Here is a 72089-nt window from a genome sequence, read left to right as displayed (position 1 = left end):
AGTTAGATTACTCATTTTCGCTCCCACATCCATACTTTTCAATTCTCTCATACATTTATCAATGTATATGTTGAATAACCACGGTGACATTACACATCCCTGTTTGACTCCTTTAGGGATGTCAAACCAGGAAGTTAATGACCCATTTACCCTTACACACGCTACACTATCTTTGTACAAAGAAGCAATAGCGCGGACAAGGTTGTCACTCACTCCATACTCCGATAGAACCATCCATAATTTTTTCCTATCAACTCGATCAAATGCTTTTTGCAAATCAACAAAAGCGCAAAAAAGCTTCTGGTTTTTCGCCAAAAACTTTTCTGTCATATTGCGTAATGCAAATATTTGATCCATACATCCTCTACCATTCATAAATCCACTCTGTACATCCCATACTTTCTCCTTGGTCACGTTTCTTACTCTTTCTATCAGTATTCTTCCATACATTTTGCCGACAGCGCTCAGAAGACTGATAGCTCTGTAATTCCCACACTCCACCTTAGAACCCTTTCCCTTGTATAACGGCATAACAACTGCCCTCCTCCAATCAGGTGGAGTCCTTTCCTCCTTGAGACACAAGTTAAAAAGTTTATGTAGCCATGTGAGAATTAATTTGCCACCCGACTTAATAAACTCTGCTGCAATACAGTCATACCCTTGCGCTTTACCATTCCGCATACATTTGACAACGCTGATAATTTCTTTCATACTAATCTGACTTACCTCATCATTTGCGTTCAGACACACCTCGGATAATGTCGATACATCGGCACCGCCCGAGTTACCAGTGTGCGATTCATAAACTTCCTCAAAGTATTCCTTCCATCTCTCTTTTATTCCACTCTCACTAGTCACCATTTTTCCATCCTTATCTTTAACAACTGTCATGCCTCCGCTTTCACTGCTACTCCTGGAGTTTTTCACAGCTTTCCAGAAAACTTTAATGTTTTCATGGAAATTGTGTGTCATTTTCATTCCTTCTTCATCCTTCAATTTTTTCTTCCGTTCACATACACCCTGCTTAACCTTTTTCTTACTTTCACCATACACGCGTTTAGCCGATTCATATTCAATTGTATTCTTTTTTACAGCAAGCAAATTTATCCACGCATCCTTCTTTTCTTTAACGAGTTTTTTGACTTCGTCGTCCCACCACGCATCACCTTTCTTTCTCCCTAGCGTTGTCACACCGCACACTTCTTTCGCCGCCTCGCACATACTTATTTTCAAACACTCCCACATATCGTTTATACCCATACATTCTACATCTTTTTCGTTCAGTCTGTGACTCACAGATCTTTCAAAATTATCTTTTATGTCAGCATTTTGCAGTTTTTCAACTTTGACTCTAGAAGGAGCCTGGACTTTTTTTGTTTGGGACCGCCATCCCTTAAACAGAATCACCCTTGAGACCACTAAAAAATGGTCTGATTCCATCTCGGCCCCTCTGTACACACGTGTGTCGACAGTTACAGGCTTCAATCTAGAGTCAATGATGACATAATCGATAATCGACCTTTCATTTCCTCTCTCCCATGTGTATTGGTGGATTCCTTTATGTTCGAAAAATGTATTTGATACAAAAAGGTTCCATTCCAGGCATACCTCTAGCAGTCTTTTCCCATTGTCATTCACTCTTGCATCCCCAAACATACCTAGAGCTGACTCCAGCCCATCTCTCCTTGTTCCCACCCAACCATTAAGATCTCCAGCCAAAACTATCCTTTCGCTATCTTTTTTCCCATTCATCACATTCATTAGACTCGTCCAAAACTCGTCCTTCTCAGATTCACAGTCGGAGTTGACAGGAGCGTATCCTATGATAACAAGCAATCTTGTCAGTCCGACCTTAAATCTGACAAACATGAGTCTCTCACTTACAAATTCATATTCATTCATGCCCTCTATCATTCTTGGCGATAGAAACGCAGCAACACCCCGGCAAGCTCTGTCCGTCTCAGGGAGACCGGACCAGAGAACCAGAGTATCACCGTGCTCCATCGAACCACTCCCTTTCTTCCAAGTCTCAGAGACACACAATAAATCTATACATTTATTCTTCATTATATCACACAGTTCATTCATCTTATCAGTCATACGTCCTCTTACATTCCAAGTGGCAATTCTACATTCCTGAGAATTCCTCCTCTTTGCGCCCCCCCGAGAGAAGCGACCTGATGGGTTGCGAGCCTCATCGCGGTCAGCTAGCGGCATTCTCCCATTCTACCATGACATTAAAACTAACTTATAACCTAACATTCTTCCCACATAATACTAAAAATATACACTTAATTAATTATCGACATTATATTGTACTATTTAATATTAATTATTATACCCCCTCATACTATGCTACCTTAATTGTATATGCTATCATAATATGCTATCATAATTGTAATATATCATAATTGGAGACGAGGAACTAGAATCCCAACCGTCCATGCGCTCTGTAGCAGCAAGACGTGTTGGGATATTTATTTATTGTACAGCGCCCTTGAGGTGATTTTCACAAAAATGGCGCTATATAAATTATCCAAACATTATTATTATTATTATTAGTTAGTTAGGTCCATCGTAAAATAAATACTAACGCAAAATTAAAATAAAAAGACAATGTTATCTATCAGTGCACCTGCCTCAGCAGTAAGGTAAGGCATACAAGTAGGATACGTGTAGGACCGCAGGCGATAGTCGCTTATTGCACTCACCTTCCACCTTCATTAGTATTTTTTGAAAGAAAAATAACACGAATTGTGATAAAAAAACGGCAATCGAACAAATGTAACAAGGTCGAACCGCGGAGCATAAAAAACACTAACTGAGGAAAATCATATTTTTACTAAATTAATTTTGGATTTTCTAAAATGGGATTTACTAAGGAGACAAATAAAAACATAATTTCACTCTCAAATTTGGCTCGATTACCGTAATTCATGAGAAACAACATCGGATAGTTTGGCAAATTCCGCAAAATGCACCTTTTTGAAGTGCAACGAATTTAAAATAATACACAGCTTGTCAATTTAGAGTTGAAAATATTAAAAATGGAACTACGAAATTTGTAGACTGGCAACACCGATATTTAATTATCAAAACTATCAAACACATTTTGTTTAGCGTCGGCGTACGAGTTTTCATGTAATATTGATATTTAAATTGGCTTTATGTATTTTTAAAATTTCACTAATTATAAAAACTATTATCAACATGAATAAAACAATAAAAAGTGGCACTAGGGAGGTAATTTTTAACGTTTTTCAACGTTGTTTGGAAGAATGTAAAGGCGAAAAAATCTATATAACGAAAAAATCTATATAAAGGATATAACGGACGATTATAGGCGAACTTCCAAGATGACTGGTATGTATTGAAGTTTTTGCTATTTATTTTTAATTCTGTAACACTTTGAAATGATATATTGAGCATTGTTGCTTAAAAACATTTGAAAATGACTTTTTATTTAATATTATGTTTACATGCTGTTTTGACAGTTCTCTTTAAGCATAATGACACTGTAAATGCAAAATACTGTAAACGATATATAAAAAAAATATTTTTAGTAAAAATATTTTCAGTTTTATTTGAATAATAACAATTTGAATGCATTTTATTTCAATTTTTCAAACATGTTTTTTTTTAAATTTTTTTTTTTTATAAATCTTTTTGCAGGTAAATCAGAAAGTACCATCAGGCGAATTGTCAAGGAGAGTGAAACAAATGGGGGTAAATTCCAAACTCCAGGCAAAATAAGAAAGGGTCGCCCTCCGAAAGCTTTAGATAATTTTGATATCAGTGCTATTCGTCAGAAGGTACATTTTTTTTATACAGTTCGAAAGGAAGTTCCCACGTTGAGAAGTTTGTTAGCTGTATTAAAAGAAGACATGGAATTTGATGGTAGTCACGAATATTTAAGAAAAACTTTAATGTCGATTAGTTTTGTATATAAAAAATACAAGACAAACCGTAAAATTCTTATAGAAAAAATAAATGTTGCAGTGAAGAGAGAAGCGTATTTAAAAGTTATTATGAATAATAGAATGTTGCCGTAAGAGCTGAGAAAAGATATTGTTTATTTAGATGAAAGTTATATACATTCTTCATATAAACTGAAAAAATGTTGGCAATCGGTGAATGTGAGTGGAGTGCGGAATGAAATTTCAAAAGGTAAAAGATGGCTTATTGTGCACGCTGGAACCGAAAAAGGTTTCGTGCCTAATGCGCTCTTGATTTTCAGTGGAAATAACACAAAGGAAGACTATCACTCTGAAATGAATGGGCATAATTTCAGAAAATGGGTGGTGGAAAGACTTATTCCAAATTTATCAGAACCATCTATTATTGTTATGGATAACGCACTTTATCATTCCATAATTGTTAACAAAGCGCCAACATCGGCAGCAAAAATTAATGATATCAAATATTGGCTGTTAGAAAATAACATCCCCTTTGATCTATCATTAAGGAAACCTTCATTGTTAATATTGGTTAGACAACACAAGCCAGAGCCCATATATGAAATTGATGAATTACTAGGAGAACATGGTCACACCGTGGTAAGGCTTCCACCTTATCACTGTGACTCGAATCCCATAGAATTAATATGGGCTTTGGCAAAACGAAAAGTTGCTCAAAGAAACACAGGAAATGGAAACAATATAAAGGAACTGACTGAAAATGCATTTCATGACATAAGCTCCGAAAACTGGAGAAATTGTTGCCAACATGTAGAAAAAAAATAAAAAAAGTATTATGAGGATGGAAACACCTTGTATGGAAATATTGATGACTTGATAATTCAAGTAAATAACGGTGACACGGAAGATGAAGCTGAACTCAGTTTTATAGAAGAAGATCCATTTTTGGGTGTTGAGTTTTTAGATTCTGAATCTGATTCTCAATGAGATTTAAATATGTTTTTTTATCTATATATATATTATAAAGAAGAGTGTCCGTTTGTATTCTATACAAACCTTTGAAACACGAGGAATGTCACCGTCTACGTGAAACCACCTTATATTATATTTAAAGTTACATGTTATTATTTTTTTTCTACCAACTTGTGTTAAAAAACATTAACAATTCTATCTTTACTGTATGTTTCGATAGTAAAAATATTTTACTATTAAGTCATGTTTGTATGTTATTTATTGTATTTCATTTAATTTTGAGATCAGTGGGTACCTATCTATATTGCAATGAAAAAATATTTTTGTGTAATTAATATTTTACAAAATTGTAGGATACACAGGATTACATTTCCAGCATGTGTTCTATTTTTAGTATTGCCATTTAAACAACAATGGCGCCCTCCCTTGTTTTCTACTCTTTATTGACAGACTGTATACACCTGAATTTTAATATTGAGTACCTACTTTCGATTCCTGACATAGTTGATAAGAAATATTTTTTTAAATTGGGTTTTTACATTAGAATACTTTTATTTATTGTTTTTCTTTTTTCTCTTTCTTTCTTTTTTATATATAAATACTGTTTACCATTGTATACTTTTCTCGATGTTTTTGTTTTTTTTTCAATGTTATTCTATTTTTTTTACTGGTTTTATTGTAATTATGTAAAAGGTTAATGGAACCGTGAATAAATAAATAAATAGTCCCTCGACAAGCGCCTGATGCGTAAGACTGATCATCTTACCTTAATGTTACAAATGTTATCAAGATTCGATGCGGTTGTTTATTTATTTATTGTGGATAACTTATATAGCGCCATTTTCGTAATAAAATACCTCAAGGGCGCTTTACATGGTGATTCTATTGTTAAGTTAATTTAATTGAAGCTTTTAAATTTGTAATTTAATTAAAATAATTTATTTTGTTGTCACGTGCTACGGATTTATTCAAATGATTTAGAGAACAAGTAGGTTTTAAGTTTTTTCCGAAACATCACTTCACTTTCACAGCCTCGCACCTCTGCTGGGAGAGCATTCCATGCCATAGGGCCTGCGACCGCAAATGCGCGCTCACCAAATTTAGTGCGCTGTTTGCGTAGAGGTATAATAACTTTTCCTCTCGCCGTAGACGTAGCTGATCTAAGCGTGAGACGCCTGTCAGCTAGTTCATCTGGTGTATAATATAGTGCCCTATGAACCATTAGATGCGGAAAAGGAATTATATCATAACATAATATTATAATGATCAGTCCCTTTCCGCTCATAATAGTGCATAGGGCACTGCATTGGTACACCAATCGCAGATTATCTTGATCATTTTTTGTTACACGAAGGAAAGCTGATCAGTCTTACGCTTCAGGTACCAGTCCAGGGACTTTGTAATATTCTAGTGTAAAAATATCATTTTCAAAAAGAATTATTTCATATCAAGCATCGCACCCGAGACCTCTCGCATGGTAGGTAAACGCGCTGACCATAACACCGCAAGGCCGACAAAAATATTATTATACCAACGTGTTATTTGGGATACTCGGCAATCGCTCTGTGAAATATATTAGTAATATATTATCCTTAATTCTGTAATAATAATCACGAACGGATGTCTAATGAACGTTACAGATTATTCTACCCCTACGGCAGGACTCAAGGCGAAGGCTCTTTAAGGGGAATATTGGGGTAGGAGAAATAAATATCTTTACCTACTATTTAAGTAATAGTTGATTATTGTGGCCATTGTGGGTAAGATAATGGAACACCTAATAGTTTTAATAATTCATACTTGAGTCGTATACTGCCAATACCCGCCATCTCCATATTGGTAGATAATTGAAGAACTTTGAAGAAATGTCATACTAAACCCCGACCCTTTGAAATAATTATTTAGTAGGTATGTATGCCAAATCCCTTGTAAATTCGTTTCAAATATTAAAGTTTATTATAACTCCCCTCCCCGAACCGCTCCAAATCATGCCGTCTTCTTGGGACCGATCGGAGTTTAGCATCTGCTCGTGGAAGTTCATTTTAGTGTCCGCCGCGACGTCAACGAACTACGGTAGTTATTTGTTTCTAAAATTAAATAATTTTATTTTATTGAAATAAACGGCACTTAGTGCCTTTTACATATTAGTTACAAATACAATTAAATATACATACATGTAAACATAGTTATAAGTAATACAGAGCATTTAAAACAATATTATTAATTTAGAAAGTCTAAGAAATATAAACTATATAAAAGAATAAAATATTACCAGTTATAGAATTATCGATAAAAAAAGATAATTTGGTATTAGAGATACTTTGAACCAGTTAAAAAAATAACTAAGAAGTAAATTTTGAATAACATTAAAAATATATATATATTTATATATATATGTATTATTATTGAAAACTAATATTTAGGTAAATAGTATATGTTTATGTATAAAAGTATATAATGATATAAAAAAAAATGAAAAAGAGAAATATTTTTTACTTATAAATTAATTAAGAAAAGAAACGAAAAAAGAAAAAAAAACACTAATAAAGAAGTTTAAAACAAATTTTTAACAAAAGTAACAAATAGTTACCTAGAACTATTACCGATAAAATAAAGAAGAAGAGCCGTTCTATATGTAATAAATTTCATGTGAAATGAGTCATCAATGTCCTGGTACTTATTGCCTAGAGAGTGAAGTCTATTGATGACTGCATTTTTACCATATGATGTCGAAGTATTGTTGCCACAGTATTGGTAGGTTTGCCGAGTTGTCTTTTTCGGTACATTAAAACTAATTAGTGATAAAAGTGCAGGGGTGTCAAACATGGAATGGATTATTTTATATAAATTTAATAAATCAGTTATAATTCTCCTGTCACTTAGTCTTAATAATTTCAAAATAAACAGTAACAAATCATAATTTAAAAATTCAATACTAACACCTAATTTAAAATTTATAAATCGTAAAAACTTATTTTGGACCTTTTCAATACAATATTGGTGCCTAGAATAATGAGGAGCCCAGATTGTAGAGTTGTACTCCAAAATGCTTCTTACAAGTGACGTGTACATTATTTTAAGTGCACCAATATCTTTGAAATATTTAGTGGTTCTGATAATGAAACCCAACATTCTTAGAGATCTATTACTAATGCTATTAATGTGACCAATAAATGATAATTTGGTATCGAAAATAACACCTAAATCACGTATTTCGGAAACGGATACAAGTTCAGAATTGCCAATAGAATAATTAAACATTATTGGAAACTTAGTCCTGTGAAATCTCATGATTTGGCATTTCTTTACATTTAGTTGGAGTTTATTTGTTGAGCACCACGAAAATAGTTTATTTAAGTTATGTTGGATAGTAATACAATCATCAATAGTGTTAATTACTCTAAAAATTTTCATGTCGTCAGCAAACAACAAAACTTCGACACCATTAAATATGTCAACAATATCGTTGATAAAAATGTTAAAAAGTATCGGACCCAAATGGGATCCTTGCGGGACTCCACTAGTCGCCTCAATGGTACTGGATGTGGTGTCACAAATTTTTACTGCCAATTATCTACCACTTAGGTAACTCTGAAACCATTTTAAAATCGATCCACAGAAACCCAACTTGGATAACTTATCGATCATGATTCTATGGTTCACCTTATCAAACGCTTTAGAGAAATCTGTATACACTGAATCCACTTGTTTACGTAAATTAAAAGAGTTCATAATAACATTTTCATATATAATAAGATTAGTCAGTGTTGATTTTGAAGGCATAAAACCGTGTTGATTTGGAATTATTATTTGATTGACAATTGAAGACATTTTTTGCAAAATTATTTTTTCGAAGAGCTTTGGTATTGCAGATTGTATACAAATCGGTCTATAATTTGTGACATCACATTTATCCCCACTTTTATGTATAGGTGTTAAGAAAGCAGACTTCCAATACTGGGGGAAATGTCCTTCACATAGCGACTTATTGTAGATTATATACAAGGGATATGCAAGGAAGTCAACACACTTTTTTAACAGTATTGTAGGTATTTTGTCAGGACCATAACTACACTTAGAAACTAGTTTTTGAATACTGTTTCTTATGTCAATCATCTCAATTTGAATATGAGATAATTGTATATTTATATTACTGCTTAAGTTGGTTACATAGTTAGTATTGTTGGTATTATTATTAGTTGTATCATCATAGACACTCTTGAAGAAGTCACTAAATAGATTAACTATATCTGTTAAGTTACTACCAGTTTTTACGGAATAATACATAAAATTAGGTAAATTTGTACTGTCATTTTTGAGGGATTTTGAATAATCAAAAATTTTTTTAACATTATTTTTTAAAGAATCCTCGATAGTTTTTATGTAATTGTTGTAACAAATTGTATTTTTTTTATTGCAGTCTTTTCTTAAAATATTAAATCTATCAAAATCTGACCAAGATCTGGATTCTTTGTAAGTTTTGTGTGCAGATTTCTTCATGTATATTAAATTAATTAAATCTTTATCATACCATATTGGGAATGATAATGTTCTTACTTTTGAGATTGGCACATGAGATTCTATAGCAGTATTTAAAATATTATAAAAGCTAACAATGGTATCTTCTAAATTATTTTCATTTAAAAATGTCCAGTTCACTTCCGAAAAAAAAGTACACATATTGTCATAATTGGCCTTGTTAAAATTACGAAAAAATTTCGATGTTGGATCGTTCTGATTCTTCAGCATATGCAAATCAATATTTATGTCAAGAATAGGGTGATGTTTATCCTGAGGAACAATTTCTTCGATAGACTTGTGCACAGAAACAGACACATCACTACAAAAAACTAAGTCTAAAATACGATTATGATAATTTGTTATATTATTCAATTGTTTTAAGTTAAGGAAAAAAGCCATTTCCACAATAGTTTTTTCTCGATCCGACAAGTCATTGCAGTTTGGGATTTGTCCAAATTCAGAATCTAATATCTCCCACAGAATGTTAGAAAGATTGTAATCCCCCATGAGTATGAATTTAGCATCAGGATATAAAAATTTCAAGCGCTCAACTTCATCGGTATGGTTTTGATACACTGATAAATCAGATAATGGTGGAATATAAACGCAACCCAATACAATTTTTGACCAGTTTAAACTAATTAACACGAAAATATGCTCGACATTTTTGCAGATTGTTTTAAGTTTTCTAGAAACATATTTCTTATTAACTGACACTAAAACACCACCTCCTCTTGTTTTGGGGCTTGTCGACTTGTTCCTGTCCAAACGGTAAGTATTGTATGAAGATAATCCGAGTTCTGCCGTGTTGATGTCCGGATATAGCCAGGTTTCTGTGAAGATTAGGATATCTTGTAATAGAGTGGGGGCAATTCTTGAGAAATCTGTTAACTTTGTGCACATTCCTCTTAAATTTTGGTATATACATTGAAGTTCTAATTGTTGGTTTAGTTTTTTGGTACAGTTGAGACGATTTTGGGTAAGGAATTTATATATTTAATTGTTAGATTTGCCTCTCCCTTATTGATTCTTGATTCCAATTCCTTTCTAAGTTCTGTCAAATATATTCTCTGTTTTGTTGTAAGATCCGATTTCAAGTTCAATCCGTTAGGTACTTTTGATTTAAGCCTGAATTATTGGCGAACCTTAATTAATATGCACGTAATAAGGGAGGAGAGTATGGCACAGACAAATACTTACAAAAAGGAAATAAATAGTCAAAAAGTTCCTTGTTTTTTGTACTGAACTTCCTTTCCGACAGGATGTTGCTTATTAACTCTTACGGATTATTACATTCATTTTACAAAAATAATATATCTATTTTTTCATAATCTATTGTTGATAATTATATTTTTAACACCTTTTGAAATGATTGTTCGAGTCTTTTGTTAAGTTTTGTCTGGTAGTTTATTGTATAATTTCAGTCCCAGATTTATTAGTCTCAATTGTCGTTTTCTCGTTTTGGAATTTTGAATGCGATATTGTTCTGATATTCTTGTATTATGTCCTTGTTTATTATAATTTTTGGTCATTTGTCTACAATGATATCAGTGGCTAACTAATGAATAAATTTTAAAGATTCTAGTTGAAAAAGTTCAGTAACATTTCATTGTTTAGTTTTTTAAAAGAGTTCTTTAGTTAGTTAGTTAGTTCTTTAGTTGGTGTTAGAGTCATATACTAGCTCCAATATTTTATTTTGCTGTTGTTGTAGTATGTTCGTGTCATTTTGGTTTTATGTTCTCCATGGTTGTAGCACATAACATATTTTAGATTTGACATAGGCTTCTCATACCTAACTTTTTTTTTCTTTTTTGGAAAAAGACTCATATTGTTTCTATTTTCTAAATTAAATATTTGATGTGAGTTGTCCATGTCAATTGTATGTCTATTGTTAGTCCTAAATATTTTACATGTTCAATTTCAATTAGTCATTCTTCGTTTATGTAAGCATCAATTATATGTATTTTTTTTTCTAGATTAAAAACTTATAATACCTACTACTTTTTTTTTCATTAAGTGGAAAGCTAGGGTTTCCTAGGACAGCGGTGCCCGTATTTTAACGGCCGTAGTGAACGGTGATGCAGTGGATAGCCATCGTAAAGGTGATTAGAGAGTGTTTTCCTAGGAAAACGGTGTTAAATGGTGTTGATAACACCGTTTTCCTAGAAAACCACACTCTAGTCACCTTTACGACGGCTGTCCACTGCATCACCGTTCACTACGGCCGTTAAAATACGGGCACCGCTGTCCTAGGAAACCCTAGCTTTAGTAAATTTGTGTTTGTCCATGTAGTCATCATAGTGAGGTCATTGTTTATGTCTTTGTTAGTAAATGTGACAGTTCGATTTTTGTAAAATGGACATATAGGTCGTCGGCATATATAATTATGTTTCCTTTAAAATTATACAAATAAAGGTAATTTATATTTAGTAAATATAAAACAGTGGACCCAAGATCGATCCCTGTGGTACACCAAAATCAACTTTTTGTGCTTGAAATTTTTCTTCATTTACATAGGTATATTGTTTCCTATCTGTTGTATGATTTCATAAATTTATATTCTTGACATTTTATTTGACAATTTATATTCTTGACAGTTATTTATTAACTAATGTTATAATTATAAAAAAATACACACATTTTCTACATTCGTATGATTTCAAATATTCGATCTTTTGAAAACATTTTTATAAAGGTAAAAACAGCTAATCTCATGTAAAAATCAAAATCTAATTTAAAAAAAAAATACATGAAGAGTATCTTTATTTTTTTAAAGAAAGACACGAATACCCAGAATAGGAACAGTGAAAATCAAGGTGGAATATGTTTTGGATAAAGAAATTAGATCGAGAGCTAGATTTTAGTGTGAAACCTTGAACAAGCAGTTTGTTTACTATTAGCAATAGTGGCAAGAGATTTCGCAATCTCTTATTTCTGTGACATCAATATTCCAAACATGTAAAAATGTCAGTTACCCTGCCATTTAATTTTAAGCGATGGATGCCATTGATATATTAATACACATAGACATGCCCGGAGCCTTCAAAAATTACGACACTTAACTCATGCCCAGACGCTCAGTCATGCCCAACGCGTATTTAGTCGTTCTTCGACCGATAGCCAAGCGTGAAGATCATAATCGAAACCAAAACGCCTACTTGTATCATGAAAGCGTGTAAAAACATTCAAAATAGGATTGTGTAACTTTTCATCAGAAAATATTTGATCATGAGTGATTAACAAATCTTAAACCAATTAATATTTCAATGTAAATACATTTTTTGTAAACGTCAAACTACGCCTAGCGGCGCAATTGCGAAGCTCTTCTTAGTTACAAAATCGCACTGATAGGAATACGTTTTTAAAATAAGATAAACGTGAGTTCATATTATTTTTTCATTACCCAAAATCCAATGAAAATAAATAAATACGTCGAAATTATGGGGAATTTCAGATTTGGGATCCACCAAAAACGAATGTTGATTGTTAACGTTAAAATACAAACTTTTTTATGTAGCAAAAATGAGTATCCTCCGATTGTTGGTAGCATATGCATGATAGTTGAATGCAGCCCTGGTATAAATAAACAAACTTAAGTACTTTTTCGTGTCACTGCTTTTTACAATATTTTACTCTGCAGGGCGTTTCTATGTATTATATGTCAATGGATGAATGCTAAATGTCGTAGCCGCTACACTCGTTTTATTCAGTTGACTATAAAACCTAATGATGCGGAGACTGGGTGCATTTAGACTCCCGACGTACTGACTTAACGTAAGTATTTTCTTAATGCACCGATTTGTGTGAAACTACGATGCAACAACAAAGGGAACTAATTTCATTTGAATCGGAGGATAAAAATAATTAGACGATCTGAATACCCAAAAGTGCTCCGGTGATCACGAAGCTTAGCCAAACTACCAGGATCCAGGATCTGGATTAGCCTGAACGGCCGGGCAACTCGACACGAAACACGGTCTGGCAAACTGACTAAGAAGCCCCGACCCGCCCCCGCCTAGCTACATATAAACGAGTACGCATAGTAATGATGTAATAACTTATATTTACATAAAAGTTATTAATTAAAAATACTCGGAACACTTCCACTTATTTGTTTGACCAATTAGCGCTTTCGATAGGCTTCTGTTGTGACTTATAGTAATCAGTTTGTTAGTTCATAATATTATTGCATACATGTGCTAATATTGGCAAAATGAAATCACTTCAAAGAAGTTATTTTATGCATCGACACCGTCCCGGACATTTCTATTTAGAAAACCGTTCGAGGTAAAATATTATTCACTCTAAAATGATAACCGCGACAAGAAAACATAACACTTGTCCATTGTTCGAGGTGATTATTATTCTTGCGACAATAAAACATCGTCAAACAAATTCGAAATAGTCAATAATGGAAACCGTCTGTAAATTTTTTAAACGTAATACTTTTTTTATTATAATATTTACTCAGTTCTATGGTAAAAATTAATCATAGTCTAATGTACTCGTAGTATTTATAACAGAGTATTAAATAAATTGAGTTTTTCTACTGATATTTTTTTATAGAACTGCAGTTCAATTATACATAATAACAAAAATACGTATTTAGTCGAATTGGACTTTTATTTATAATATTTACCAGACCCGGTTTCATCTTGACAGACACCGTCAGACTGGTAATTACAATATTTACATTTATTTATTGTATTTATATTATGTATATGTGGCTATAGAACAGGTATTTTTGTACCTTATGAAGCTGCTGCGACTATTTTCTTGTAATTCAACAAGTAAAACTGTTTTTGTCAAATACTTACATCATGCTATTATATTTTTGTATTGTAAGTACATTACATGTAGCATTTTTTGACAAAAAACGCCGTATGTCGACCCTGAAACTAATTTATACGTATTCAAACACTAGTTTTATACTATTGTGTACCTACGCTTTCTGTCCTTATTTATATTTACGTTCTATACCTATATATGTCGGATTTTTTATTTTATACATGACCTTACATTTTTACGTATAAACTCTTGAATTTTTTTATTTTTTTTCGGCACATCTTCAAACAACTTTATACCTTTATTCATAAAGCAGTTCTGGGACAATGCAGCATTTGCGCAAATCAGTCAGATATCGGAGTAGCTATCGAAGATTTCATTATGTGGAATGGAATTTCTTCGTCCGAGGATCAGAAGTTATTTGAAACCCCTTGGCGCGAGATGAAAGAATTCTCCGGCTGATTTGTACGGCGGACCAGTTCGCGATCGAATCTATCAGCACGCCATGGAGCTAGATAAAAGGAGGAAAATATCTCAGACGGGATGGTAGATTTGCAATTATTTTACTCCGGGGAAAGTAGGTATCTAATTCAACACGATTTCTGCGGAAAGATAGTAACATATATTATATCAAACCGAGTTTTCAATACCGAAAACATTTGGTGTATTAAAACAGAGTTAGGTCCCATTGCATTCATTTTCTTTTGACCACGGCGTGGGTATGATGTCCCGCGAGTCTCATAGAACACGAGACTTGATAAATGTCTCTTCATTTTTTTAATAATGAAGTCGTATTTTGCTATAACGGGTCAAAATTATATTATTATTTCTATAAATTATGGAAAATAGACACTACACAAATGTGTTAAATTTTTTTTATTATTTGTTTTTAAAAGGGTGACTGTTTTAAACACACCATGTCATCTTTCGCTTAATGTAACACGAATTTGAAGCACTGTCTCCGGAGGGATTTTTTATACCAATCATTTAAGCGTTAAACATAGTATTAAAGAGAACATCTCCCATATTTAGGGATTTATTATGTTCAAGGTTTATTAAAAGGAAACACGGTCTGACTCTTCTTCATACAGAAGTATTGCCGTATTTTCACCCTGGATTATAGCACCAGAGAAGCGATTTTTACACACGATAGATATTTACCATTGGCGTGTCTCTGTTGTTTTGTTTTTTTTATAATCAATTATTTCTTATGGCTGTTAGAACCGTTTAAAAATCCGTTAAAGCGCCCAGTTTTACCTGGCGTCTTCAAACGCAGGGTATACTAATATGATAAATAATTTTGGAAAAAGAAAAGGTACCGACACAGACAATTTCATTCTGATACTCTTTCTTAAAAAAAACTAAATCGGTCTAGTTTTGCGGCAAACGGGACAACGAAACCTCGATTTTGGCGATTTAAATTAGGCATAATCGGTGCGCCGTGCAGTTGTCTTTTTCGCACAATATCGAGGTCAACTGCGAGAGAGAGACGGCATAACTCTTTCCAAACACCTATTCATCAAATTTCAATACCACCACACATCCTAAACGTGTTGTCCACATTGTGAGCGCGTGTTGTAGTGAGCGCATGACGTAATATGTAGGCACGTACACGGTACACGGGTGTATTACATTGGAAATAGCTTACCTGAGCCAGATATAAAAACGATGACAGCGAACGGTATGAAGAAGATCAGAGCGAGGATCAGAAGACAGTTGCGCCGGCGCAGGGGTGGCAAAGGTGGTAGGGCCATTCTCCTCCGGAGTGCACTGGAAAATAGAAACAGAATCTAAACATCATTCGTTTATTATAGGTTCGCAAGCAATACGCAATAATCATCGAGAGATTATTGTTTAGATATTGCTCGCCGATTGAAGACGAAGAAGAGTGGAAGAAGGAAACAGGTCGCAAATTTTAAAAATTTTTGACCGACGGATTTTTCGGATTCGGTTTCGGCCAGTTTTGGCCATAAAGGCTGATGCATGCCGTGGATTGGAGCTTCTCACTGAATGTTAAAAATAAAATATGAAAAAAGGAATAATTAAAAAAGTATATACATATATACAAATGGCAAAATGAAGTTTCGCATTATATGTTAAATAAATTGACTATGTTTTATGAATGTATGTATGTGTATGCGCATGGTTATATGTATATATATATGTCTATATAAATTCCCTTTTTTATGTACCAACTTGTAAAAACAATTATACCTCGAATTCATTCATTAGACGGACCTGCAGAAATTATAACGGACTCAGTATTGATGTAGACATTTTTAACTGCACGTTGCATCTGTACAGAAAATTTCTTCATGGGGTCGATTATTTGGGATAGTTGCTGAATGTGCATCTTGAGTGGTTTATGCTATGTATATGTGCCGCATGTAATGTATATGTTTGTGTATGTTTTATATGTGCGTTCATGTGTGTGCGTGGATGGCTCGGAGTGTACATTCGGTATTTTTATTTATTTTAATTTATTACCTCCATGGAAAACGCAAATGTCAACAATTATCCTTTTCTCACTTAAAATTCTTATTTATTTTTTATTTTTTGTCACATTAATGTTTATATCTTTTTAATTTATGAAAACTTAATTGGTCTTTTTATGTTAATTTTTTTTGTTTTTAGTACTTATTTTGTATGACTGTATGTTTTCTAAATAAAATAAATAATAAAATAAAAATGTGTGTATGTATATGTATCAAAATGTGTGTACGAGTAAGTTTATATTTTATTAGTCGGTGCTTTCTATTGACTTGTAAACCATTTCATGTATTAAGTAATTAAAACTTATAATTTTCAAACACTGATTTGAGTCATTCGTTTGAAAATGCCCCAACAAGGCGAAACAATTGTCACGAAGTTTTTATTTTTATATTTGTAAAAATAAAATAAAGTGTTCAGTAGACTCAAATCAGTGTTTGATTTCTAATATTATAAGTTTAAATATGGAGTTCTACAAAATAAACACCAAATTAATCAATATTAAGTAATTGCCTAGCTTGGAACGGGGTATGTACCCTTGTTAGCTGGGCAAAGTAAACAAAATATTGTAATTATGATAAAATGTATAAATAAATCAATTAAAAATTTTAAAAATCGTCCGAAACCTACGGTCAGGATGTGTCGGATTACGTTCCGCTTAATTCGAGTGCAACTCATGGCTCGTGTTTTCTAAGATCTTCCATGTTTATATATATATAATGCCTTTATGGGTTCAAACTGTCAGTAGGGCCGCAGTGAGTCACATCTTGCTGGAGGATGTGATTCTTTAAAATGCTGCCAACGCCTAGTTGCATTCTACCGGCAACACTACTGACTAGTCCTACTCGTTAGCGTCCACGTCGCGAACCCCGGGCAATGGGATCTCACTCATAACGGTGTGATCACAGCAGATAACGAGAGGGTGAAAGGCGAGTTTTTGGCGCCTCAAAACCAAAACCAACCAGCTAAGGGCAGGTAACCCCGAAAGAAAATTTACCAGAGCATCAATAAGCTCGTCCTGGCTGCGAAATGTAAAATTAGCGCAGGACAGATACATACGCTTTCGCTGAAGTGATCGCCAACGTCGGGGGGAACCGGCAAGGCACTAGAATAAGATGAAGAATGCCTTTATGGCTAATAATTTAAAGTTCCTAAAGCGTACATTGAAGACTCGTCACATATTAGTTATAATATTTATTTATTTATTCATTCAAAATTACAAAATTAAATATTTATGAACTTATTAAGGCTTTTTAGGCTATGCCCGTGTCAAGCCACAATAGATAACAATAAAAATACATAGTGAAATTAATTAATGTAAATAATTAACAAATTATAATGACATAGAATCACAATCTAGAAAAAAAAGGTAAATGTAATAAATAATCAAATTCCAAAGAATACAATGCAAAAAAGATATTCAGGAATAATTTTTAAAATATAAATTTTACAAATTAAGAATCACACAAAACCAAATATACAAAATAGTGGTATCATTAAAATCAACAAAATAATAGTATAATATAGTAGTATTAAAAAAAATAATAACACAAAATAAGAGCATGATTTAAATCAACAGAAAAAGAACATATATATATATATAAAAGCATAATTGAAATGATAATTGAGTTATGTTTTCTAGAAATTCACTCAATTGTAGTAAGAAATATAAGGAATAGGAGCAATAAATCATATGCCAAATAACAGCACGTACTAAATTAAATTATACAAAAATACATAATAAGAAAAACATAAAAATTATCAATATATATAAAAAGCAAATAAAAGTAAAAGAGTATGGAAGGAAAGCAGATTTGTAAATTTTTGCTAATTTCGTACTTTAAAAAAATTGACAACCTCGTCCCTATCGATGTGTAGCAACCAATTGCAAACGTAAAACGATGTGTAGCAACCAATTGCATATGATGTATAAAAACAACGAACTATTAAATTAATGCCTTTGATGTAATTGTGTTTTTATTGAACACTTGTTTTAATGAACTGGAAAAGTTTAACAATAAAAACGTCTAAGTTTTGGCGTTTTGAAGCGACATTCAACTTATTTAAATGAATTTCGGTTGCGGCCGAAACTAGAACAGAAGCCGAAATTCGGTTTCGGGTAAAAATCTTGTTTAGGTCATCACTAATAATATTACCCACAATCGGCAAGTGAATATGAAATGAAACGTGGACGTTTTACTTTATTTATGTAAAGCGACATGTTGTATGCAAAAGAAGCGATTTGCGGATGAATGTCACGGGGAAACAGGTAGACATTTGTGTATCTGGGAAGTATGTGTACTAGGGTTGGGAGGACCGAGAAAGATATTGAAAGGAGGGTGTGTGCCGGGAACAGAGTTAACGTTGCACTTAAATCAACCTAGGCAAGTTTGTCGCAAGAGGCAAAATGAGGAATTCACAATGGAATCCTGGTGCCGACCCTTATGCGTGGGAGCGAAGTATGAACTTTGAAAAACAGGGATGAAAGTGGGCTGAATGCTGTTGAAGTGCGATCTCTCAAGCGAATATGCGGTAAAAATATGTGCGACAGATGCACGAATGTCGATATTATTACGTGAGGCCGGAATACGCACTGTCGACAAAATCAAGAAAGGAGCTCCTCGTCAGTCCGGACATGTAGAGCGAAAGGACGGCTAAAAAGATTTACGACGCGAACGTTGATGGGTGCAGAAATAGAGAAAGACATGACATGACCAAATCCAACAAATATTTAAAGGTGGACAAGTCAAAAGTTGGAATAATCGACGCGTGTGCATGAGAAGATGTATGAATGTAGAGGAAGCGAGATCTTTTTGCAAAAACAGAATTATTTGACGTTCTATCATCTCTGCCCACCCTTACGGGGCAACAGCGTGATGGTTTGTTTGTCGACAATACCAGACCCTGTTCCACACTTAATAACGCATATGACACACGCCCGGACACAGAGATAAGTTATCAATGAGAATAAAAAGCATCATCCGTGGTGTAATAGCTAAGATGCTAGACTCACGCACGAAAGGCTCCAGGCTCGGTTCCCGCCGGGAACGTAAAAATTAAATGATATTTTGTTCAAGCCTGGGTGTTCTGCGCCGTAATTCTGCCGAGTTGTGGTCTAAAAAAAACAAAAATAAAAAGGCGGTAGATGTTTTCGCAAACACACGAACCTTTTTGTTTTTATTCGATTGTTGAGATAACTAGCACTATCGTTAATACAACTCGCTCTATCGACTCAATGCACAGTAACATAAAGCCCGCTTTCGATAGAGACATCCATCAGTACAGTACAGTACTCGATCAAAAATAATATTTATGTTGGATCTGTGAAGTCTACGAAGTTTGGTACTAGATCTTTACTATACATAGGTTTCAAGGAATTTCCTAAATTGCCACAAAAAATTTAAGTACCAATTTCAAAATACAGAAACAGGTCGTGCGAATTGAAAAATTATTTTTTGCCAAAAGTACTACGAATAAAATAATGTTAGTTGATCCAGAGAATGATCTTGAACACATGATTTTTAATATTTTACCGTTGTTGCTTGTATATGTAATTTTTAATACTTTTTAAATGATTTTTATGCTCTTTCAAACTTTTTTAGCTTGTATTATGTATATGTTATTTTAATATGCTTTTGATACTTTTTTAACCTGTATTGGGTACATATATTTTGTTTATTTAAAAAACTTTTTCATTTTTGTAATTTTTTTAACATTTGCACTCTCATACTCGCTTCGCTTGTACATGTTATTTATTTTTTTATTTTTCTTTTATGTATTGTATTATGAACAATATTTTAAGTTTGTCCAAATTTTTGTAGAGAAGGACTGGATTCAACTCCCTGGGGAGCTGTTTATATTAACATATTACAACAGAGATGAAGAACATTCAAGATAAAGTAATATAGAAGTCTAGGCATCTACAGGGCTTATGATCTGTCAATGCCTGGTTTAAGTGGCCACTTTACACACTGTGTAACATTCACCATTCTGCCCATATTTGAACATCTATATTCCTTCAATTGTATTATGTATATATCATTTCGAATTCATTTCCATACCTTGTATTATGTTTATTTTGTATTTTTTTAAACTTTTTCACACCCTTTTAATTTGTAGGGAATCAAAATTTTTATTCTGCTTTGTAAATAATTTTATAGTTTAAAATATAAAAAAGTTTTTAAATAAATATTGTTATCTGCATGTCCCTAAATGAGTTTTTTTTAAAACTCCTTGGGCATAGTATATAAAATTATTTAGATATAGTATGTTTTCAATTTAAATAAAAAAATAAAAACTATATTCCGATTAAATTTTATAAACTCTATTAATAATTAAATGTCGACTAGAAAATTAAATTGCTTGATTAACTCTTTTATCGTGTTGTTTATGCAAAGTTCAAAGTAATGAAGTACAAAGTAGGCAGTTGAGGGGAAATTACATGAGATTGGCATTTTATTTTCACGCGATGCTTTGACAAGACGACAAGAGTGAAGGAATAGGTCGGTCAGATAGTATGTATGGTTTATCTGAATTACTTATACTGTCAATTAACTTACCATTTGTACCCAGACATGTCACAAACAACATGCAAAAATAAGTAAACAAAAAATATGGAACAAATTATAAAAAACGTTGCCTAGTTAGTACGTGAAATAATTCGGTCGGATGAACCTCACCAACATCGATGAAGGTTTCGGCTCTTTAAATTCGCAAAGATCAACACATGGAAGAATGGAAGAAAGACGGAAGTTCAAACATAGGCATAATGGTGCTTAAAGTGGCCACTCAAACCAGCCAATGACAGTTCATAAGCCGTGTAAATACCTAGTCTTGAATAAAACAAAAGAAACCATAACGCCATTTCCCCGTAAGGATAGTGTAACGGACGGTTAAATATGTAAATGAAAATGCAATAATATAGTTAGGGCCCCCGGTATCTGTAGGCTAAATGTTGGACCCACAATAAAGGATGAATATTCCACTTTCGGGTCTGACTTTAGCGATACCGGGGTACTATAGAGCAGGAATTTGTGTTACAGGCCCTAAAAAGGGCCTGAATCTAGACGTTTGACGCGTTATTGCCCTAACATGCATATTTGTATTTGTATAAAGACTAAGGACTGCCTTAAAAAAGGCATTTGTAATTGATGTGGCGCGTGCGGCGGCTCCCAGCGAAGTGACCGGGCCGAGCGCCGGCACCTCCCTATATGCACTTTGGGGGAGGCGCGCCGGCCGGGTATAGTGGGAGCGGTATTTCCCCCCCCACTCCCGTATTTGCCTAACGCCGGTTCGGACGCAGGTAGCGGGAGCCCGCAACACGCCCTATATAATGTGTACATTTTAAAGAATAAATATTGAGTTCGCCTCGAGACATCAAGTTAGTCTGATCGTTTCATTTCGTCACCCCGCCCGACCTCCCGCTCTACTACTGGATCTACACCTTGGACTTGACCATCGCTTCACCCCAGGACTACGAACCAGTATCTTCCACCGACCTACGCAGTGACACCGGACTTGAGAGGAATTTCGAGACTACATAACTTTCGGGATTTACGACCCCGAGAGCGACGACGGCAGCGAGACACGGCCAACACCTACCCCTTGCTACAGGATTGTGGAATACAGTCCAAACTGTGACTTGTACAGTACAGATAGGATAGAGGATAGAACACCATATTGCCCTGTCTTTGCATACATACCTCGCTTCCTCTACATTCATAAATTTTTTCATGCACACGCGCCGGTTATTTAATTATTTATACATATAAAGAAACATATTACAAAAAATATACAACGTATCCCTAGCTATATGAGGCCAAGAGCCCTGTGTTGAGTTTTTTTTTTTTTTTTATAATTATCTACATGTCGATCTTAAAGTATTCCTTGGATTTAGTCGCGCCATGTCTTTCTCGGTCTTCCTCGATTTCTGCATCAACATTCGCATCGTAAATCGTTCTTTCGTGCTTTTCGTTCTTTCGTGCCAACGCAGAACTTCTTCCTTGATTCTTACATAATGTACGGATCTCGACATATGTTCACCTATCGTACATAGTTTTACCACACATTCGGCCGAGAGATCGCATTCATTCATTCATTCATTCGACAGCATTCAGCCTACTATCATCATTGTTCTTCTTATTCCGTATTTTGCTCCCATACATCGGGAGAGGCAGCAGGACTATACTGTGAACTGCATATTTCGCCTCCTGCGACAAACACTCTCCATCTCTGTTGTAATGTGTGAATAAATTATACATTTATTCATCAGTCACGAATAAGCAGCTAAAGAAATTGGTCATAAGGATTGAACGATTGATCGTTTCATGTTTTATTATTACAGCAGTAATTGTTTTGTAAGGTTGTGCTCGGACGGATTAATGCAGTTCTGTGTGTGTAATTGAATTGCAATTTGGGACGATTGTTCTCGACGCGATGGCTGCTCTCTGGTCAAAATTCCGAAAAAGGAAATCAAAAGAAAAAAATCCGCCTCGGGGTGCAGTGGTTGGCGCATGCGCCTATCATTCTCGAGGTCCCGGGTTCGATTCCTGGTAAGGCCGAAATGAAGTATTTCCCGAGTTCATCTTTTGGTGACTTGTATGAAGGGCGTCGGAGTTGAGTAATTTCATATAATCTAAATTGGTGTCGTTAAATTTATTAAAAAAACACCATAGATGAAAGAGATTTTGGTAACTGAATGTAATACAGTTTATGCTTCCATTCGTGTTTGCAATATGGCCGTGAGGAAGAATGGGAATATAAGCCCTACTTGTAATTTGCCAAACTTACAGTTCCAGGGTCAATAAAAGCAGTAGGGTCAAATTCAATTAATATTGCGATTTATAAAATTGAAATTTTAAAAGAGCAACTCGTTTACTGACAAAAAATATATTTTAACAATGAGAAAAACCGATAGGAATACCCACGGATTTTAAAACGACTTTCGGGTATATGGAGGGACTGCTTTCACTAAAGTATTTCACTATCTTTTGACTGATGGCTGAAGCGTAAGACTGATCACCCTACCTTCCTGTAACAGGTGATCAAGAATATGATACGCTGCATTTTATTTAACAATGCAGTGCCCTTTGGGTTTGATGCGTAATTGTTTTAAACCTTTTGTACGAGAAGTGTTGTCCGCCTAGTGGTCAAGTGGTTGGCGCGTTTGCCTATCATGTGAGAGGTTGGTTTTCTTTTATTTGAAAAATCCAGTGGCACCTAAGCACCTACATCATCAATGTGAAATATATTTTTATGATATTATTTTTTGTTTTACTTACTTTGTGGAATAACATTTATAATATATTATAAATAAAACACTTTTATACGAGTTTAATATTATTTATAACATAATAAATAATCCTGTGTTTATTTGATTATCTTATAGAAAACGATAAATAAGTTTCTGTTTTTGCTGACAAAGCCGGTTTAGTGGGTTTCATTATTTTTCCTTTTATATATATTTTTTCTGTTCATGTTTATCTTCTTAAATAAGTGCCAGATCTAAGCGTCATCTTCGCTCAAAAGTTGTCTTTTGTCAGACGCTTAAACTGCATAGCCAATAAATCCTTAAAAATGCTAGGCTATATTTTGCGAGTGACGAAGGATTTTTAAAATATTGCAACTTTGAAATGTATGTGCACATTGTACACAGCTCTGTTTAGGAATACAACTCAACTATATAGACTCCGTATTATAGTTTAATACAGTTCAGAATATATTTTAAAGATATGTTTACTTTAAACTCGGAATCAGATATGAATTTACTAACCATGACTTTCTATTAAATACTTTAAACTTGTTAAAATTCACTGAAAAAAAAAATACATTTGCTGAATTAACTCCAAGGTACTGGGCTCCGATTACAGTGGGAAGTGAAAATTTACAAAAACAAACAAACCATCACGCCGTTTCTCCGTAAGGGTAGGCAGAGAGGATAGAACGCCACAGCACTCTATCTTTGCATACAGATCTCGCTTCCTCTACATTCATACATCTTCTCATGCACGCGCGCCGATTATTCCGACTTTTGACCATCCATCTTTAAGTATTTGTTGGATTTGGACATGCCATGTCTTTCTCGGTCTTTCTCTATTTCTGCATCCATCAACATTCGCATTGTAAATATTCTTAGCCGTTCTCTCGCTGTCCATTCGTTCTACATGTCCAAACAAGCGCAGAGCTCCTTTCTTGATTTTGTCGATAATGCTTGTCTCAGCCTTGCATAATGTACGGATCTCAACATTTGAGCATCTATCGTACATAGTTTTACCACACATTCGCCTGAGAGATCGCATTTCGACAGCATTCAGCCTACTTTCATCCCTGTTTTTCCAAGTCCATACTTCGCTCCCATACATCAGGAACGGGACCAGGACTCCGTTGTGAACTGCCAATTTAGAGAAAATTTATCAATTCATGAAATTAAATTTTCTGTATGAAAAGCAGAATGTGCATTTTTTTTCTTTTAAACATGATCAATTATACGTTACCGATGAAGATGTTTTAAATGTTCTTGCAAATATACTCATTTTCGTACACAAATACCGATTTTTCTTTATAGACTCCATTGTATACCATATTTTTTGTGTATACTTCATTTTTTAATTACTTTACAGTTATTATTATTACTATGTTTTTGATATTTTTTATATAAAAGAATTTAGTTGTATTTAATATAATGTACTTCGTACCTCTTAAAAAAATATGAAAAATATTTTTTAAATTAAATATTTTATAAGGGCAGATTTTTTATTTTATAATCTACGAGCTGAACCCGGCAATGCTTTGTTATTGCTAGATTTGAGTACATACTCGTATATAGATTAAATGAACACAATCGTAAGTTTTATATAAATTATTGTAATTAGTCCAAATTAGATATGTAAGTATACATTATTCTTTTTTTGTTTCAGTTTAAATAAATTGTGAGGACAGAATATTTGTATAATTATTTATTTATTTATTAGCGGACGTAGTCCATACAAAAAATGGCAAACACATATCCTGTCACTGTCTTGCAGATGCCTCCCCGATACTGTGCGAAAAGGACAACTGCACGACAGACCTTTTGTTAGAATAGACAAAATCGAAGTTTCGTTCCCCCGTTTTCCGCACCTAAATACTGAACCGATTTTATTATTTATTTAGACAGAGTATAAGAATTTTTTTTCAAGTCGTTTTGCTTTTTTCAAAATTAGTTATATATCGTGTGCCCAAAGAAAGCAGATAAAAAACCATTCAGATAAACGTAAAAAATGGCGTAACTTTCCAATAAAAACAAATTCATGCGGATGCTTTAAATAATTTAGTAATTTTGAATTCTTTTATGTAAATAGCGTTTTTTACTGTAAAATATTTGTAATGCTTCCTGAATCCAAAACTATATAAAAATTTAATGAATATTTATATCATTTTGCATCATATCATATTTGATGCAGATAGTATAATTTCTTATTAACATAATTTCGTGGATTATTTTTTACTATGATATGCTTATTTTAAAAGTAGCAATTCTTCCTGCCGTTATTATGTGCATTGCATGTGCTCCATTGAAAATAAATATTACTAAATAATTTGAAAGATGTCGATTTACATAAAATAAAGATAAGAAGGTACCTAGGTAATTGATTATGTGTGATATTTTTAAATATTGAATTTAAGTAGGTACCTAAGTACTTGTTTGTGGTTAAATTCCAAAACTTTACATAATTAATTTTCAAATATAGAATTCTTTTTGCCAATGTGAAACTCTGCTCAGGGGTGCACTTTAGTTAGGAATGCGATTTTCAAAAATTTATTGAATATCAGTTAAAATTGTTTTAGTATGACCAAAAATCCAGTAAAAATAAATAAATGGATATAAATGATAATGAAATCAAGGAAATAATCTGACTGTGATCCACAAAAAATTAATGTTGTTTGTAAACATTAAAAAAAAAACGTTTTAAAAGATAAAAAAATTACATCCATCCATTTTTTTGTATACGCATTCTCGGCGAATGCAACCCTGGTGATGGATAAAAAAAACATTTATGCTCTTAACTTTTTTTGGGTTTAATAAATTGAAGATTTGATGAGCTATAAATCTTCTCGCGGCAAAGATGTACATTTATCTGAAAACCGCACGTAAATCGGTCCGGTAGTTATTCAGTCCATCGAGGACAACCATTTGAACATTGTATATAGACAAGCGGACCCGACAGACGTTGTCCTGTTAGCTTGCCTGCTATAAGATGGTTGAACAAACATTTTTTTCGTAATTGCACACGTTATTTATTTTTGACGTTTTTAAGCTATTTATATATTCGTAATAAGAGTTTGTTTTATCTCCACGTGTGATTGGCTAAGAGGCCTCATCATGCTCAAATCAAAATCGTGCAAAAATCACTACTCTAGTGCCACAATCTATGGAGAAAATACGTGAATGAGAGTTGATGAAGAAAAGTCAGACAGCGTTTTACCCCGAGCCTTCTATAATTATGACACTCAACTCATGCCCAACGCGAATTTAGTCATTCTTTATTCGCCAGCCGTGTTTTGATGTGAGCTTGTCATTTAATTCGAAACCAAAATAAATTACGAAAATGACAAAATACATCGTTTTAATTTTACTTATTTCATTACATTACATATTTTATTTGTACGAAATACTGCCAATCAGCAAGTGCTGGTCTGAGGGTATATAATATGTTATGACACAATAGGTTTAATAAAAAGTTGATAATTTAACATTACATATCACTAACACGGGCTGTAAGAACTGTTTTATTCGGGTGTTTTTTATGTACGTTTTTTAAGTACGTATGTTTTGTATATTTTTTAGGTCATTCGAAAGTAAATTGTAGAACTTTATTGCTGTATGTACAAAACTCTTGTATTTCTTGTTTGTATATTGCAGTAAAAAATAGATTTAATATTTGTCTTTAAATGAAAAGAAAAATACTTGATTGTGTCGTAAAGGGTGCAAAAACTATTCAAACTAAAAGAAAAAGACTTTGCATTGAAAATAAGGTACTGGTTTATGATTGAATTCCAAAACTAAAAGCTATTGATATTTAAATATTGAATTTAAGTAGGCACTTAGGTTTGTTTATGGTCGAATTCTAAAACTAAAAATTATTTTTATTCCCGAACGTTGGCTAGCCTTCTATAGGCTGGTTCAGCAAACGTTATTTTAAAACACATGCTATTTATTATTCCTTTTTTGAGCTATTTATAAATTTGTAATATGGGTAAGTTTTTCGTTCTATCTCCTCATGTGATCGGCTAAGAGGCCACGTTGTGCTTAAATCAAAATTGTGCAAAAATCAATGCTTTAGGGCCATAATTCAGGGAGAAAATACGGGAATACTTGCTAATGAAAAACAGTCTGACCACAATATATCTGAGCCTCTAAAATTATGACACTCAACTCATGCTTAACGCTAATTCTTAAACTGCCAGCCTTGTAGTAATATCTGACATTAACACGTAAGTGTTAATGAAGAAAAGTCAGACCGCGTTTTACCTTGTGCCTTTTAAAATGATGTTATAACTCTTGCCAAAAGCAAATTTGGTCACTCTTTAATCGCCAGCCGTGTTTTGACGCGATATTGACATTTAATTCGATACCAAAGTAAATATATTTAAAAAATGCCTGATTGTGTCGTGAAAGCGTGCAAAAACTCTCCGTATAAAAGTAAAAAGACTTTTCATTTATAATTAGGTACCTAGATACTTGTTTATGATTGAATTTCAAAACTAAAAATTATAAATATTCCCGAAAATTGGCTTGCCTGCTGGTTTAGCAATCGTTTTTCATTTATTTTATTGGTTAAGAGGCCTCGTTGTACTCAAATTAAATCGTGCAAAATACACTACTCTAGTGCCATAATCCATGGAAAAAATACGGGAGTACGTGTTGATGAATAAAAGTCAGATCACTTTTACCCTGAGCGTTCTAAAATAATGATACTCAACTCATGACCGACGCGTATTTGGTAATTCTTTTTTTTTTTTTTAAAGGAATAACCCGCTAAGCTTCTATTTTGAGGCTTGTCAGCAGGCGGGATAGAGGAGATATGGAAGGGGGTAACGAAAAATACACTACAACACCAAGACCAATTGAGAAAAAAATATTTCTTGGTTTTTTTTTGCAACTGGTGAGAATCGAACCCGCGACGCCAGTTTCACAGTTGGCCGTCTAACCAACTGCGCCACAGCGCCTGTCTTAAACCACCAGCCAGGTTTTGACGTGACCTTGACATTTAATTCGAAACCAAAGTCCGCCAATAAAAAAATAATAATCAAAGAAAAATGACTGTGTCGTGAAAACCTGCAGAAAGTTTCCGGATAAAAGAAAAAATACTTTTCATTGATATGTAGGTACCTAAGTACTTCTTTATGATTGAATTCCAAAACTAAACATTTTTAATATTAAAATATTGGATTTAATTACATAGGTAGGTACCTTGGTACTTGTTTATGGTTGAATTCCAAAACATAAAATAATATTTTTTCAAATTAAGAATTCTTTTTGCAAGTGTCAAATTCTACGCTACTTACCGGCAGTGGTGCATTCTGTGTAAGAATCCGTTTTTCAAAAATGTCTCGAATGTCTAACCCGTTAATTTTTTTTTTTTTTTAAATATTATTAAAAATCCATTAAAAATATGTTAACATGTAGAAATTAAGAAATCGTTAGAAAATAAATTAAATCAGTATCCGTTGAAAATAATTTATGTTTGAAAACGTTAAAATACAAACTTTTTTTAATTCACAAAAAAAAAACATTCTTCAAATTTTTTGGAATATGCATTTCAGTCGAATGCAACCCTGGAAAATCGATGAAAACACATATGTGCTTCTAACTATATTTTTACTAAATATATTGAAGATGTTATTATTTGTAAACCTCGAGTACGTGAATTAGAAAAATTTGCAAAAAACCGCACGTAAATCTGTCAAGCCATTTTCGTGCTTTAGCGAGACACAACACGGCGATTCATTTGTATTTATATGGATAGAAGATAGATATGGATGGATATAGATAGATAGATCGATCTAAGTATGTTCTTTATACGAAAATGCTTTGTTATAGTATCTATGTAACATAATACTTTTCAATTTGATTTGTTGTTTTTCACATTATATTGCAGTGTTTATATTATTTTTAATGTGTATCTCTGTAAGGTAATAGGCCCTTCGAGCCGTGTATATTAGTAAATAAATAAATAAACAGAACCATGTCTAGGCAGTTATGTACACGGCTCGTGATCTGTCATGTTCATCCGAAACGTTTTGTATTTATAGTTTTGTAAACATCGGTAATACTAGATAAGACCAGCCAATATCTCGCACTGTAATGGTTTATAGTCTCCAACCAGAAATTTAGCTATCCGACTTCGCCTACTTTCAGAGCGGCGCGGCGTCTGACAATAAAATAACGTACGTAGATGGCACACGGCACACGCTGCGAATGAACAATCAGATAGGAACAAAATAAAATTCGCTATAAAACAAAATCACACATACCTGTGATGTCCCGTGGAATGCATTGAAAAGGAATCATTGAAATTGGCAATGAGCAGAGATAATTTAATATCTTCAATTGTCTGAAAAAAGTAATACCACATTATAAACTCTGAATTTCTTAGAGTTTGCATAAAGGAGAACCACTGTCGAGATATATCAGAGATCCCCAAATGGTTTTCATTGGTAACTAACTAACTAACTAACCATCACGCCATTTCCCGAGAGGGGTAGGCAGAGAGGATAGAACGCCACACCACTCTGTCCTGGCACACTTCCTTTGCTTCCTTCACATTCATACATCTTCTCATGCACGCACGTCGATTATTCCGACTTTTCACATGACCACTTTCAAGAATTTGTTGTACTTGATCATGCCATGTCTTTCTCGGCCTTCCTCGACTTCTACAACCAGTCACATTCGCATCATAAATCTTTTTAGCCGTTCTTTCATCATTCATTCGCTCCACATGACCGAACCATCGCAAAAGACCTTTCTTAATTTTGTCGATAATGCTTAACTCAGCCTTGCATTCTGCTCTAATTTCGACATTAGGGCACCTATCATACATTGTTTTTCCGCACATTCGCCTGAGGGATCGCATTTCAACAGCATTCAGTCTACTTTCGTCCCTTTTTTTCCAACTCCATGCTTCGCTTCCATACATTAGGGTTGGTACCAGAACTCCATTATGAACTGCTAATTTAGCCTCTTGCGATAGACACTTATTTGCTACGACAGACTTTAAGGCACCATTAACTCTGTTACCGGCACTAACCCTCCTTTCAATATCCTTGTCCATATTTCCATCTCTAGTAAACATACTACCCAGATATACAAATTCTTCGACCTGTTTCAAACTATCTCCATTTACTACAATCTTACATTTAGTCATAGTTACATTTCTTTCAAAGACCATGACGTTCGACTTTTGCACATTCATTAGCAAATCACTCTCCTTGCACACTTCGTAAACCTTTGTAACCAAGGATTGCAGTTCCTCTTCGCTGTCAGCTAGGAGGACTGCGTCATCGGCGTACAGAAGGCAACTGACAGTTAGATTACTCATTTTCGCTCCCACATCCATACTTTTCAATTCTTTCATACATTTTACATTGGTAAGTTTATATTTTATTAGTATGTTCTTCCTATTAATTTGTAAACCATTTCATGAGCAAGACGACATCGTCTTGCTCATACTGATCATCGTGGTTTCGGATGTGACAGGGTTTAATGAACACCCTGTATAACCCGGGCCCGGGTTACAATGGAAAGTTAACAGAGTTATCTTCAATTGAGTTGATAAATATCAAACGCAGGGATGTCCACGACGATCCACCACAGGTTTCGCGTGGACCTACTAGCTTCTGAATTAGAACTCAATATCGACTCAATGAGGAACTTCAGCCCTACGGGAAATTGGATACAAAAAATGTTTTCTTGCGCAGGGTAAAAATTAGAGCATTAAATTGAAGTGCAAAGTTTCTTGAAAATGTACGGAAAAAATAATAAAAACGCACTACTTTGAATGACGTCACTGGTTCTTGTGAATCAACTTATGATCTTAGAGCTATGGAAGATTTCCGGTCTGCTTGTCGCTTCTGGACCAATGGGAAGAACTGAATGAGAATAAGAGGAAATGAACCTCTGACGTTACACGCGGAGTTATTTCAGAAATACAAAACTTTAAAAAATCGTAGTGCTGATAATACGATGTACAAAGATTAAAAAAATAAAATTTTGACTTTTAGTTTAATAGTATATTCACAAATAATATAAAAAACCACTGAACTTCCTCATTGTCTATTAAGTTAAATCGAATTTTTTGCATGTATTATTTAAAAAATAAATGAAATTGTAAAATCACAGGATACTGACTAAGATCCTTTTCGACAAATTTTCCCAAAATTGTTTTTTTTTTTTGCAATCTTTTTCGTTACTACCTTTTTTGAAACCCGTGTTTTGGTGAAATTTAAGGTTCAAATGTACATACAAGTTACTAGTATATAAGTAGTTGAGAAATATTGATGATTAATTCATAGTTTAATGATAATTAGATTCAAGTTATATGAATTATAATGTTTGTACTATTTTAAGAATAAATACAAAATAAAAAAGATGCTTCAAATTTTCTTACAAATTTACACATTTTTGTACAGAAAATATCGATACATTATAGACAATTAAACATAATACAACACATAAAATGTAAAAATAAATAAACGAAAAAGAAGCGATAAATTTTACCAAATTTTTACAGACATTGCCTAGTACGTAAAATAATTGGGTCAGGTGAACCTCACCAATATCAATAAAGGTTACAACTCTTTAAATTCACAAAAATCAACAGATGGAAAAATAAGGAAGTTCAGTGATACGGGAAATTGGATACAAAAATGTTTTCTTACACGCGGTAAAAATTAAACCTTTTTAAAGGGAAATACCACATACTTCGATAACTGATAAAAATATATGAAATGGATTTAAAATAATTAATTGTATTCCCAAAATCAATATGGATATGTTTTCATTTATAAATGTAAAAAAGAAATTCAATAAAAATATTTTAGTTGAAAAACGTGACGTGTTTGGCCTTGGTTGTTGTGACGTCAAGATTCGTGAAATTGTTATAAACAAATAAACAGGAATCGTGACGTATTAGGGGCGTGGCCGATGGAATCACCGTTTTTGCGGGAATTCAAAATTACATATTTAAAAGTATTTTTTATGCTACTAATAATAAGCAAAATAATATTTTTTCCCTGGACAGTATTTCATAAACCTTTATTACTTAAAGAATATAAAAAAGAAAAACGCGATATTTCTCTATTGTATGACGAAGTTTCTCAAAAACGTACGAAAAAATAATTTTAAAGATTTTTAATAAAAATGATCTAATTTGAAATACGTCATTAGTTTTTTAAGAATTAACCAATGATAGAGTGGTGTAATAGATTTCCGGTTTGAAAAATTATAAAACTTTAAAAAATCAAAGCGCTGATAATACGAGTACGATACATAAAAAGTAAAAATAAATTGGCTTAGTCTGATCGACAAATATATTTTTTTAAATCACTGAACTTTCTCATTGAAGAATGATGAATGTTACGCAGTGTGTTAAGTGACCACTTAAACCAACCAATGTCATGTCATAAGCCCCGCAAATGCCTAGACTTTTATATTACCTTATCTAAAGTGTTCTTCATCTCTGTTGTAGTACATTATTATTACTTTTGATTTTGAAATGAGTGGTTCACAAGCAAAGTGAACCAAGTCTAAAAACATCGTGATTGCGATTACTGCATGAAAGATGTGCAAAAAGCTTTTATTGTTATAATAAAACATGTCATTAGTTGACTAATTTTACCATATATGGAAGTGATTCCACTTTACCCTTACAGAATTAGACGAACTAAAATATGTTTAAACCTATATTTACACACATGTCCACCCTCATTCCAATATAACATCCACTCACCCACCCTCTCACTCACTTACAGTCACACAAACACACTAGTATGTATTGTACGTGTATTTCTGTGGATATCTGTCATTGGTTTTATTCTGTTTATTTTATTTGTTATATTTTTGTTACATGTATTACTGTTCGTATCCCCAATAAATAAAAAATTAAAAAAACCTAGTTTAAACCAGAGTGGACTTAGTTCACTTTGCTTTTGAACCACTAAAAATAAAAAACCCGACCTTAAATGTTCTGAAATTTGAAAATGTGATTGAAGCTTCGACTTTTGCCGAAGGTTATGAAAAGGGCCTAACAATCGACTTCGGCCAAATGCTGCCCGCCGACGCGACGCCGTCAATTGGTGCGTTCAATGTTTTTTTTTTAATCGCGCAATAATAAAAAAACATAAATTAGATAAAATCAATATTTTTTTAAGGTATTTCTGTTAAAAAATATACTAAAAAGTTTTATGTAACTAAACTTCGGTATCTGGGATCTCAATAAAGATTAAGCATTGAACTAAAATTTGTCGCAATAATTTGAAGGTAAATTGGACATGAACCGAAGCAAAAATTTAATTTTTTGTTTTTGAAAAGAAATACAATTATTTTAAATCACATACATTTTTGTGACATTTTCATTTATTTCTACATAAAATTATCCCTTCGGTAATACTATCAAAAAATTTATTTATTGAAATATTTTAGTTAAAACAATTTTTTATAGAATTGTATTCTCTTTTTTTTTAAAAGAAGATAATTCTGGTTGTAGTATTTAATTTATAACAATGTCATATTTACGTTTTTATGAACTTCATTCTTGCGCTTACCGGTACCGATATTTACGTTTTTTTATTTTTTTATTATTGCGCGATTAAAAAAAAACATTCGTTTTAAAATGGCGAAATCGTATGATTTCCTGATTTTGCGTGCGCTTTACCAGACTACAACAGCCTTAAGTTCCAGGGCCGCGATTATAAACGATATCTTCATCGGTACATAACGAGACAGTATTAAGTAAAATCGACATTTATGTACGAAAGTGTGTATATTTGTATGAAAATTTAAGATATTTTCGTTTTTAACCTGTAACTGAACATATTAAAAAAAAATAAACGCAAATTATATTTTTCGTACGGAAAACTTAATTTTACTTTGAAGATAAAATTTAAGATAAATGTTAACTTTCCATTGTAATCGGGGCCCAGGGCTCCTGTCACATCCAAAACTACGATGATCAGTATAAGCAAGAAGACATATTAGCATATTTAAAAGATTTTTTTAATGCGCCAATATGTCTTCTTGCTCATACTGATCATCGTGGTTTCGGATGTGACAGGGTATAAAAAACAGTATAGGGTGTATATCGATCGAATCCTCACATGTGAATTTTTTTTTAATGTTTCAATTAACAGATAAAATATTTATATTAATTCCGGTAAAACAGTTTTTTTTAATGAATAAAAAAAATATCAAAAATCTTACGTTATAAGATCGCCAAAACCATTGTTTATATTGGGTGTGTAGCGATCGGAACACGTATTTTTTAATTTTTTTGTTTCAAATGACAGATAAAATATTTATATTAATTCTGTTTTATTTTTCACTACTTTTTATACTTTTGTCGCTGACTGACAGCTGACAGCTGTTGATCGGTTGTTAATAAATAGTTTTTATTTTCGAATATGTTTAAAGTTTCTATGTAGTCTTAAGCTAGGGTTTCCTAGGACAGCGGTGCCCGTATCTTAACGGCCGTAGTAAACGGTGATGCGATGGAAAGCCGTCGTAACGGTGACTGGAGAGTGGTTTCCTAGGAAAACGGTGTAAATAAATGTTATCAAAACAGTTTTCCTAGGAAACCACTCTCTAGTCACTGTTACAACGGCTGTCTACCGCATCACCGTTCACTACGGCCGTTAAGATACGGGCACCGCTGTCCTAGGAAACCCTAGATTAAGACCTTCAATTGAACATTAAAAAATTACTATAAGTTTTTTTTTGTGAAATTAAATTTTATACTTGGAAGGAAAGTGTTTTTTCAAAAGTGCATAATCGTTGTACTATAAACAATTCGATGTTTTTTACAATAAATACTGTTCTTCAAATAAATAAGAAGGCTTAAAATTAATATCGTGAAATTAGTGGGTGCTTAATCATTCATTTTGTTGAAAAGTAATGTGAAAGTGGCAAACAATTTATCATTTATGACATTAATAAATTATTCGTTAATTTTTAAACAGGAAATCTATTTTTAAAAAAATATTAAGCTATTTATGACATATCTCTCAAAGTCGGTCGTAGCCGAGAAGATAAAGCGGCCGGTTTAAGTTTGAACGGAGTAGGTTGGAAACGCGATTTAACTATTGCATAACATACTAAAATATAGTTTCAAATATAATGGCCATCTCTCATTAGCACCATCTATGTAAAAAAAAAAACAAAATAAAACAGGTGGCGCTTGGAGACTAAAATAGAAAAAAAAAAAAGGATTTTAATTTAATAACTAATGTAATAAAAAGCACCATATATAAAAGAAGAAAAAAAAATAGTATAATAATAAAACATAGGTAGCGCTGGCAGATTAAAAATAATAAAGATTGCTCCTAACAGCAAAAAAAATGTGAAACTCAAAATGGTGAAATTTCACAGTGCCCGAGATTCGAATAATTCAAATGAGGCCCGAAGGGCCGATAAAGCGAAGCCCGAATTTCCTAGCATGTAACAGCCTAACTGCTAGTATTTTATTATTATGGATAACTTATTTGGCACCAATTTCGTAATATAATACATCAAGGGCGCCTTTAAAAGTGATTCTATAAATAAATAAATTTAAATGAAACTTTTTAATTTCAGCAAAACAATATATTTCGTTATCACATGCTACGGATTTATTCAAATGATTAGAAGAAGTGGGTTTTAGGTTTTTTCCGAAACATCACTCCACTCTCACCGTTTCGCACTTCTGGTTCCCACCAGCATTCCATGCCTTAGGGCCTGCGACCGCAAACGCGCGCTCACCGAATTTAGTAAGCTGTTGTTGACGTAGCTTATCTAAGTGTAAGACGCCTGTCAGCTGGTTCATCTGGAACGCGTAGATGTCTTAGATACTCCGGAGCAGAGTTGTAAAGTGACTTATGCATAAGTCAATAGAGTTTACATTCCACCCTCTGCGAAAAACGTAGCCAGTGTAATTCTTTAAGTAGTGGAGTCATTTGACTGACACCAAATATGTATACAAATATTAACATTTTCGTTGTAGGAAATCGATATTAATTTATAGACTACGTGCTGAACTAGGCAATGCTTAGCTATTGCTTAATTTGAGTACATACTCGTATATAGATTAAATGAACACAATCGAAAGTCTGATATCAATTATTGTATTTAGTCCAAATTATTATTTTTGTGTTTCGGATAACATAAATTGCGAAGACAGAGAATTTAGATAAATAGTTATTAGTACATTGTTTTCCTGTCACTGTCTTGCAGATGCCCCCCGATACTGTGTGAAAAGACAACTGCGTGTCAGATCTTTTGTTAGAATAGACAAATTCGACGTTTCGCTGTCTCGTTTTCCGAACCTCAAAACTGAACCGATTTTGATATTTTTTTAGACAGAGTATCAGAATAAAATTTTCTGCATCGGTACGTTGTGCGTTTTTCAAAATAGTTATATTTCTATACCGTGCGCCCGAAGACAGCGGATAAAACTGTGCTTTTTTATGGGTTTGGATGGTTCTAGTTTCCATAATCAACAATTTTTACAAAAACGAAACAATCCATTGGTAAATATCTATGGTGAATGAAAAAATCACTGCTCTAATGCCATAATCCAACGAGAATACGTTTGTATGAAGAAGAGTCGGACCGCGTTATCTCTTACAAAACTTTACTAAAAAAATCTTTTGTAAAAACCGTTCGGATAAATGTAAAAATGGTGTAACTTTTCATTGGTAACTAGGTATTTGTTTATGATTTAATTCCAAAACTTTAAAGAATTCGTTTTTAAATATTAAATTTAAGTAGGTACCTAGGTACTTGTTTATGGTTGAATTCCAAAGCATTAAATAATCAATTTTCAAAATCATTATTTTTGTTAATGTCAAACTTTCTCCTCACCAACAGGGGTGCACTGTATTCAGGAAAGAGATTTTCAAAAATGTATGGAATGTCAGTTGATATTATTTTTATATTACTAAAAATCCAGTAAAAAGAAATAAATGGGTAGAAATTATAAAGAATTTCAGAAAATAATCTGATTGGGATCTAAAAAAACGAATGTCGTTTGTAAACATTTAAAAATAAACTTTTTTGTGCACTAAAAAAGAACATCTTCACAATTTTTATTACATTTTTTTTTATTTGTATTATTTTATTTCATTGGAAGGCCTACAGACATTTATAAATTTATAAGATACAATTATATTAAAAATACATATCATAAAGTCCAATTAGAGGCTTCCACATAATATTGTTGTTGTTAATGTTGTCACATAAAAATTATACATAACATAAAATGACTAATCATACAAAACATATAATATTAGTAAAAATTTAAATGTAATCAATATTATTAAAAATATTTCTACTTTTGAATATTGGTTACACAGTTGAACATTATAATATATAATACAACTATAGTAAATTAAATAAAAAATATTTTCAAGAAAGGAGTTAAGGACTGGATTTTCCTTAGTGAGAGGGATTTGAGTGGGAAACTCCTTGATGATTTTCTGAATGTTTGAGTTTACTGTTTACCATATTGATGTGCCATATATATATGTTTTTAAAAATATTTTTTTATGTTTCTAATCCTATATTATTGGTGATATACTCATGTGTCTGTGTCAACTGATTGCTCGTCCCATCTCAACACAGGACTTTTAGTCCCATGGAGTTGGGACTTATTGTCTCAAATAATGTACAGTAGTAAACTTGTATGTAAATAAATGAATAGTTGACCATACAGTGTACATTTATTATGTGCCTTCATACAGAACTGCACGTAACCTACATATTATAGGCTGCGAATTCAAGGCGCAACATCATAACTTGAATTCGAAAGCAACCCTGGTGATGGATAACAAAACATTTACGCTCTTAACTTTTTTTTCTACTTAATAAATTGAAGAATTTAATAGCTATAAACACGTTCTTGGCAAAGATCTACATTTCGCTGAAAACCGTACGTAAATCGGGCAAGTCGTTATTCAGTCCATCGAGGACACACAAACGAACATTGCCTTTTATATATATAGATTGCAGATAACTGCAGGTTAACTCGTATTGTAATCGGGGCCCTTGGTTCTATTCCAGGAAGGGCCGGAATAAAACATTTATTTATAAGGCCACTGCAATCTTTAACTTTTCCCAGAGGCACCAGTGTTAACAATATGCTAAGTTAACATTTATCTTAAATGTTATCTACACAGAAAAATTTAGTGTTCTGCATGAAAAATATATGTTAACAATTATTTTTTCTACACATTGTCATGTTCAATTACAGGTTACCAAAGAAGATATGTTAAATTTTCATAGAAATAAAAACATTTTCGTACATAAATATCGATTTTACTTTATTCCGTCTCGAAATGTATCGATGAAGATAGCGTTTGTAATCGCGACTCTGAAGCGTGAAACTAATCACCTAGTTTTTTGTTACAAAAATATCAAGATTCGCTGCAACTGGATTGCCAGTGCAGTACCCTTTGCACCACCGGGTGCGGATAGGTAAATGATACGGACAAACAGTTTAAAAAAGGAACACCATACGAAAATTCGTATACTTCTAAATTTCGGTCCAAGAAAGGGTGCGTCAAAATGCCCTAGTGATACTATTTATTTATTTATTTTATTTATTCATATTTTTCTCTAACAAACTATAATTAACAACAACAAACCATCACGCCGTTTCACAAGGTTAGGCAGAGATGATAGAACGCCACAACACTCTATCTTTGCATACAGATCTCGCTTCCTCTACATTCATACATCTTCTCATGCACGCGCACCGATTATTCCGACTTTTGACATATCCATCTTCAAGTATTTGTTGGATTTGGTCATGCCATGTCTTTCTCGGTCTTCCTCTATTTTTGCATCCATCAACATTCGCATTGTAAATATTCTTAGCCGTTCTTTCGCTGTCCATTCGTTCTACATGTCCAAACCAGCGCAGAGCTCCTTGCTTGATTTTGTCGATAATGCTTGTCTCAGCCTTGCATAATGTACGGATCTCAACATTTGTGCATCTATCGTACATAGTTTTACCACTCATTCGCCTGAGAGATCGCATTTCGATAATAATAAAAAAAATATGTGACCTCACTAGGGTTACGCGTGCCGAGGACACTTAGCAATATACTTTTTTTGAAATATTTTTACAAGCACTATCATCGACATCAAACCACTACCCACACCAGGTGGTGCTTGGGGCACTATCGTGTTATATCAAATGCAGCGTTTACTGATCATCTGTTACAGAAAGGTAAGGTGATCGGTCTTACGCTTCAGTTCCGTCCAGGGAGTGAAATTCTTCAGTGAAAACCACCTTTAAAAACAAATATTTCACGAACGCGCCAACCACCATACTTTGAGGCGGACTTATTTCTGCTGGATTCCGTTTTCCAGGATTTTTATCTGAGATTACCTGTTTTTAAAACATAACATTTCAATAGCGTATCCACCTTAAAGGTGTTTTACCACCCGATAGAACCTGGTCGAAAACATTCGTCCAGATACCCGATTTGCGTGTCTCGTCGTCTCGTGTAGGCACCATGAACAACATGAAATACCCACCCAAGTATGAAGTCATTAAAAAAGAGTAAAGTAAAAATATTATTATGTGAACTGTCAATATTGTTTAACTCACGCGCGGAAGGTTCCACGTTCGATTCCCGGTGAGAATACAAAAATTAAATGTGATTTTTCTCAAGCCTGGGTGTTCGGTGGTGTAATTCACCACTGTAATTGGGCCTCCTGGCCTGTTGTGGTGCAAAATAATAAAATAGTAATAATTGAGGATTTACATTTGATTTGTGATTTTTAATAATGCAACATTGATAAATTTTGAAAAATATACTTAGAGCGTCAATTTACCGGCACAAAATAAAGTAAATAAAATTCTAACCTATAAAATTGAAACGGCAAACCCACAAATCTTAAACAATTTTCTAAACATCTCGGAGCCAATGTCAATAAATTAATTGAAAAAAAGTTGTTGAAGATCTTTAAAACACATATGGCAAAGTATGTTTCAGTCAGAAATAATTAATAGTTTGCTTTAATTATTGTTCTTACCATGAATTCACCTAAGAGAACACAAAATTCACCAAGACCACCACTGTTTTGTTGTCATATTTTCGTAAATAAACCAGTTCAGTTATTTATAAATATTTTTTAGTAAACTGGCATTAAAAAAGTCACAGATCTCTCGAGCGTTACTGTCTTATTAATTTTAAATAAAAGGGCGCGTTGTCACGCTATATATATGCAGAATATTAATCCATGTGTCTTTTATAATTTGCAAATACTATTTACAGGCAGCACTCACGCACGACCGAATCCGTTCACCGCCCACGCGAAACTGAGCTGAACAGAGCGAGTGAACATCGAAACTCGCGACACGAGCGAACGGATTCGACGGAACGAGCTTACACAACTGACGCATGACGAAAGTCGGTAAAACAGTTCGCTGTAAAAATGGTACCGCTCGCAACGAAGCGGGCTTGCGAATTTTATATCATTATATTATGTGTTCGTATAATAATTTTACTTTGATTATTGATCATTTTAATTGTTATTATAATTTGTAATAGTCAGGTAGCCTCAGCTGGTGCGCTTCTATCTCGTACACTGTTTTTTGTCTCCGTTTTTCTTTCTTCAATAAAACATTTAGACTCTAAAAATCTAGACGATTATTGGACATAATTTTTTTTAAAGGAAGCCCGTTAAGCCTTTTATTTTAAATACAGTCAGCGGGTGGAAAAGATATTATATGGAATGAAGTTACGAAAAATACACCACAGCACCTAAATCAATAGAAAAAAAATTAGCAACTGGTTGGAATCGAGCCCGCGACCGACGTCACTGTTGCCCGTCCAACTGACGGCGCCTGTATGATATAATTTATTGAACACATTTATTTTTTGAGTAACGAAATACAGTGTTGGTAAAAATGTATTAATTTATTTCACTGCTATAAACTGTGTCTCTGTCCTTAACAAATGTATGTATAATGTAATTAATAAATAAATAAAATAAATATTATGTGCAGAGGTTCTTTATTTCAGGTCCCGACAATCCAGACTAGCTAGGGATTTTCTGTATTCAGGCAAGAGCTTTTTTATTACATGTCTTTTTTCATTCAATGATGCTTTGACAATTAAAATTAATGATAGTAATACAAAAAAATAAACATAATAACGTAATAATAAAAATTAAAAAAGAAGTATAAATTACAAAATATACCCAAAAATAAAAAATACATAAAAAAAATAACACAAATATAAGTACTAATTAAATATAACAAAGATTATAACATATGTAAATCACAGAATATAACGAAAATCATAATGAATAAAGAGACATTTAAAAATTAAAATAGACGAAATATTATGTCGAAAAAACAATTTACAGGATATTAAAACGTCCACTTTTTGTCCATGTTCTCACCATTTTTTCGTATGCATTGCAACTGACAGAACACGTATTAATGTCAGGGTATAACATATTAAAAAACATGGGGCCCAATATCATAAAATGCCCCTATAAAGGCAGTTCTGCTTTGAGGTATTCTAAAGTTAATGCCCGTCGCACATATTGTTTTAATATTTTGTTGGGTTCTATTTTATTTATTAAAAACCAGAAGTTAATTAGAATCACCCTGACATAAAATTGTCTGTCGGTTAGCAAATTAGTTGACTCATTTGATTGACAGGCATAGGTGATTCCTCTCTTACTCAATTTAAAAATTGACTCCAAACAACCACCCCATCCAATTATTCCATATAATGCGACCGATTGGAACGGTGCAAAATATACTGATTTAATTACTGTAATCTAAAACATCTATTCCCAAATTATTACTATTCCCAAATATTTAGTTTCGTGTGCTCTTTTTAGGAGAGAGCAGGTGCTCGGCACTGTATCGGTATACTAAATTATTTAATTATTTATTTATTTTATAACACACTACCCATGAAAAAAAATGATTCGATTTTTTTTGTTATTTGATTTGGAAGTTCAACCATGATACATTAAATACATACAATTTGTAATTAAGCATTGGTATCATTCTTCATATATTATATCCGCAATAACCAACCACTCCTCTTTCTTTCATGAATTATATAAAATAAGTTTAGCTCAATTAAATCAATTAGAGTATCTAATAATGATTGATTGAGTTAAAGATAGACTAGGTAATTGTTTTTATAATAAAGAAAGGAGAAAATAAGAAGATATAAGAAGTAATAAAAGAAACAAAAATGAATTTACATACACAAAAATAATTATTAGACATTTGATTTCAGTAACACAGTAATATTATTTTGGTAATCATTGACTCAATTATGATAAATGTCAATGTGCATTTTTTCTATTTTATTATAGAGTCTCAACAATTTTTTAAAAGGGTTCAAATGTACCATATTGTTTGCAATAATTGGAATGTAAAAGGTATCAGGTGATCTCAGACGCCTACGAGGAACGTGAACGTACAATTGCACATTTTTAACACAAAAAACGAATCAACATCATTGTGAATAATAATATACAAGTACATAGTATCTTTAATTTGTCTGCTAGTTTCTGGCTTTCAAATTTTAAAATATTTCAAGAGCTCTTCATAACACCAAAATGTTTTTTTCCATATTACACTCAAATGACAAAGAATGAAAAAATAATTCTGTATAGTTTAAATCATATTTTTATAAATCACATGATGAGTTGACCAAACAATACATCCGAATCCCAAATTGCTACGAACAGGAGAATTATTTTAACAAATTTTTTGTTACTTATTAGCATTTTGTGGCTTGGATATTCTGTGTATAAAGCCCAACATTTTAAAGATTTATCTTTAACAATATTGAAATGATTGAAAAATGTTAAACGTGAGTCGAAAGTAATTTCAAGATCTCGGATTGTGTTTACTGCGTTAAGGTTAATATTATTAATGTTGTAAATAAAACAACCTTGAGTCCTTTTTCTTTTAAAGGATATTTTAAACGATTTTTGAAAATTTAAGTGCATATCATTCAGTTCACACAATTCATTTAAGAATCAAGATCTTTTTTAAATATTGCGTGTTCAACTGTTCAAAAGTCATCGGCATAGAAAAGGTAATTTCACTAACAGGGAACCAAGATCGTTTATAAAAATTAAAAATAATAATGGTTCGAGATTAGAGCCCTGTGGCACACCAGATGCTACAATTAATGGCAATGATCAAAATCTATTTATACATACAATCTAGGTTCTATTTTCAAATAATATATCATCCTATTTAAAAGATCAGCATGTATACCGATTGCATCCAACTTTTGAATCAATATTTGTGGTTGTTAATTTTATCGAAGTTTTATAGAAACATAATTAATATCTGACCAAACCCTGGACCCTTTCTAACATCTAAATTTTTAAGAGATATTTTGATTATGTCTTCATTAGTTTTAATGTTAGATTTTTTAAACTGGTAGTATATTATTGGATATTTTGTATGTATTTGAAACAGTCGGAACAATGTTTGATTTGCTGAAAACAGATGGAAAATAATTCGAGAACATTTCAGCCACGGCAATTTTATCACTGGTGCGTTTGTTTTCATAAATCATAAGTTTTGGAATACAGTTGGTTTAAGATTTAAATAATGGCTTAAAACTTCAACCAACTAATTTTGAAGAAACTATGGTGTATTATTTTTGTAACTACCATTCCACTTATAGAAACATCAAAACCTGGGCTGCTATTTCAAACGCTTTCGCGGCCGTAGAAAACGCCTTTATCTCGCGTATTTTATATGTATTTAAAAAAAATATTTAATACAATATGTAATACGGATACATAGTTTCCAAAAAAATGTTTATACATTCAAATCAGACCGCGAAACTTGAGAGGAGTATTCCTCATGGTAAATTTTTTTCAAAAACTCATTTTATTTTTGTTTTTTTTTGTAATTTGAAAATGAAGTAAATTCTTAATTTTTCGGACAAGCATCCCTTCCACAAACACTTACCCCTCTCCCACCCAGCCACTTCTCTTGTCCGCGTCCGGTACGTATTGTTTCGTTGGCCAAATGCGTTATATATATTTTTTTGTAAGGGTTTATGGAAGGGATGCTAGTCCGAGAAATTAAAGATTTACTCCATTTTCAAATAATAAAAAAAATATATAAAAAACCTTTTTGGAAAAAAAAAACCACGAGGAATGTTCCTCTGAAGTTTCGCGGTCTGGCCCTGAAACGCCGTGTAATACGTTCCTTGAATTTAAAATGTCTCGCGAGATTTAAAAAAATACTTTAGAGCAAATATAGTTCGTTTTTGTTGTTTATGGGTGTATTTTAGAAATGGTATTATAATTTTAGTAGTAGGTACCTATTCATATGTTTGCAATCTTACGTTATTTTTTTCGTAGGTAGTATAAATGTAGGATTTAGTAGATTGTTGAAATAGGGGACACTCGGAGTAATAATACGTCATTCGGACAAAAACATTATTTGATTACCAATCACGAAGTCAGCTACAGTTTACAGCAATACAACAGGCTGTAGGTACTCAGGTCGAGAATTTCAAGCACAAACCGAAACCTTCATAAAATTTGGAATGCAATTATCCTATGAACTTGAATTCTGCCTTGCAAGTAGGCTGCTTGGCTAAGCAGGCGAATTACTACCCTGAACGTGTATGTGTACATTAGCTGAGATGGTAATTCCAATTCTATTCACCCGATTCATTTTGGCAACTTTTTATTCCGAAATAATATTAAAAATATCACTTCTGGCGGTGTTAAATCCCTCGGAAAATTTAAAATTTCCGTCGAATTCAAAGACTATAGATCGGCAAACATATTTTGTACATCTCCTTCTATGTGCAATCTGCATTCTGCTACTATCCCTTCCTACCAGGTAACACGAATGGGAATTATCAAGGGTATTCCGACTGACATGTCAGATTCGGAAATCATTGATGAAATTTCTGTTCCCGAGTACTTTGGTAAAATTTAAAAAATCCGTTGTCTTAATTATAAAGACACCAAATCGGAAACAATTCAGTGGCTTCCTTCAGAATCTATTGTAGTAACTTTTGAAGGACAAAAATTACCAAAAATGTATTTTTACATTACAACTCCCTTCCAGTCGAACAATATATATTTCCGACTATCTTGTGTTTTAGGTGCTGTCGTTTCGGACACACCAAAACTGCATGCAGATCCAGTCCTCGCTGTTTTACATGCAGCGAAGATCACTTGGGAGAGGATTGTCCCAAAAATTCTCCTCCTGTCTGTGTAAATTGTTCAGGTTGCCATAACGCAACAAGCTACAACTGCCCTGAATATACTAGACAAAAAAATATCAAACACATAATGGCGTCCCAAAATATGTCCTATTTTGAGGCTTCCAAAAAGGTTGTACCTTCAAAATCAACTTTTGCCGAAATAACTTCAATACCATCTTCGTTATATGTTTCGCAATTTACCCAAACACTTGCAAAACAACCTAACCATGTCTCAGATAAATCTTCGTTTAAAAAAAACCTCTTTTACATTCCGCACTCCGAAAACAAGTCAACCTTCTTATTTATCTCGTGATCAGCCATTATTCAATTCAATGTTATTACGTCCTAACAGAAACTCATCAAATGAGTCTCCCGATGGAATCGCCTTTAACAACAGTACTAGTCTTTCTAAAAATCCATCCGTAAATTCAGACATTATACAAACATTACTGACTCTTCTTCTTAATATTATATCTAATAATAAAATAATTGCTAACATCTCCACTTCCTTAAATTATAATGGCGGTTCTCCTTCAATGGAATTGCAGAAGCGCCATTTCCAATAAATCTAATCTTCTCTTTCTTCTTCAAAAATATTATATTTCTTCAGCGGCCATATCTGAGACATGGTTTAAACCCTCTTTTCATTTTCGAGTGAGCGGCTACTCCTGTGTCAGGTGTGACCGACCCGATGGGAGCGCAGGTGGAGGGTCTGCCATCCTCATAAAAAATGGCATCTCTTTTGAAATAATCCCAGTTTCTCCTCCCAACAATAACCAAACCCAAAGTTGTGCTATTCGGTTTTATAACATTATATTAATATCTATTTATTGCAGTCCAACATTTGTGTTTGATGTAAATTGGTAGAATAAGCTTATTTCTAATATATCTTGTCCAGTTTTATTGCTGGGAGATTTTAATACGCATTCTCCTGTTTGGGGATGTGCTAGTAAAGACAAATCAGGTAAAATATTATTGACTTTTTAGATATTTCAAATTTTTGTTTACTAAATAACAAATACTAAGTTTAGACTTTCATCTAAGAAAACCAAAATATCTGGTTTCCAATCTGAACTTGACAAAAACCTTTCTTCTTTAGAACCATCTGAATCATGCATAGAATCTTATGACAATCTAATAGGCATTTTGAAAGAAACTGCTCTTCGACACATTCCTTTTACTTCTATAAATCCACTTAAACCAAATCCAGCTCCATGGTAGGATTTAGAATATACTGATGCTATTATATGTAGGAAAAAAGCTTGCAAAAAATACTGTAAAAACATGTTTTTCAATCAAATATTTTCATCGGGCTTAATCCCAGATAAATGGAAGCAACAACACGTTGTTCCAATTTTAAAAGGTGGTAAAGATCCCAACTTAGGATCTTCATATCGTTCAATAGCTTTATCATCCTGTCTTTCCAAAATAATGGAACATCTTATAAAAAATAGACTAGACTGGTTCACTGAACACCATCTTCTTTCTAAATTCCAGTTTGGTTTTCGTAAAGGAAAAGGAACTCTAGACCAGGGGTCTCCAAACTACGGCCCGCGGGCCAAATCCGGCCCGCCAGTGTCATCAATCTGGCCCGCGACAGCCAATGATTTATTGTTGTTACTATTGCTGTGATAAGTTGATGAAGAAAACACAGAATGATAATTACTCGGTTTTATTTACTTGCAAGGTAAAACTTAACGACAGAAATGATGACGCAGAAAACTTAACTTAAGTATCTAAGTTTAAGCATATTAGTAACTAACAAATAATTTAAATGAATCCCACTAATCACAGTAAAACAAAAATACTAATGAGATTCATGTAATTGTGATTTTCCACCGACAATAGTTTGTAGTTGTGAATCAATTTTACCTATACCAATTATCAAAAGAGATTTAAGATTCTCATCAGTTAATTGAGATCTGTAAACATTCTTTGTGTACTTCATCTTGGAAATCGTTTTCTTACACAAGTAAGTAGTACCAAAAACAGAAAACAACCCACGAGCAAATTTATGCAAATTATCAAATTGTTCCAGTGGAAGACTCTTATAAAATTCCAGCAAAGATGAATTTTGATATTTGTTCTTAATCATATCACTGCACTGTAAATCGATAATTTCCATTTGGACTTCCGGAGCCAGGGTTTCAATGTCAGAATCAAAAGGATTTTGAAAAAGATTAATTTCATTCGCAATGACATCAAAATCTGAGAAACGAGTATCAAAATTAATTTTCAAAGCACTCAAAGTTTCGATTGCAAAATCGACGGGAAATTCAGTCTCTGTAGTGTGGCTAAATATTTCACATGTTTTAAAATGTGTGAAACATTTTTTACGTAATTGCGATTGAAATAGTATTATTTTCTGCCTGAAGGATTTGATATGTTTTAATCAGGAAGAAGCCGATTTTCTCCTTGCAATCTCAAATTCAGTTCGTTCATATGATTTGTCAAATCGACATAGAATGCTAACTTCCACATCCATTCACTATTTTCTAAATCGGCAAAAGGGCGCTGCTTCTCATTTAAAAAAAATCGATCTCTGCTCGAAGTTCAAAAAAGCGCTTATGGACTTTTCCGCAACTCTAAGCCAGCGTACGGCAGTATGATATGGTAAGTCATTTTCTCCAATCCCTTGAATAAACTCGCGGAACAGTCGGTGATTCAGCCCAGTGGATCTGATGAAGTTAACAACTGATATGACTGGTTTTAGAACTTCAGACATATCCAAACATTTTCCGCACAAGGCTGTTGATGAATGATACAATGTAAGACTAATGGTTTTGAATAACCATCATTTTCTACAGCCTTTGACACAAGTGCAACCACTCCTTTAATTTTACCACACATATTTTTGCCTCCATCAGTTGTGATAGATTTCAAAATTTTCCATCGAAGGTTCTTTTTATTAATGGCATTTTCAACTCCCTTAAAAATATCTGCCCCAGTTGTCGTGCCGTGAATACTATCAATATCAAGAAGTTCTTCATACACTTCATAGCTTTTATCTACTCCGCGAATAAAAATCAACACCTGAGCAGTATCTGATACATCCGTTGACTCATCCAATGCTAGAGAAAACCACTCATGATGTCCATTTTTGTCAGACAGTTGAGATGATATATTTTCTGCGATGTCTTGCACTCTCCGAGCCACGGTGTTTGCTGACAAACTGACACTTTTAAATAAATTGACCTTTTCGGGGCATATTTCTTCGGCTACTGCAATCAAGCATTATTTTATCATTTCTCCATCGGTGAATGGTTTGCCACGTTTTCCGATTTCAAGAGCCACACGAAAGCTGGCGCGAGTTGCAGACTCTTGTTCAGTATTTGCTTTGGTAAACAAAGATTGTTGCGATTTGAGTCCGCGTTTCAAAGCTTCAAATTTTTCCGTCCGCAAACTTCCTGTATACTTAGAGTTATTTTGAAGATGTTTCGATTCATAGTGTCGTTTAATGTTATATTTTTTGGGAACAGCTATGGTTTCATTACAAATTAAACATAGCGCCTTATTACTGGACTCAATCACAAAATACTGAAAGTTTCATTTATCTTGGAACCTTCTGCATTCACTGTCGATTTTTGGCTTCTTTTCCATACTAACAAGTAACATATAAAAACAATAAGTCAAATCAAAATACTTTTGTGCACGGGTGTTACTTTATTTCACAATAGACAGTTTCGCTTCCTTCGCCTTTCGTACGCAGACTGACTCGCGGTTGCGCCGCTAGCCTTTTTATATGCAATTACTGCCATCTCGAAGTGATCGGAATACACTAGCCAGAACCAGAACTTTCTCGAACCAACGCGGTAATTCCAAATATTTAATTACAAGTAGCAGGTAGCTGAAATAGATAGTACATAGTACAATACATAGTACCACTACTCGCCACTAGATGTCGTTAAGTGTCACAATACACAATAATAATTGAAATGCAAAAATGCGTAAGTTTGCTTAGGTCGCGCACTTTGCGACTATTCTAGTCTAGAAATAAAGTTAAGGGCAGAAAAATTAAAACTGGTTTGGCCCTTGGAACAAACTGAAAAAATCATTATGGCCCGAAGGCTTCAAAGTTTGGAGACCCCTGTCTAGACAGTCTATCTATATTCACAACTGACATCAATCTGTCATTCTCTCGGAAAGAAAGTTTAGTTGCAGTTTTTTTAGATATCGATGAAGCTTTTGATAATGTTGATATTTCTGTGCTTCTTGATAAATTAATTAAATTTAAAGTTCCACAAAAATAACTAATTTTATTCAAAATATGTTTTCCGAGAGGATTATTAACGCGTTTGTTCAAAATTCGATAATAAGCACGAGAGTAGTCTGGAAAGGTCTTCCACAGGGCTCAGTTTTGAGCCCTATATTATTTAATATTTATACATGTGATTTGGATAGGTTAATAACAAAAAAATGTCGGATTTTATTATTCGCTGACGATTATACCATTTATGTCTCGGAAAAAAATATTTTAGCCGCTGAAACGAAAGTTCAAAATTCCTTAAATGATTTAAGTTCGTGGCTTTTGGAAAATGGTCTGAAATTATGACCTCAAAAAAGTAAAGTTATAATGTTTTCCAAAAAAAGACGTCTCGTTAGCCTTGATATTAAAATTGAAAATCAATATATCCCAAATCATTCATCTGTTAAATTTTTGGGTCTCAATTTAGAATCGTCTCTGTCTTGGTCAGTTCATATTGACGAAATTGTAGCAAAATGTAACAAAAATTTTAATATTCTTAAGTGTACAGCTGGAATTTGGTGGGGATCGCACCCATCTGTCCTTCGAATAATGTATAATGCCCTTATACAATCGCATATGGATTATGCATCCTTTCTTTTTGGGTCTCTTCCGAATTATTTGTCAAAAAAACTTGACCAAATTCAGTACAAATCCTTACGGTTGATTGCAGGATGCATGAAATCTACTCCAGTTAATGTACTGCAAGTGGAAAATGTTGAGCCACCTTTGGAAATTCGCCGCCAACATTTATCAAATATTTTTTTTATCAATCCTTTAAGTTCATCTTCTCATCCGCTGATTCCCAAATTAAAACTGTTGCATAGTTATTCTTATTCCCTTCCCTACTGGCGAAGAAAAAAGAAAGCGTTGCTGGTTTTGAGTTATAATTCCTTGTCCTTTTTTTGCAATGGAAATATATCGCAATCATTCACATCCAATATATTTGCTTCCCTTTGAAAGCCTAATTTATAACCCTGATATATGTTTTAATGTTATGACTGAAAGGAAGACTGAATGCTTATTCAGGTCTTATCAACAAAATCAAATTGAATTTCTGCAATCAATGCAAGGTAAGTGGCCAAATTTCAAATATTTTTTTACAGATGGTTCCAAATCTGTTTCAAATTCCTCTGCTGGAGCTGCATTTATATGCACAAATCCATCTTATTTGTGTTCTTTTAAACTTCCACACAATTGTTCCAGTTTTGAGGCAGAGGCTGTTGCTCTTCTTGAAGCGTTGGAATTTATTCTCCAGAAAAGCATTAAAAAATCCGTTATATATTCTGACTCTCTAGCCCCACTTAAAAAAATTGAATCCTCGCCTTTTAAATCAAAGTTTTCCACAATATTTTGCAAAATAAAATTCTGTCTTTTTGAGTTGAGTCAAAGAATTTTAAAAGTTACATCGACATGGATCCCTAGTCACGTGGGTATAAAAGGCAATAAAAAAGTAGATTTGATTGCAAAACAGGCTTGTATCGGTGGAAAGGTTAAGTATGATTGTGTAACGGCGGCCTCCGTGGTGTAATGGTCAAGACGCTTGACTCACGCACGGAAGGTTCCGGGTTCGATTCCCGGTAAGAATACAAAAATTAAAAATGTGATTTTTCTCAAGCCTGGTTGTTCTGTAATGTAATTCTCCACTGTAATTGGGCCTCCTGGCCTGTTGTGATGCAAAAAAATGAAATGAAAATGAAATGAAAAACGGTAACTGATTTGTACCAAACTATAAAAAAAAATAGTCGAGATGTATGATGTATGCAGTGGAATAGATCTCAATTGGTAAAGGGATCATTTTACGCTTCTATACAGTCAAATATTTTCAAAAAACTGTGGGATGTAGGAACAACTCTCTCAAGGGATAAAGTAGTAACAATATGCAGATTAAGATCAGGTTACGCCTGTTTTCCATCACATTTATTTAAAATTAACTGTATGAACTCTCCAATCTTGATTGTGGTGAGAGTATTGGTAATTTGTACCATTTTATTTTTAATTGTTCTTTAATGGAAAGCAGAGACGAATTGATTAAGGAAATCCTGATTCACTTTATAACATTACCAATTAACATCCAAATGTTACTTTCATGTGTAAGAAACTGGGGTATAATTTCTGCAATATGTAATTATTTATCTGATAACAATATGTATATATGGATTTCAATGATTTAAAATAGTTTCTTTGTCTGTGACACTTATTAAAATTGTATATATTAATTAATTGCTACACAATGTTATCAAATTTATTGTAAAATATAATCATCAAATAATTATTGTTGTATCTGAATATTTTAAGGTCATGTTATGTAAATAGAAATAAGTTCTTGTAAATTATGTATATATCTAGAATAGTAAACCTATGCCAAATATATTTTAGTTGTAAAATATGTATTATCAAGGTTTAGGGTGTTTTTCTTAATAATGCATATTATTATTGTGATTTTTAAATTAATTCCAATTGTTGTAATTTTAATTTTAAGATCAATTATGTTCCATGAATTTTAAAAATGTATAAGGTTTATCGGTTTTTTCTGTCTTGTCTGTAATATTGTTTTGCTCCCATTTAACATATGTAAACACTGTTTGTATCTGGCTAGTATTACCAAGAATGGTAAAGGCTATAATAAAGGAAAAAATAAATAAAATATTTTGAACTTTTAAAGATTATTGTCCTAAGTTAATAAGTTTTCGTCACCAAGTGTAAAAAACCTATAAACCACTCATCAAGCTACAATTTTTGATTAGTATAATAAATGTTATATTATCTGATTCCTACATTAACCGCAAAAGGGACAGGAAAACTTATAAAAGAGAGTCTCAAGCTTAGAATGACAAGGCTTAAGAAGCTCATTTGGCGAATCTTCCTTCTATGCAGAAGTATTTTTATTGAGAAGATCTGGAGATCGATGAAATCTCAGAACCTAATTATTAATTTATTTTGTGTGGGATTTTTACAGTTATTACACTTATTTATTTATTTACGGTTCCATGAAAAAAAAATCAACAAAAAATAACATAATATTAAAAAAAGAACAAATGCATCGAGAAAAGTATACAATGGTAAGCAGTATTTAAATATAAAAAAGAAATATTACACCTGTAACAAATATAAATATTTACCTTTATAAAAGAAATGTAAATAAATAAAAAAAATAGCAGTTTTAAAAAAAGAGGTAGAGAAGAAGAAAAAAAATTAACTGCTTTAAAAGGAAAGTTAAAAAGTTACCTAAAATATAAGTAACAAACAGTACATAAAATATAAGTAACATATATTAACAATACTATGGCCAATCAAAAAAATCCACTGTAAATCTAATAATTCATAATACATATGAAAAGAGTTTAAAAAATTGTAAGTGTACATAATGTGGTGTAAAATTAATAACGATATTACAGTAGTACGTACATGGAATGATCGTAGTGTCGAGGCACCCAAGATACCTAATCACTTTTGAACAAGCATTCGCTGCCTACCCAGAGATATAGGATGGAATCCCCTATTCAAGGTCAAGGGTGGACGATACTTCTGAGCAGCCAAAGGGGAGCCTGAACGGGAATTGGCTAAACTTTAGCCTAGAGGGGAAGGCTAAAGTTTAGCCAATTCACATTGAGAAGCAGCCTACTTCGGTAGAAAAGCGCCAGGGACCCAACGTTCTGATACTAGTTCTCACTCAGGAGTTGGCTTTTAAGATTTCAGAAAAATAAGTTAACTAGTTTAGTACCAATACAAAAGCAGCGTACATTTACGGGGTAGTAAGCAGAAACAAGCGGTTCGACGCGGTGGCGAGGGGTGTTTTGTTAGTAATCGCCTCACCCAGAGGGCTCAATGACTCTATGAGATGAGTTTATTTATCAAAAATACTAGTTTATTATGTCGTGGTCAATTACAAAATTCTCGAGAGATAGTCAAATGTATTTTATTTTCTAAATTTGACCTCTGTAAATGATACCAAGATACCTAGTTGAAAATACGAAGCTTGCGTTATTAAAAATACTAAATATTTTAGACAAACACTAGCTTCTCGAAACTCTAAATCGAATTCCAATTCTTGAAATTTTGATTGAAATTCAAATTTATCAAATACGTGACCTGTGGACTCGATGATTATAGACAACTCTTCATTAGCTATTTATTGTATTAGCTGAACAATATAGACTTTTATGTTCCGTTGAAACAATAAATTAATTACTTAGTCTTTGCTTATGTATTGTTGTTGCCAATTTTTTTACATAAAACCCGTATTAACACTATGGCTGTGTTGAATTTTTTAAAATTAAATTTATGAAAAAGATATTGTAAAAGGGTATGTCTACCACTAGCCTGATTTTCTATAAAATGCAGCTTCAATGCACACATTTCAATATACAAATCAATACCATTTAGGATTTAGGTATACCAATATCATTTCTTGAATCGTGTAAAAAATCTGAATTCTTTCCAATTTTAGGGATTTGTCTTTGTGGCGACTAAATAATTTACTACTGAATAAGCCAAACACTTTATGAAGGGCGTTTGTGACTACTTTATGCTTGGTTATTTATGTTATCTTTATATATATAATTCCTCTGTACGTGTGATGTCACCGTACTCCTCCTAAATGGCTTAACCGATTTACTTGAGGTTTTCAGAGAAATATAGATCTTTGCGCTGTGCGTGTTTGTAAATATCAAAGTCTTCAATCGAATATGTAAAAAAAAAGTTAGGAGAAAAAAAGTTTTATTCATCGATCTACCAGGGTTGCATTCGAGGAGAATGCATTTGCAAAAAAATGGAAAGATGTTGTTTTTTCGTGTTTAAAAAAGTTTATTTTTTAATGTTTACCAACAGCATTTGTTTTTGTGGATCCCAATCAGATTCTTTCCTTAAATTCCTTTTGATTAATTTTTTTAATAACAATATTTTGAGTTTGTCCAAATTTTTGTAGACAAGAACTGGATTCAACTCCCTGGGGAGCTGTTTATATTAATATATTACAACAGACATGAAGACCATTTAAGAGAAGGTAATATAGAAGTCTAGGCATCTACAGGGCTTATGACCTGTCAATGGCTGGTTTAAGTGGCCACTTTACACACTATGTAACATTCACCATTCTGCCTATATTTGAACAGGTCATAAGCCCTGTAGATGCCAAGACTTCTATATTACCTTCTCTTAAATGTTCTTTATGTCTGTTGTAATATGTTAATATAAACAGCTCCCCAGGGAGTTGAATCCAGTTCTTGTCTACAAAAATTTGGACAAACTCAAAATATTGTTGATAAATTACCTGGTCCATGAAGAAGTATAGAAATTGAAAAAATAATATTTTCAGGCGTTGCCTAGTATGTAGGTGAAATAATTCAATTGGATGAATCTCACCCGCATAAATAAAGGTTTCAGCTCTTTAACTTCACAAACATCAACAGATGAAAGAATTGAAGGAATATAGATGTTCAAATATAGGCAGAATGGTGAATGTTACACAGTGTGTAAAGTGGCCACTTAAACCAGCCATTGACAGGTGGTCACAACGCTGCGCGTGGGGGGTCTAAATTTGCATATTGCAATGCAAATCAAAAGAATCTCCCAATAACGAGAGTAAAGTATTTCATTTTGCATTCACAAAATAAGGATCCGACGGGAGTATCAAGAACACTGCCTGAACATTTTTTTCATCGACATTTTGAAAATAAGACGACTATGTTAGCTGCCTCCCTAAAAATGTATCTCGCAGTGGATGCCATCCACTTCATTTTGCATCGGGTCATAGTTTGGTGATCACTAAATAATATGACATATTTATAAGTAATGAAATCTAATAATACTAGTACTTATAGGTAAATTTCCGTTTTGTCTGCTCTAAGGTCTGAGAGGTTGTTAGGATAATTCGGGTTTTTGCACAGGATTGGTCCTACTGTTGGTATTAGGACAGTCTGGGTTTTTGCGAGGGATCAGTGTCATGACGAGAGGTAATTTCACCTGAGTTCGATAGGGATCATGTTATAATCTGTATTAGGACTTTGCCAGTAGTGTCTTGGTAATTTGATGTGCTAATGTGCTTAGGTATACAAATTGTTATTCTTCTGTCGCTTGAGTGCATGTTGTATATGGAAAATTATTCTAATGTGTCTTATATGTATTTGGGTGTTGTGTCGTTGTTTGATTTGTTTGTATGAGTACGTTCTTCTTCCTTTCCGAAGTGAGATCTGGAGCATGCGGCCGCGGACTAAATTTGGAAACACTGTATTCCTTCACTGTCATACTGGGAAATTTTAAAAAGGTGATTATACTGACCATGTGTATTTGATTGATCAAAAATTGACAATACTGCAGTCAGGGGTACAATGAAAGCTTTTAATGATTCTTCTTTTAATTTTTTATTATTTCCGCGGTTTGATTGTAAAGAAATATTAAATTTTCGCTGAATTAGTTTTAAAAAATGACAGTGAATATGCGAAACTGAAGAAAGACACAAGTCTTTATGGACAGTTTTGGGAAAGGGGTGGGTGCTTTTACTGTAGTATTTATAGGTACCAAGGAAAAAAATAAAGAGGGGAAATATTAAGACAACTTTTACTATGGTATATTTTTAAATCACTCAGTATGTAAAATATTGAAATACCCAGACGAAGACCAAAAGACCCAGAAGTCTATACGCCTTATCCACTATTGTATTTATGTTATCTCTAAATAAAAGCTTATCATCCATTGTCCTTGCAATAGCGACAGATTCTTTCTAAGTCAGCTTGAAGAACTTCGCATTCATTTATTGAAGACAATTTTAAATACTTTATTGTCATCAGTGTATAGCAAATAATTTAAGTTTTTAATGCATAATGATTATATATATCATTGATATAAATATTTTTTTTAAAAAAAGGTCCAAAATGTGAACCTTAAGGGACATCTGATGGAATTGGTTTAAATGATGAATTAAATCCTTTGAGTGAGACTGATTGACTGCGGTTACTAAAGTAGGAACATATCCAACGATACAGATTCCCCCGTATACCAATATTCCAAAGCTTGCGAAGTAAGATCGAATGACTTATTTTATTGAAAGCCTTTGAGTAATCTGTATATAAAACGTCTACCTGAAAAACTGCATCCAATGACATCATTCGGATTCAATCAAAAAAATTGGTTACTGGGTTTAGGTTGTGAAAAATCAGAAAATTTACTCAAAATATATTCTTAAATAATAAATGGTATAAATTAATATTGGATAACTTTTATAGTAAATTAACTAGTAGTTTATTTTGCATACAAATGTCTGCCGTAAAAACAGGTTGTACCTAGTTAGGCAGACTAGACATGATCCAGAGAAATCTATTACCTAAATTTATATGTAGTAAAGTAATTGTTGTTTTGTTAATAAACTATGATTATTATTACTATTAAAGCATTCAAAACAATATCGGTAAATTCACAATGATTTGATTCAACTGACCGTTTCTTATAAAATCTACGTTGATTGGGAGTCATATGTGGTTTTATAACATCAAACAGCGGATCAGTTACTATATTTTCAAGAATTTTAGTAAAAATGGGTCCATAATTTACTACAAGACTCTTATTTCCTTTTTTATGCACAGGTGTAATGTTTGCTTTTTTCCATATTTCAGGAAATATGCTTTCCTTTATTGATAATTGAAAAACATAAGTAAGAGGACATGCAAGCTGTTTAATACATTTAGAAATAAAAAAGGTTGTATGCCATCAAAGCTTGCACCTTTGCTGACTAAGTTTTTTGAGATATTTGTTACCAATGACTCATTTATTTCTATAGCAATAAGATCAGTTAAACTTAAACAGTATGCCGATGATGCGGTTATAATTGACGATTCAGTCAGGGGTCTTTGGGTCACTGTAGATAAGCTCTACATGCATGAGTTCAAAAATAAATATTGCAAAAACCCATGTACTGTGTAACTCTTCGTGCCTTGATACTCAAAATCCCCTAACTCTGTCTATTAATTGGGTTGTGGTCCCGTGACTAGTGTTATGGACTCACAGATCAGAGGTCCGAGGTTCGAACCCCACTCTACCCCAACTCGAATTCCATTTTCTAATAGTGAGTTATTTACAATTTGTTGAAAATGGCCACCAAAATTGTTGATATTTGGTTAAATTACAAAAACACTAATATTTCTCTTTAAAAAAAAAATCATTGAAAGGGTCGAGAGTTTGAAATATCTGGGAGTATATGTTACAGAAAATGGCAGATTTCAAAAAGAACTGGGAATGCGGCTAAGAGTAGCAGGCGCCACATTTAATAGTATGAAGGCTGTCTAGAGATCGGATATTTATTCAGTGAAAACCAAATGCCGCCTATATAACGCCTGGATGATATCTATTCTCCTCTACGGATGTGAATCGTGGCACTACACTAAGGCCCAAAACAGCAAAATACCGAGTTTTAAGAATAGGTGTCTCGGAAGAATCTTGGGTGTGCCATGGTTTGACTTTGTGCGGAATGAAGTAATAAGAGAACGGACGCAGCAAACCCCGGTGACAACTGTCACCAAGCAGAGGCGATATGGTTGCCTGGTTCATATACTGCGGATGCCCCCTGAGATGCTTTACAAGGCATCAGGTTCTCGACGTTCTGGAAATCCACTCGAGGACTCATCAGACAAGCAGTCGGCAGTTAATGTCAGAACTACGGGACGCGAACCTGACTTGGGAGGACGCACAGGAGATAGAGATGCATGGAGGCTCTTTGTGAACACCATATGCCTTGACTAGGGAGCGGACATAGAATGATGATGAAAAAAAGGAATTAACAATAAGATCACTTATGAATTTTGACATAATTAAGTGGGTTTGTTTTAAACATCCAATCTCTCACTACTTCTTAACAACCCTTGTGCACCGAAATATATTTTTGAGAACTTCTTCTATATTTCTGATCATGGTACATTGCTTCACCATTTTCAAGAGACAATACTTTCCACTCCTCGACATACCACATCAGTAATTACGCACTTTTCTGTCGCCAGACTACGGATTAAACTACTTCAGATGCTGGAAATGCGCCTTCTTTAATTAGCTTTCAGAAACACTATTAATTAATATCTACTCTTAGAAACCTAATTTTCTATCATATAATTCCTCTTTTTTTCCTGAAACCCCTCCTTTCCTCCTTCCAAACTCTTTACCTGTTCCCACTTTCTAAGCAATACTTATCTTATCATGTAAAATGTTACAGTATAATACGTATTTCTACGATAGCTTAAATGATATGCAATGTTTTCTTACTGTTTTACATGTACAGGGACTATCCACCCACTAAATAAACAACTGTAAAATCGGAAAGTACAAATCTTCAACTTAAAGAAAGTAGTTTGTTTATGGTTGGTTGGAAGATATTATCTATCAATATATATATGGAGGGTTTATCAATACGAATAATAGGTTTTAAAATTGAAATAAACCACATTGAATTCAATCATAGAGTTGCGGAATGGTTTTATTAGACGATACGTGTTTTGCCATTTATGATTTAAACAAAACATAGTTTAAATCAGTGTTTCTTAACCGTATAGAAAGAATCGCCCTCTTTACCACAGTTAAATTAACCAGCGTCTCCCCCCCCCTCGAACAAAAATCGAAAAGAAAATTGTACACTTTTCTCTATTTTAATATTTTCTACTGAAAAAAAAATGATGAGAAGTACAAATAAAACACAATATTCTTTTTATAAACATTATGTATTTATTCCCTTTTATGTCATATTAATATCACATACATAGAACAATATTTTGAAAAATAAGTAAATAATTCAAGATATATTAAAAAACTAAAGAAAAATTGATGAGATCCTTGAGCCTCGTGTGATGGCGTCAATTTCGTAATATTAGGTTCAAGTCAAGTCAAATATAATCTCAAATCACCTCTTTCACTTATTTGTAATCGATTTTGTGATTTTTTTAATATACGTGTTACTGCACTAAAACCCTTCTCTACTAAATAGGAAGATGGAAATGCTATGATAAGTAATTTTACTTCTTTCCACAGAAGGGGTGCGCGGTATTGATGGCAAAAACGAACCCAAAAAGCATTATAATCACATTGATTGAATACAATTTTGGCTTTGCAGTCATTTTGTAAGTCAATCAACTGCTCTTTTGAATTTGAGCTGACACTTTCTACGTCCGATAAAAATGGATTACCAGCCTTGGACGGTACAAAACTTTCACTCATAGGTGATATTTAATTTTTTTTTGAATGAGCCCATATTTTATATGAAGAACATGATATTAAACTTGTTTTACTATATTGACACAATACCCACTCGATCTTCTGCAGCTCCTTAAAGGCTAAAAATTTAAAAAAGCCCTGCCAGAATTTCAAAATGCCAACAAAAGGGCGCTGGCGCCCCGGTTAAGAATCATTGGTTTAAATGAACACCACGGATTCTCTTCCACTGATTGATTCGGTGACGCCAATTTTCGATGACTGTGCAGCATTTTTCAAATCAAAATTCCTAGGTTTGTTGGTGTAAACCTCTGATTTAACATAGCCCCACAGGAAATTGTCTAGTGCTGTTAAATCACTAGATCTTAGTGGCCAGTTGTAAGGACCATTTTGTGAAATAATCAATTCATCAAATTGTTTACGCAATAACTCCATCGTAACGCTCCCTGTAAGGCAAGTTGCGCTGTCTTAATGAAAATGAATATCAGCCTCATAAATTTCTTCAATTTGGGGAAAGAAAAATTCATTCAGCATAGTGCTTACCATTCACAGTATTGATACGTCCATACTCATTTTTTTTTAAATTTGGCCCAATGATGTCACCATACCATAATTCACACCAGACAGTGAGTTTTTCCAGATGTAATGGAGCCTCATCAATTACTTTGGGGTTTGACTCACACCAATAGTGGTAATTTTGCTTGTTGACATAGCTGTTTAAAGAAAAATGAGATGATGATTTTTCAATGAAAATCGGCATATCCTTCCATCTTCTCTCGAGCCCAATCATCGAACTCTCGATGAAGACAATTGTCAGTTAGCTTGAGTTCCTGTACCAATACCGTCTTGGCTTCAGAGAAAACACAGGATCATCAGATACAATAGCCAAAATAACAAGCTACATAAATGATAATCTTGACAAAGGAGAAAAATATATAGGTATTTTCTTCGATTTATGCAAGGTCTTCGATACTATTAAACACGACATACTTTTTGAAAAACTTAGGAATATAAGAATCCTTAATTAGAAATTGGAACTGTTCCAAAGTTACATGAAAAACAGAAAGCAAACAGTAAAGATTAATAATAAATCTAGCGACGAAACCGAAATTTCATTTGGCGTGCATTGGTACACACCAATCGCAGTTTCTTGATAATTTTAATTTACATGAAGGTAAAATGATCAGTCTTACGCTTCAGGTGCCAGACCAGGGACTATAAAATACTCAACCGTATCTCTTCGGAAATTAACACCTTTCATGTTACTGAAAGAAAGTTCAGAGAGGATAGCTTACCTACCTTTACTCTAATTACTGGCTCTTTTCATTTTAGCATTTTTTTACATTTAAATTGTACTGCTAATTATTTTTTTCTTGTTATGTATGCCTTGAATATATTTTTTTAATGAGAACAAACAAATACTACAAATTCATATTGAATATGGCCTCAATCAAACATTTAAATCGTTTTGGCATCGATTCAATGAGATATTGAGCGTAGACACCATTTTTTTAACCCGAAACCATACCTGAATTATGGACAAAATTAAATATTCCGCCGTGATGCTATCAACTTTGGAGAGACGATTTTTACAAATCGCCCATAGATATCGGATTGGGTGATTTTATTGGTAAATCCAGTACGGTTATATGGTTCTCTATGAAGAATTTCATAATTATTTTGTAAGTATGACAGGGGGCTAGATCCCGCTTAAATATTCCTTCCCCATTCGGCCATTGCTTTTGCATCTCCAGAAGCATCTTTTCTAGTAAAATCGGCCAATACTTCTCGCTGTCATCATTTTCGTCACTGGAATGAGCAACTCTGATCTGTAAAATGAAAAACATCCCCGGAACATTTTCTTGAGAGGATGTTTGGTAGTTTGGATTATAGGTGAAGAGTTAAGTTTTTCGTTTCCTCTACAAACGAAGCGGAATTGCAGGCTTTGAAAGATGAAATGAGTCATCGGAAAAGAGAACTCTCTTCGTTGAATATTGGTTCTAGTCTCTAATGCGCGTTTTTTTTACCCACGTAAGTCATTTTGACGTAATTGCCACAGACAGGGGTTGTTTCTTAACAGGCTTCCTAGCTCATCTTCCCGCCTCCGGAAGTCTTTGACGCAGTCATTGAAGTCACGTTGACTCCAGTTACGTGCAAGGTCCACGGCAGCTAGTCGACTGGAATTTAGCAATCGTCGGTCATCTCGTTTGAGCTGCATATCCCTTTTCTATCAAATAAAATATCCCCCGACTCGTTATGTATTTCACTCCAATCTCGGATGAAATTCCTTTTTAAATTTTAGGATATGCTTGGACGTTGTCACTATCATTGTCCGCTTAGTCATTAATGTATCCATCTTTTAAGGCGCTGTCGAAATGTCAGATATTAACAACTTTAATTAAAACAATGAAAAATCGAGTAAAATAAGTTTAGCATTTTTAGCAATCTTTAAAACTGCACACCATCTGACATTGCCAACAAAAACAAACGTCAAAATGGCAACTGTGTTGCCAAAATAATAAAAGTTTCTGCCACAATTAAAAATATAAATTGGAAAAAAAGTTTGTTCCGTACGTACCTGATGTTTTTATGTTCTCATTTATATAATATAGTATACAAGACAGACGTTGTCCTGCCCGAAAGTTGGCTTGCCTGCTATAAGCTGGTTCAGTAAACGTTGTTTCGTAAATAAGGACACACGTTATTTATTATTCCTTTTTTTGAGCCATTAATTAATTCGTAATATGGGTAAGTTTTTCGTTCTATCTCCTTATGTGATTGGCTAAAAGACCTCGTTGTGCTTAAATCAAAATTGTGCAAAAATCACTGCTCAAGTGCCATAATTCAGGGAGAAAATACGGGAATACGTGCTAATTAAAAACAGTCTGACCACAATATATCTGAGCCTCTAAAATTATGACACTCAACTCATGCTCAACGCTAATTCTTTAACCGCCAGCCAGATTTTACGATATAGGTATTACTTGTTAATGAAGAAAAGTCTGACCGCGTTTACCTTGAGCCTTCTAAAATTATGTTTTAACTCTTGCCGAAAGCAAATTTAGTCATTCTTTAATCGCCAGCCGTGTTTTGACGCGATCTTGACATTTAATTCGATACCAAAGTAAATATTTAAAAAAAATGCCCGATTGTGTCATGAAAGCGTGCAAAAACTGTCAGTATAAAAGGAGAAATACTTTTCATTGATAAATAGGTATCTAGATACTTGTTTATGACTGAATTCTAAAACTAAAAATTATAAATATTCCCAAACATTGGCTTGCCTGCAGGTTTAGCAATCGTTTTTCGTTTATTTTATTGGTTAAGAGGCCTCGTCGTACTCACATTAAAATCGTGCAAACATCACTACTCTAGTTTCGATGTGACCTTGACATTTAATTCGAAACCAAAAGAAAGGAAAGAACTAAGATAGACCAAATTTTGTCTTCAAGTAGTCATTTCTTTATTTTTTTGTCCTAGCCTTAATTTTATTTCGTTGTATTTTATTTGTACAAAAATGTGTAAACCATTGTTGGAATGGACCGAACAAGTATGTCGATAAATAAATAAATAAATAATAATAAAAGAAAAATGACTGTATCGTGAAAACGTGCAAAAACTTTCCGGATAAAAGGAAAAATACTTTTCATTGATATGTGTTTGATTGAAATCTAAAACTCAACACCTTGGTACTTGTTTGTGGTTGAATTCCAAAACGTTGAAAAATATTGTTTTAAATAAAGAACTCTTTTTGCAAATGTCAAACTCTACGCTACTTACCAGCAGTGGTGCATTCTGTGTAAGAATCCGTTTTTCAAAAATGTCTCGAATGTCGGTTAAAACTTTTTAAACATTACTAAAAATCCATTAAAAGTATGTTATCGTGTAGAAATGAAGAAATTGTTAGGAAATTAATCAATTCAGTATCCACTGAAAATAATTGATGTTTGTAAACGTTAAAACACAAACTTTTTAATTTACAAAAAAATAACACTCAAAATTTTTAGGAATTTGCATTTCAGTCGAATGCAATCCCGGAAAATCGATGAAAATACGTATGTGCTTCTAACTTTTTTTCTACTCAATATATTAAAGATTTTATTATTTGTAAACCTTCAATACGTAAATTAGAAAGTTTTGCGAAAAACCGCATGTAAATCTGTTGAGCCATTTTCGAGTTTTTGCGAGACAACAAGGCGATTTATTTTTATAAATACAATATATAGATCTATATATATATATATATATATATGTATATGTATAGATATATAGGTGCTATCGGTAGATAGATATATAATCATAGAATTAAGAATAGTCCAGAAACCGCATACGCACATCAAACAGAAGGCGACTCAACTACTCATAAATTAGTAGGTTTACGTTTTGACCCATTAGTTTCTTTGTAGACGTCGCTCAGTACGCAACTCCTGATTTGAATTCAACTATGCCGTGTTGTGTCCTTTAAAAGTTTAGACATACTGCTAGGATCTTAAAGAAACAGGATGCAATCACATTTCATCTGTAATTTGCAAATGAATGTGTATATAACAAATGCATTATTTAGAAATTGAATGATTTTTCCATCTGTCAGATTGTCGAAGAAACAAAATGGAAATTTCTTTAGTGTTTCCAGGGTAGTAATTTTTTTTACCCTACTTTGCTCATCTAATGAAAGAATTAATGATAACTTCAAAGTTCATCAATTCAATTACTCTTATTAAATGACCCTTTACTTATCTACTCTGTTGTGTCAATCAATGTTTCCGCGTGCACAATAAAATTTTAGAGAAATTAACAGATTGCTTTTTTGTCACCTTACATTTGTGTGATAATTATATTTTTTCCCGTCGTGCAACATTACACGACGGTATCATGAACGCGCGTGGCGAAAGTAGGGCATAGTGGGCCTATATAATCTGTGATAGTGGGGGAATTATTGGACACAGTACGATGTATTCAAATATGATTCTACGCTCCTTCTGGACTATTCTTAATTCTATGGATAGATATATATATATATATATAGTTGGAAAATATATATCCTACCATTTTTGTGAAAATCGCCTCAAGGGCGCTGTACAATAAATAAGTATCCCTGCACGTCTTGGATAAAACGGATACATAGCGCATCGAAGAGTGGGATTCTAGTTCCTCCTTTCCAACTATGAAAAATTTCAATTTTAACATATAGGAGTTAGGTTACAGCACGTCTTGCAGTCACAGAGCGCATGGACGGCTAGTAATCTAGCCCTCATTTACATTTTGCTTTAATTTGACAATGAAGTAAAGTGTTTGAATGATATTAAAATAAAAACATAAAAAAACTCATTAAAAAAAATAGGAGTTAGATTATAACAAGCCTCTCAGTTACTTATTCTAGATCCCATTTACAAAATTTATGAATGATTTATCATTTTGTATTTTATTAGAGCGTGAGTATTTAATTTATTATGTATTTAACAATAAACATAAGTTCACTTTCAGCAGCACTGTTGTAATTTATTATGAGGGGTAGTGTTCCAGATAGTTAAAATAAGGTACTTTCGAGTCACAAATTAATGCACTTTTAAATGGTTTTAATGGATCCATATACTGTTAATAATTTTAAAGTGCCAGGCGCACTTTTATGTACATTTCCTAATCTTTGTGTCTTTAATTTGTATTATAATTTGTAAATGCATATGCAACATGACATAGGCCGATGTTATAACGTTTTGATAAAAAGTCTTTATAAAGGAAAACAATTATATATACAGAACTGGCAACATTTGTGTAATTTGGTGCCGTAATCTGAGGCTGACTGGCTGACATAATAAATATATAACATCTCGTGACCTACCGAAACAAGATTTTCAGCAGAAACCGCAACTTATTCAAATAATTTGTTTTACTTCAAAACACCATACGAGTTCATTAAAATAAGTTTGAAATAAAATACACAATGAGATGTAAAGCATAAATTTAATGAGTAAATTAGTTTATTTTTAGCACTTTTTGGTTCGTGGTTATGATGTTATACATGTAATTTATACGTAACCGTTTTCATTTTGATTTTTTTTATTTTTCTTTAATGTACGCTATAGGAACTGTAGCTTATTAACTATAAAGGAATTATAAAAATGAAAGATCTTAGAACTATGTTCTTACTACCCAGTGAGCAATGTGAACTTGACTCAAGCTTGTATCAAGTTTGAAGTATCAAGAGTGAAAGCTTGACTTAAGTTTGACATTGAAACTCTGTAAACTTGAGGCAAGTTTAAATCAAACTTCCTAGTTACCATCCAACAATCTTTCATGATGTTTGTTTTTACAAACATCCTACAAGGTTGCCACACCAATATTCATGCAATTTTGGGTTTATTTCTACAAAGCCACAAAAAACTCGAAGCTTCTTAAAAATATTAAAATTTAAAAAAATGTCTTGGTATTATTACTCAGTAAATTTATTTTGAATAAATAATAAAAACTACTGGCTATTTTTGGCAAAAAAGGCAGATGATGTTGTGATGTCAAATAATTCTCAGAAAACAGACTTGACACTAATTTGACTGGAGATCAGAGTCCGGTGCATTATTCTGTATCTCAGCTCTAAAACAAATAAATAAAACAGTTGTATGACTTACTAGCATTTTGACTAGCGGGATTTCACATGGTAAAAAGTATCCAATATTCAAATCAAAATTTGTTGCAACAGAGGGAACATATTTTTAGAAGAGAATATAGAAGTCTAGGTATTTACTGGGCTCATGTACTATTGTACTGTCATTGGCTGGTTTAAGTGGCCACTTTACAAACTATGCAACATTCGCCGTTCTGCCTATGTTTAAATATCTACATTTCCTCAACTCTTCCATCTGTTAACTTTTGTGAAGTATAAGAGCTGAAAACATTTATCGTGTGGGTGAGATTTATCCGGCTGAACCATTTCACCTACTGAGCAACGCCTATAAATAATTTTTCAAATCTTTATATTTCTTATGCCAGTTAGTTTAATCAACAATGTTTCTGGTATGTCCAAATGATTCATCCGGCTGGAAAAATTCCAGGCGTAGCCTAGTACATAAAATGGTTCAGCCGGATGAATCTCACCAACATAAAGGTTTCAGCTCTTGTACTTCACAAAAGTTAGCTGATGGAAGAGTTGAGGAAATGTGGATGTTTAAACATAGGCAGTATGGCGAACGTTACACAGTGTGTAAAGTGACCTTTTAAACCAGTCAATGGCAGGTCAATGTAAATGCCTAGACTTCCATATTCTTTTCTCTCTTAAAAATGTTTTTTACCTCTCTGTTGCAACACATTTGCTTATCTAACCAACCTAAGCTTACATCTTTGTTGCCATCAACGTCAAAATCACAGTAACCACAGGAGATGACAAAAGCCGGCCAAATTAGGCTGGCTTGTTTTATTGCGGAATAGAACCTTTCGTTTAAAGTTGCCTCGCATCTTACAAATTTTGTGAAATCAGTATGTCCTGATTCGAAAATGTATCTATGGGCCGAACAAAAGCTCGAGCTATTGTAGTAAATGTGACATGAAAAACGGCCGAAGAAAACTTGATAACAAATTTACGGAAAAATGATTTTTCGTTGTTAGTAGATGAAAGCACTGATAAGTCAACAATCAAGCATTTAGCTTTAATAGCGAAGGTAGTCAACTCAAATTATGAAGTAGAAGACAAATTTCTAACTTTGATACCAGTTACAGACGGTCCACCCAAAGTTTTATACAATAAAACTGTCGAATATTGAATTGAGAAAGAAATTCCATACAAAAATGTTAGGTTTTGCATTTGATGGCGCCAATGTCATGTTTGGAGAGAATAACTCGATGGTCACTCATTTGATAAATGACATACCCAATATTTTCACTATGAAGTGTACATGTCATTAATTTGCGCTTTGCGCACCCTGCGCATGCGAAAAATTACCTAGGGGTCTTGAAGATTTTTGCCGCGAAGTTTTCAATCACATTCAAAATTTACCTAAGCGCATTGATGATTACAAAACTTTTCAAGGCCTTTGCAAATATCAAACCTCACAAAATATTGCACCCCGCACAAACCAGGAGGCGATCGTTAAATGATGTGAAATTGAAAAATGAAATTATATTTTCAATCAGCAGTTTTCGCAGATCGGCTTTTTTCTGCTCAAGGTATTTTGACGAAAGCTCTGGAACCGACCACCAAATTATACTTGGAATTTCTACGATTTGTGTTACTAATTTATACAGATTTGAATAAAGAAATGCAGGCAGAGAAACCAAAGTTGTACTTATTATACGATCAGATATACACGGCATACACGACAATTTTAAAATGCTTTATACAACTGGTTTACTTAGAACTAACAGAAAAAGAGAAAAACAAAGCCAAAGACATTTTAAATGCCAAAGAATAGAAAGTAATAAGTGTTGATGAAAATGACGTTCGGACTCATATGCCGTTATTCGAAACATATGTAAGCGAAATGATACCAAATTTGATTCGGTTGGAAAAAGACACTCAAGAGTTGGGACGATGATAAACTGTCAATTTTTTACACAGAATGTAAAGAGTTTTACTTTAAGGCAGCAGCCCGAATCAAACGAAGATTTCGTTTCAATGACAAAGAACGTCAGGGCCTAAAATTTTTACAGATGTTGAATTCACAAGTGATTTTAGATCACGATCTGAGCAAAAAACAAATAACTTCAGTATCTGATATGTTATATTATTTCCCAAATATTTTCCCGGAAAATATTACCGAATGGGATAGAGAATGGAGAATTCTTCGTTATACCAATTTCAATTTTAACGAGAGTGAGATGCCCAATGTGGAACTTTTTTGGGGCTATGTTTCCAAGTTAAAAAAAGGCGACTGATCTTCGAAATTTCCATTATTATCAAATTTTATAAAAAAGCTTATGTGTTTTCAAGAATTAATATTATGAAAACAAAACTCAGAAATAAACTTTCTACAACTAAAATAAAGGGTACTTTGTACTGAAAATCAGATATAAATAATTGTTTTGAGTTTGATGCCACCAATGAACATTTCAAAAATTCAACAAAAGCATGTACGATTTCAATAACAAAAATAAAATAGAAAATGAAAAAGATTTTCTTGAAAATCAGCTGATACCTTTATATAAATAACATGTTAGATATTATGACATACATTTATAAAATTTATTTATAGTTTCAAATACATTTTTATTTTAACATTATATCTCACATTACATTTATTGTTGTTTTCACATGATATTTTACTGTACTTACTTACTTAATTATCGGGTCCGGACTTTAGACCTTGCCACTCCAGTGTGCAGCAACAGATATCGCCTTGTCAGTGGCCATTAACTGAATTTGTGGGCACCGCAGCAGATGAGGATCATACTGCACCTCTCCACAATCGCAGTTTATGTCATCTCCCTCCAGAAAACCCCACCTCCGTTGGTTGTTTTTGCACTTAGACACCCCTTCCTTAAGTCTATTGAGAACTTTCCACGTAGGGAAGTCCAAATTGTAGACAGTGTTTGTGCTTTCAGATGGCATTATCCAGAGCCTATTGCCGAGTTCCTCTCTTCACAGATCTTTTCTGCGTTTTTCTGCAGAGGTCTTCAAGTCAGTTGTGACTTTGAGGAAACTTCTTATCGATCCTAGTCTCGAAAGAGCCATTTGATGGTCGTAAAGGGGGTGTCTAGGGTCATAAGTCTGTTTGTGTTTCTCTGTGTCCGCTGCTACGTTTCTCCTGATGTTGGGTGGAGCGATACCTATAGTAGGATAAAGTTTGTGCACCGGTGTGGGCTTAAAGCAGCCGGACGCCAATCGCGCCATGTCATTTACAGCAATATCTACTTGTTTGGCGTGTGCTGACTTCTGCCAAACGGGGCAAGCGTACTCTGTTGCGGAAACACACAAACCCAAGACAGAAGTATGGAGTACATGAGGAGATGCTCCCCAGGATAAGCCGGTGAGCTTCCGTAATATGTTATTCCTGGCGGAGACTTTCTGTTTAGTATTGGTGCAGTGCTGCTTATAGGAAAGCGTCCTATCCAGAGTTATACCAAGATATTTGGGTGTTTGGCAGTGCTCGATTCTCTCCTTCTTCCACGTGACTTCCAGTTCTCTTCTCGTCTGCTTATTTTGAGGTGTAAGGCACAGAGTTGTGTATTCTTTGGATTTGGCTTTAACATATTTTTTCATAGTATTCCCCAATTGTGTCAAGAGTTTGGGCAAGTTTTTCCTTCACCAGCTGGAAAGAGTTCTCTTGAGCAGCCACTGCTGTGTCATCAGCGTAGATGAATTGCCTGGTCTCCTCTGGTATGGGTGAATCGTTAGTATATATATTTTATTGGATTAGCGCCAGAACGCTTCCCTGTGGTAGTCCATTCTTTTGGGATCTCCATCGACTGTCCTTGCCCCGAAAAGTTACATAAAATCGTCTATTGTTCAGAAAATTGCGGATTATGGATGTAAGTTTGAAGTCCTTTGTGACATTTTATATCTTATCAATAAGTTTGGTATGGTTCACCGTATCGTATGCAGCTGTGAACCACATCCACAAACGCCACTCCTGTAATCTTTTTACTCTCGAACCCGTCTTCAATGTGCTGTACCAAGTTGAGGACCTGACCAGTACACGATCTTCCGGGTCTGAAACCTGCTTGCTCTCTTATCATTTGGCGGTCTATATGGTCTGATACCCGATTTAGAATTAGGCGTTCAAAGATTTTGCTCAGTTGACATAAAAGGGATATAGGTCTGTAGTTCTTAGGGTCGTTAGGTTCCTTTCCTGGTTTAAGGAGTGCAGTTGCATGCGCTTTCCTCCAGAGCTTTGGGATTTTTTCGCTTATTACACATGCATTCATTAGTTTAAGGACCCATTCCATGGTTTGCGCTCCAAAGTGTTTGATCTGTTCGATTCTTATTTCATCCAGTCCAGGTGCGTTGTTATTTTTCAGACTCTACTGTTAAATCTAATTTCTCATTTGATGCGTTGACTCTCCAAATAAAAGACTAGCTCTTGTTGGCTCTTGGGCATGGAGAGTGACTTACGCAAATGTTTTTGATTTATTTTGACGCAATATATTTATTATTTTTTATTTTGGTTGCTGGTGTACCTATATTAATATTATTTATTTTCGATTTGCATTTGTTTAAAGTGTTTATTTAGTTTCTTTTTTATTTTTTTTTTATATGGTTAATCTTTTTTATTTTTAAGGGTAGGTTATTAAAAAAAAATATGCCTAAATCTATATATTGATATTGTTTAGTGTATTTTTACTTTTAATGATTGTTATACATTTTTATTCAATTGTTTATTTCCAAGTTCATTTTGTTAAACTTATTAAAAATTTGATGATCACAATATGATTTTTTTGTTTAATATTTCTTCCCCGTAAATGTTTTAATTATTACTACCATTAAAAAATACAAAATTAGCAAAAGCTGTAGATTTACAGTTTTTTAATTAACATAATAAACAGTTTTTGTTTGAAGCGTGTATACAGTTTTACTCTAGGAT

At 33.3% G+C, this 72089-nt stretch overlaps 1 protein-coding gene and 2 long non-coding RNA genes across 3 annotated transcripts; 1 reads left to right on the top strand and 2 right to left on the bottom strand.

The window, feature by feature from the left end:
• The first annotated feature begins 3356 nt into the window (after nt 1-3356).
• On the top strand, nt 3357-4742 carry LOC148270786 (uncharacterized). Its single transcript, XM_088242196.1, has 3 exons — nt 3357-3363; nt 3673-3804; nt 4054-4742. Exons 1-3 carry the CDS (start codon nt 3357-3359, stop codon nt 4740-4742), a joined length of 828 nt encoding a protein of 275 aa, XP_088098322.1.
• A 10292-nt stretch (nt 4743-15034) lies between these two features.
• On the bottom strand, nt 15035-41322 carry LOC148270785 (uncharacterized). Its single transcript, XR_015825284.1, has 3 exons — nt 40960-41322; nt 30201-30280; nt 15035-15965 (listed from the first exon to the last, which is right to left on the bottom strand). It is a non-coding gene; the product is annotated as an uncharacterized LOC148270785 (long non-coding RNA).
• An 18754-nt stretch (nt 41323-60076) lies between these two features.
• LOC148270784 (uncharacterized) lies at nt 60077-63056 on the bottom strand. The gene is made up of 2 exons (XR_015825283.1): nt 62111-63056; nt 60077-61295 (listed from the first exon to the last, which is right to left on the bottom strand). It is a non-coding gene; the product is annotated as an uncharacterized LOC148270784 (long non-coding RNA).
• Nucleotides 63057-72089: the final 9033 nt, after the last annotated feature.

Source organism: Micrasema longulum, unplaced genomic scaffold (genome assembly GCF_059751315.1).
Source record: "Micrasema longulum isolate JH-2025_06_02 unplaced genomic scaffold, ASM5975131v1 h1tg003407l, whole genome shotgun sequence".
Taxonomy (NCBI): Eukaryota; Metazoa; Arthropoda; class Insecta; order Trichoptera; family Brachycentridae; genus Micrasema; species Micrasema longulum.
This window is presented reverse-complemented; position numbering and strand designations above follow the sequence as displayed.

Bases quoted from the DNA above. Each gene is read 5' to 3' on its own strand.
- LOC148270786 (XM_088242196.1), top strand. The intron at 3,805-4,053 runs GTCAGAAGGTAC...TGTTGCCGTAAG, and splicing joins TTTTGATATCAGTGCTATTC to AGCTGAGAAAAGATATTGTT.